Here is a 72,089-nt window from a genome sequence, read left to right on the forward strand (position 1 = left end):
TGAAACCTTTGGTGTAGATCTCTTGTGACGATCAAAACCTTTGATGCAGATCCACGGAGCGATCACGAACGTTGAACGATGACAACGTCTCTACTCAGTCCACACGAACGGATTCCTTCAATCTCAGTGCTAGCTGGTACGAATGAAGGCTTTGAGTGAGAGAGAGAGAGAGAGAGAGAAAACGAAAATAATGCAACCGCAATTAATGCTTTTGCACAAGGGTTCTATTTATAGAACCACTTGTGTGGGCTTCAAGCTAAAAAGCCCACTTCAGTGTATTTGGCCCATATCTTATAGTATGCCCAAAATCACTTAAGCGCATGGTACCTTACCATATTTCGTATTCTACTTAAGTACACCGTACCTTACGATGTTCTACAATTCACTTAAGGGCACCGTACCTTACGGTGTTCCTTAGTTACTCTATCTCTCATCAATCCGTCCTTTGTGTGTGACCCTATAGGTTTTCGCAGCATTGGCAATTATATTAAATCAGTATTTAACATAATAAACAGTGAGCGGTATCTAGCAATACATCACTGCTACCCAAGACATGAAAATGTCATGTGATCTGACAAATCCTTCTATGATAATACTTATGCGTATAATTACCCTTTTGCCCTTATGTCTATATTGAACACAAGGCATAGACCGTGTCATCCTTGTCCAGTTCAATATTGGGCCCATAGAAATTTATCATGTTATGCAGGATGGGCAAATTCCATCTAGGTCACTCATGTCCCTCAGCATGCTTCGTGGAGTACCCATCAACTGTCTTTATGGTTATCCAGTTACGAACAACGTTTGATCAGCAATAAAGCACTCAACTCTACATCTAGGGTCCATAGTGGTTTCAGGTCGAAGAGTGGTATACACCATTATCACCATGAGAATAACTTATGACACTTTGCATAACTTTCTGTATAGTATTCTCATAGCGGGTCAATCCGGTATAAATATTACTCTTAATATTCATACCTATGTTTGAGACTTGATAACTCCTTATCCATGATCCATGAGATGTGATCATCAGTCTATATACATAATAGTCTTAATGCTTTAATGTTATCCCACTTCACAATAAAGCTCGACTACGGATACTTTAAGAATAACGTCCTTATGTTTAATGTGATCTCATGATTAAGTCATACTTGATACATTAAACGGACTAGCAATTCTAGGGACTTTATTAAACAAACATAATAAAGAAAAAGCCTTTTATTATTAATAAATAATTCGACACAAGTACCAAAAGTATTGGCCTCTAGGGCTTACACCAACGATATGCTTGCTTTCATCTTCATTTTGCCATTTCATGGGGCTTAGGAGCCTCCTAGGAGCAAGGGCACATGTGATCACTTGAGTTTCAAAACAAAAAGAGTCAGTGACATATTTTTGTGCTTTTGGTTAGAAAACAAAATAAGAAAGGCAATAATATATAATACAAGCATGCTGGGTGGTCTCAAACCAACTCTCACAAGTCCCAACCAAAGGGTTAAGGAGCCACACATGCTATGATCCTTGAGGCAATGCAATGAGCAATGATATGATGCCATGAGGGATCTTAGGGTGAAAATTAGGGTCTTATGTAACAACCCAATTTTAGTAATTATTTCTTATATTATTATTATTATATTTTATTTAATTATTTGGAGTGTTAATTAATTAATTGGTTGTTAGGTAGTATGATGATTGATTATATTAATTGAATTGGTGTATTAATTAATTATTTAGTTGATATGAGATATAATTAAAATAATTGAATTAATTAACTTGGTGTGCATAGTGAGTGGTTTAATTTATTTGAATTAAAGAGAGATATTTAAATATTAGGTTTTATTGGGCCTAGTAATTAAATTAGAGATATATCATGATTTAAGCCCAAATAGAATACTAATATAAATAGTAAGAGGAGGAGGAGATTAGGATTCATTTGATCACTTGACAAAAATAGAGAAAGGGAATAGGAAGAGTAAGGAGAAGAGGAAAAGTAAAGAGAAGATAGGGTTTCCATCAAATTGAAGAGGTAAGGGGGGAATCCTTGTTATTATGGGTTAGTATGATCGGGTCGATGGGTAGGAACATGTTTAGGTTGAAATCCTTAAAATTGCATGGCTTTGGAATGTTAGGTTTTGATGAGTGTTCTTAAATTATGGTGATTTGATTTTGTTAAAACTGTTATATATTTATAGTATTTCATGAGTCATGATTTTCTGAACGCGTAGCTTTTTACGGAATCGAAATCGGAGGTCTGAAAGTCCTCCAACGATGAAAAACGCAGAAAATTATACATGTTGGTTTACAGTAACGGGTTACCCACCGAGCGTTAACCGGTTACTTGCTTGAATTTCTGCATTCTGTTTTCCAGTAACCGGTTACTCACCGAGCGTTAACCGGTTACTTACTTAAAAATCTGTTAATTCTGTTTTCCAGTAACGGGTTACTCACCGAGCGTTAACCGGTTACTTGCTGTAAAAAAATGAAAAATTAAGATTTTAAATGCTGCATTCGTTTTGGAATGAAATCTAACCGTGCGTATTTGATAATTAGTTTATATATGGTGATATGTGGAATGTTAAGATAGTAGAGATGATCTTAATTGCATATTATGTGAATCGTGTAATTGTTATGAATGTGTATACGTACTGTGATACGGTGAACTGACTTTGTGTTTTTGCTTTGAAAAGCTATGTTGCGGATAGCAAGAGTCGCCATCGACTTTTCTTTTATCCAATAAGGAAAGGCGGAAAAGAACAGGAAAAACCTTGATTAGATTTTGAGTTCGGGAGGTACATTATACAAAGGGAAGGTGTTAGCACCCTTTATATCCATGGTTATCCATGGGCTCTTAATTGCTTAACTCACTTATGTTTTCCTTGTTTGAGAAAGTGTTTGAGAAATGTGGTGTGTTTAGAAAATATTTTGAAAGGAGAGTTTAACTTTGTAATGATTCTTGTACTAATGTATACAAAGTGTTTATCTCATTTGATTTTGAAAGATGTTTAGAAAAATATAACTCGGCGATGATTCTGGTGCGAATGTATACCAAGTGGTGATTTTCTAAAAGATGTTTTGAAAAGTATTTTAAGCTGTGAGCAAGCATTTAAGAGTTATACCTAACCAAGGTCTTTATAGGTATTTCCTATCCTTAGGAGGGTAAAACTATCCTTACTATTGAGAAGTAAGTAGTCTTATCCTTTGGATGTAAAGGGACATCGTGGGGTCGTCGATTGGTCATTGAAGGCAACATTTGTAAGGATACCTTAGCATTCGAAGAGACGATCATCATTTAATCGTAGGCTACAACGAAGGGTCATCGAGGGACAAAGTCATATATTCGAAGGCAACGTTCGAGGGACAAGGTCATATATTCGAAGGCAACGTTCGAGGGACTATGATTTATCTTGTAGGGACATTGACCTTTTGATCGAAGGAACTATGACTTATCTGTTTAGGGATGATGATGATTTAATCGAAAGGGTCTTTGCTAAGGGTATCCCCACATTCGCGGGACATGACCGTAATATCGTAAGGCAGCAAAGAGAGGGTTACCCTAGAGGTGCAAGTGTGGAAATGATTGGATTCGGATATATTATCTTGAATTAATTTATCTAAGTTTGATTATTTATCTTTCCATGCAATCCTATTAGCATACATGTAGACAATTATATTCACAGTATGGAAAAATTAAAGTGCGAAAAATAAGACTACGCTATTACATGGCTTCGGGATGGGGGTACATAATTTAAAAGGGGATATAAAATATCTAAATCTTAATTAACGAATACAAAATTAAAAGGGCATAGAAAGTTCATGACAAATGAAATAAATAAACTAAATTTAAGAATGAATTAAGAATATTTTTAGTCTATAATAATAGAAACTTTTTGTTATGAATAATTAGAGTGGAAAGTGAGTAAACATAGTAAAAAAAACCTGAAAAGCTAAAAAATAGGTCCTGAGGGCTCGAACTGAGAACCTCTACATTATAGTGAGGGGGAGCTACCAATGAGCCATGTTGGTCCATTTATTATTTATTTTCCTTCATTAAAATATATATTAATTCTACATGGATTTTTCCATTTTGACACAACACCACCATGCATGTTACAGCTTTCTCTCTTACGGCAAGCTACTTTATTTTTTCTCATGCTGTTTCTTTCATGTGAATATAACAAACTTGTAACTTCATCTTATATCAAACCACACACATAAAATAAGATCATATGTAATCATCGTGCAATAATAAAAATAGCCATGCACAAATCAAGAAGCTTATATTATTTTACTCATGTATTAGTTCTCTTTACTGCAAGTGATAATGATAAAACAAACCTTACGCATACATGTTAAAGACAACCAATGATTTATATTATCACCATTATATCATCATCATCATTATTATGTAATAACAACATGTGAAATAAACATAATCATGCTAGAAACAACACTCATATAATAATAATTAAATGGCAGATATAATTCTTTAATCATGCAAACAGAATTTCTCCAACATGATATGACATATCAAGGACAGATGCATACTTGAATAAAGCAATATCAACATCCACCAAACCATGAATACATCATCTAAATATATATTAAACCAATATTATTCATGCATGAATTAAGGAGTATTGCAAGGTAATCATGCTGGATGCAAATTCCCTAATGAACACTTACTGGGGATTTGATTCTTCTAGCTTGCTCACTGTATGTGTGTTGTTCTTATTCAGGCTATGAGTGCTTTATGGTTGCTTGTCTTTTCCCTGCCCGTGAACCTTCTTGCTTCTGCCTTGCCTTGTGTATCTTCTTCTGCCGTGCCTTGTGTATCTTCTTCTCTTTTTCCTCTTCCCCTCTCGTTGCAGCCATATGAAGCATTTATAATAGTGTGGATTAGGGTTTAACCTTGCTAAATATTTGGATCCCTTCCTATACTTTAGGGTTTAACCTTGCTAAATATTTGGATCCCTTCCTATACTTTAGGAGAGTTAGGGTTTAACCTTGCTAAATATTTGGATCCCTTCCTATACTTTAGGAGAGTTAGGGTTTAACCTTGCTAAATATTTATTAAATACAAATAATGAATAATTCAAATGACTTTTAACAAATTAAAATTAATTTAAATTTTAGTTACATAATTGAATTAAAATTTAAACCTATTTCTATTTTTACTTTCATCATTTAAAAAAAATCAAAATTATTCTTACTTATATCAACCAACATTATTTTATAATTTATGGGCTTTTAAAAAAAATGTTACTCTTATAAATAAATTTTATTAAGTAAAAAACGTGAATTACTAAATAAATACTATTTATAAATAATGAATAAATGGAACATGAGTCACTAAATTATAAAAAATAGTTATTATAACTTAATGAGCTTTAACAAATAAAATTAATTTAAAATTTTAATTATACAATTAAAATTCAAATCTATTTTTATTTATCATTAAATTAAAACTATTTTATTATATATATATATATATATATATATATATATATATATATATATATATATATATATATATATATATATATATATATATATATATATATATATATATATATATATATATATATATATATATATATAATTTATTTATATCATACAGATAACCAAAATCATTATTATTTTTTATATCTGTATCACATAATAAATAAATTAAAATTTATAATTTATATGAGAATGTATGCTAATGAATGAATGCAAATGTGAAATGAATGCCATGCATGAATCAATTTATCATAAAAATTAACAGGCAAATTTTGGGGTATGACACATACCATTGGTGGATTATGAATGATATATTGTTTTGAATGTGTATATGTACCATTGATGGATTGTGGATGATATATTGTTATGAATGTGTATATGTACCATTGGTGGATAATTCATAGAGTTGAATTATGGTGATATGTGGAATGTTAAGATGGTAGAGATGATCTTAATTGCATATGTGTTGATAAGTATGCATTCATTCATAGCATGGTCGACTTCATTGTGGAAGTGGTGAAACTGTGGGTTCACATGTAGCACTCGTTGATCCTTAATTGGAAATAGGCGAGGTAGATGTAGCACTCGTTGATCCTTAATTGGAAATAGGCGAGGTAGATGTAGCACTCATTGATCCGTAATTGGAAATAGGCGAGGTAGATGTAGCACTCGTTGATCCTTAATTTCATTGGAAACAGACGTAGCAGACGTTGATCCTTAATTGGAAATAGGCGTAGTTGCTTTGATCTTGTCCGGATCGGAAGCGTGACTTGGATTCTAGATATTGAATCGGCAAGCGGTGAAACGTTGGGTTCACATTATGGTACCACATGCATAGAGTCACATGTCATGCATTGAGTCACACTAGAGTTATGTGATAATTGAATGTTTGCATTGATGTGATTGTGATGTGTGTATGAGATATGGTAATTGAATTTGATGATGTTTGGAGTTATGTGATAATTGAATGTTTGCATTGATGTGATTGTGATGTGTGTATGAGATATGGTAATTGAACTTGGTGATGTTTGGATACATAACTTGACTGAATATGTGATTATGTGATAATTGTAGTTATGTGTATATTTGAGAATATAATATTGGATTTGAATATTATACTCCTTGAGTTTTATGTGTGCTTGAAACATGTGAAATAAATGTTGTTTAATATTATTTACATGGTTATATGAAGTGTGATAAATTCCTTTAATTGTTGATTTAATCATTGTGCTTGATTAATACTTCTTCATAATGATTTGAATTCTCACCGTTTCTGTTTAAATGTTACCTTTACACGGGTATCGCGCAGATACTCAAGAGTAGTATCGCTGAAATAAGTGGACGGTAGCTCACTCGAGATTAGCTGGAGAGCCGCGGTACTTCGTTTAGAGACTAAGTAGTGAGTCAATGCTCTGGTCATGTAACACTGGGTAGATTGGTAGTATGGAACTCATATCTGATTTGGATACGTTTTATGTTATTAATTGTGAACATGTTTAATTGAAGAGATTACTGAGAGATGATCATCGTATGGGACATGGATCATTTGATGAAATGCATGAATATTCGTTATTTCCGCTGCGAACGCATATGCTTGAATATTCATGAGAATTGAAATGTGTTATTTTAAATGACCAGGTGTATTGTATATTGATGATGAATGATGTTTGGTTTTTGAAAGCTTTTAGTTTTTGAAAACGTCGATGTGACGCCCTTTTGTTTATATGCGTGCTTATTTACTCTGATTATATGTTAAGTATTTTGGGGTAGAAAAAGGGGTGTTACATTAGTGGTATCAAAGCATGGTCGACCAGTTGGTCAATAGTCGTTAGGGTTTTCCATCCTGTTGTATTTGATTCGTGTATCTGACACGATCGATACTGTTTGTCTGATACATTAGTGGTATCAGAACAGGTTGGTCCGTCCGGCCAGGTTGTTTAATTAGGTTTGTTCCCTAGTATGCGACATGGGTGTGAGAACACTGTCGATGCTTGTTTTATTCTCCATTGCAGGTTGAGAATGAAATAAGTGGGGGAGAAGTGTCTGCTTCTCTTGGATGTTCCAATTGTATCGAGCTTGGACATTATGTGGTCGCATGCAAGAGTGCAGTGGGCCAGTTAACCTGTTTTGAGGATGTTGTGCTTTCCTGAACCCGAAGTGAGGTCGGAATCGAGGATGGTGTTAGTTAGAATTTAATCGGGTGTATATCAATTGTTTCGAGAAGACGGTTATTTTCCTGAGGTTGGTGCTAAGGAAGATTGGTTTGTGAAGCGACGTCTTCGTGTGTTAAGCTTGGTATGTTGAAGCTTACGTGACGAGATTAGAGAAGATCGAGAAGTGAAGAAGCTTCGTGGTAAGGAAATTGCTTTGGTGAAAGTGATATGGGGCGGAGTCACCAATGGCAATATTACTTGGGAACTCGAGGATAAGATGAGGGAATCGTATCCAGAGTTGTTCGTTTGAGGTGAATTTTCGAGGACGAAAATCTTTTAAGTGGGGGAGAGTTGTAACAACCCAATTTTAGTAATTATTTCTTATATTATTATTATTATATTTTATTTAATTATTTGGAGTGTTAATTAATTAATTGGTTGTTAGGTAGTATGATGATTGATTATATTAATTGATTTGGTGTATTAATTAATTATTTAGTTGATATGAGATATAATTAAAATAATTGAATTAATTAACTTGGTGTGCATAGTGAGTGGTTTAATTTATTTGAATTAAAGAGAGATATTTAAATATTAGGTTTTATTGGTCCTAGTAATTAAATTAGAGATATATCATGATTTAATCCCAAATAGAATACTAATATAAATAGTAAGAGGAGGAGGAGATTAGGATTCATTTGATCAGTTAACAAAAATAGAGAAAGGGAAGAGGAAGAGTAAGGAGAAGAGGAAAAGTAAAGAGAAGCTAGGGTTTCCATCAAATTGAAGAGGTAAGGAGGGAATCCTTATTATTATGGGTTAGTATGATCGGGTCGATGGGTAGGAACATGTTTAGGTTGAAATCCTTAAAATTGCATGGTTTTGGAATGTTAGGGTTTGATGAGTGTTCTTAAATTATGGTGATTTGATTTTCTTAAAACTGTTATATATTTATAGTATTGCATGAGTCATGATTTTCTGAACGTGTAGCTCATTACTGAATCGAAATTGGAGGTCCAAAAGTCCTCCAACGATGAAAAATGCAGAAAATTATACATGCTGTTTTACAGTAACGGGTTACCCACCGAGCGTTAACCGGTTACTTGCTTGAATTTCTGCATTCTGTTTTCCAGTAACCGGTTACTCACTGAGCATTAACCGGTTACTTGCTTAAAAATTTGCTAATTCTGTTTTCCAGTAACGGGTTACTCACCGAGCGTTAACCGGTTACTTGCTGTAAAAAAATGAAAAATTAAGATTTTAAATGCTGCATTCGTTTTGGAATGAAATCTAACTGTGCGTATTTGATAATTAGTTTATATATGGTGATATGTGGAATGTTAAGATAGTAGAGATGATCTTAATTGCATATTATGTGAATCGTGTAATTGTTATGAATGTGTATACTGTGAGAAAATTCTTTACTTTGAATTAATTTTGAATGATAGCAAATTGTGTGATCATCATCCAAATGCTGGCTGTGCATTACATTACATGATACATTTGTGTTTTTATTGTGTTTTTATCACATTCTATTGTTGCATAACTGTACATAAAGACCTACATTGACACATCTCTTAAAATAACACATAAAATCCATTTTGTGTCAGTATGCATCAACACATAAGCCTATGCATCGATACATACAGCATGTGGTATATCACAAAACTCTTTTTGTTCAGTATGCATCGATGCATACGAGTCATGCATCAACACATGAAAGGCAAAAGGCTCTATGGATCGATCCATACGATCCTTGCATCGATACATGATCAGTTGAAACAGCCTGTGTATCAATGCATACACATTAGGCATCGATACATGTTAGTGGAAAGGTCATATGCATCAATACATACGAATTATGCATCGATACATGATTAATTCATTTCACCAAAAACTCACTTATCTTACAGTATGCATCGATGCATACTCTCATGTATCAATGCATAAAGTTGTTTTGTGCTCTAACAGTTTCTGTTTTTCAGCATATATAAGACATGTTATAACAGCAGTGCAGAACACGAATTCTTAGAGGGAAAAACAATTGAACACAAGATCAAAAGCAGTGTAGCAGCAATTGTTTTGAGAGCACATAAAAACCTGAAAGAGACTTCATCTTCTTCATCTTCTCAATCACTTTTCTTCAAGAACATCAACACATAACCATTCTTGTTCTCTGGATTAAAGGATTATCGAGATAACGTTCAGTGGTACGATCAAGGATCTAGCTATGGTTTTCAGTGGAACGATCAAGGATCTAGCTGAGTTGAAGATTGAAGGGGGTTTCGAAGAAAAACCTACTGGTTTATCCTTCAAGAACTGGAGTGTTCTTGAGGGTTTGTGAGTCACGTTTGCAGAACAGATTCAGCCGCAGCGTTGCGTTTGGAGATCGGGGGATTTCGCAAGCAGGTCGTGGAACCGGTGAATTGTTTGCATTTTTGTGCAGGAAATTCTTGATCGTGCTCAGATCAAGTAAAGGTTCATACAAGAAGAAGTTCTTGGAAGTTAGAATTCTGTCTTTGTACCACAACCTTGTATCGACGAATTCGGCAATAATTGATAATCAAAGTTCTCAATTTCATTTGAAATTGAGAGGGAGACGTACCCACACGCGAGGACGACGTGGGGAACTTCCTTACCAAATCTCTGCGTATCGTATTCTTACCTTACTCCTCTTTACGTTTAAAACAGTTTTCGCAATTTCAGTTAGTGTGTTGTGATTGTTCCTTTTGCAAGACAACAGGGGCAAGAAAACTTTTTTAATTAAACTCTACTGCTGTTCATCATTGATCACATACACACCAACTGTTTGACAAAATTGTTAGCTAGGTTTTATTCATTGGAAATAGACTTTAATGATAAGTGCATTCAATTAGCTAAAATTCTGGTGTTAATTGCTTCTGTCATTCTTATTCAAATCCAGCATCAAACTCGTGTGTCCGGTTTTCTAGTAGCGGTTCAGAATAGACGGAAGTCGATTCGGGACTGATATTTTCCGCCAACTTTAAAAACTCTGATAAAACTTTAAATCCGTTAAATTTCAAAGAGGTGATCTATTCACCCCCCTCTCGATCACTAGCCACACCGTCTAACAAGTGGTATCAGAGCGCCGGTTCGCTGGTGCTCTGTGGCTGCCTGTAACAGTATGGATTCTGAACCAAAGGGGGCGTATAATAGAGCGCCTATTTTCAACGGTGAAAATTACGGCTACTGGAAAGACTGCATGCGAGTTCATATAAATTCCGTGGATAGGCTAGTATGGGCTGCCATTGAAAATGGTCCGTTTCAAATTACTATGACAAATGCGGCTGGCGCCATAGTACCTAAACCAGAAGATGATTGGAATGAGAAAGATGAGAAAAAGTGGTCGTGTGATTGGAAAGCTCGATGCTAATTTCAGCACTTGGTGTTGATGAGTATTATCGAGTATCCCATTGCACGACAGCTAAAGAAATGTGGGATGCTTTAGAAGTTGCCCATGAGGGTACTACTGAAGTAAAACAGTCCCGCATTAACACACTCAATCAAGAGTTTGAGCTCTTTCGCATGAAACAAGGAGAATCTATCTCCGACATGCAAAAGAGATTCACTCATCTAACTAACCGATTGAATGCGCTTGGAAAACCTATTTCCAATGAAATTGCTACTAATAAAATTCTCAGGTGTCTTAGCAGGGAGTGGCAACCTAAAGTAACAGCAATTAAGGAAGCCAACGATCTAACAAGACTTACAATTACAACTCTGTTTGGAAAGCTGGAAGAACATCAGCAAGCATTGGAAAGTCTTGAAAAATATGAGAACAAAAGTAAGAGGGAAAAGGAGAAGAAAAGAGACAAAGAGGGAGAGAAGAAGCCAATAGCTCTTGTGGCCTCTAGCTCTAAGTCCTCACGAAAAGAGCAAAGCGACAATGATTCAAGTAGTGACAAAGACTCGGATGATGAGGAAATGGGACTGTTTGTAAGGAGATATAATAGATTCATTCGAAAGAATGGAGTCAAGCATTCCGACAAAAATCTCATGAAGTTTCGAAGACAATCTACAAATTCGAAACAAGAAGAGAACAAGAAGAGTAGAGGAAGAGGATCCTGTTTTAATTGTGGTAAATCTGGACATTATAAAACGGACTGCCCTATGAAGTATAAGGATCAAAGAAAAGATTCACCAAAAGGGTACAACAAACAAAGAAGAGCGTATATTGCATGGGAAAGTGATAGTGATTCATCAAGCACACAAAGCTCAAGTGATGGTGATGAAGCCGCAAATCTGTGCCTTATGGCTCACACAAAAAATTTGTCCTACCACAAGAAGAAAAACAATGACAAAAAGGTAAAACAAGCCTATTACAATAATTTCTCTTCCATGTCGTTTTCGGAACTAAAAATAGCTTTTGAAAAACTGCATAACGAAGCTGTAGATGCTTTTAAAAGACTACCTTCCGACAAACATATTTTTTCATTTTTGGAAGGTAAAGTAAACAAAGCTGAAATTGATTTAGAAGCGTTGAAAGCTAGTATTGCAGAAAATTCAAAAAATATTGACATTGATGGATGTAGTAGAGTTAGGTATTGTGACGCGTGTTATATTTGGAAAAAAGAGGTAAACACTCTTAAGGTCAAATTAAAGAAGGCGCTACAACCTAAAGTTACTTATGCCGTTGACTCTAGGTTGTTTAAGAAGTCATTAAATCCTCCATATGCAAAATACTCTTTTATTCTAAAGGATTCAATGAACAAGAAACAACAAACACATCATCATGGTTTATGTCATTATTGTTGTCATGCTGGCCATACCATTGAGAAATGCAAGTTTAGGAGATTTCTTGTCCCTAAAGGTATTTATCAATGGAAGCCAAAAGGCAACCATGTTAGCACTTACCCACTTGGACCCAATGAAAATTGGGTACCAACTTCTCTCTTTTGATATTGTAGGATGAGTGCCTTGCCTCCGCAGATAGAAGGTGGTTTCTGGACAGCGGCTGCTCGAGGCACATGACCGGTGACATATCGCTTTTTATATACTTCAAGGCAAAGAAGAAGGGATATGTTACTTATGGAGACAATAACAAAGGAGCTATACTCGGCAAAGGTAGTGTAGGTAATCCCTCCACCACTACTATTTCAAATGTCCATCTAGTAGAGGGACTTAAACACAATTTGTTAAGCATAAGTCAACTATGCGACATGGGCTATAAAGTTTCGTTCACAAAAACTTGCTGCATAATTGAACATGCTGAACAGAACATTGTGTTTAAGGGTGTAAGAGTAAACAATATCTATATGCTTGACCTGTTTGATGTACCTTTGACAAGTACTAAATGTCTAGTCACCTTGAATGATGATTCTTGGCTTTGGCATAGACGTTTAGCGCATGTTAATTTCGATTTGCTTAATAAGGTTGTATCTAAGGATCTAGTAGTCGGTCTACCAAAAATAAAATTTTCAAAAGACCACCTATGTGACGCGTGCCAAATGGGAAAGCAAACGAGGGTCTCTTTTAAATCTAAAAACGTAATTTCAACTTCACGACTCCTTGAGCTTCTCCATATGGATCTCTTTGGACCTTCTAGGACAAAGAGCCTAGGTGGAAATTACTATGGCTTTGTAATAGTTGATGACTACTCTAGATTTACTTGGACTATATTCCTTCATAGCAAAGATGAAACTTTTTCTGCGTTTAAGAATTTTGCAAATCTGTCCCAAAACAAAATGAATTCCAAAATAGTTACAATTCGTAGCGATCATGGTGGTGAGTTTCAAAATTATCACTTTGAGAAGTTCTGTGACAAGTATGGTATTGAGCATAATTTTTCAGCTCCTCGAACTCCACAACAAAATGGCGTTGTGGAGCGTAAAAATCGTGTTTTAGAGGAGTTGGCAAGAACAATGCTTAAAGAGGGTGGATTACCAAAATACTTTTGGGCTGATGCTGTCAGCACAGCCTGTTATGTTTTAAACAGAATTTTAATTCGCCCTATTTTAAATAAAACTCCTTATGAACTTTTGAAAGGAAGAAAACCAAACTTGTCACATCTTCACGTATTCGGTTGTAAGTGTTTTGTTTTGAATAACGGTAAGGAAAATATTGGGAAGTTTGATGCAAAAGCGGATGAAGGTATCTTTCTTGGTTACTCACTGTCAAGTAAAGCATATAGAGTGTATAATAAGCGTTTACTTACTGTTGAAGAATCTGTTCATGTTTCTTTTGATGAGTCTTATCCGAAAAATGTCGGAAAAGGTATTTCTTTTGATGACGCAGGTGTATCTACAGAAGACATACTCAAGGAAGCTGTTGAGGAAACTGATCAGTCCAAAACAGCTGCCCATGAGAAGGAGGAAGATACTAGTCATGAAGAAAATGAGGAAGAAAAGACAGCTGAAGTGAAGGATCTTCCAACAGCTTGGAAATCCTCAAAAGACCATCCCATTGACAACATCTTGGGAGACATTTCAAAGGGAGTAATGACCCGTTCTAAGATAAGTAATTTTTGTTCTCACTTCGCGTTTGTTTCACAAGTAGAACCTAAAAATGCCAAAGAGGCCTTGATTGATGAATTTTGGCTAATGGCCATGCAAGAAGAGCTTAATCAATTTAAAAGAAATGACGTTTGGGAACTTGTCCCTCGTCCGCGAGATCATCATATCATAGGCACTACGTGGGTTTTTAGAAATAAGCTTGATGAAAACGGAGTGATTACTAGGAACAAGGCACGTTTAGTAGCACAAGGGTATAACCAAGAGGAGGGCATAGACTATGAGGAAACTTATGCTCCAGTTGCTCGCCTTGAAGCTATACGTCTTTTGCTTGCCTATGCGTGTTCTAAGGATTTTAAGCTTTACCAAATGGACGTAAAGAGTGCTTTTCTTAATGGTGTCATAAATGAAGAAGTATATGTTTCACAACCTCCTGGTTTTGAAAATGCTGAAAATCCAGATCATGTTTACAAATTAAAACGAGCTTTGTATGGTCTTAAACAAGCCCCTCGGGTTTGGTATGAAAGGCTTAGCAAATTCCTAATTGATCATGGATATTCAAGAGGTAAGGTGGACAATACTCTCTTTATTAAACACAAAGGGAAGCACATTCTTTTAGTTCAAGTTTATGTCGACGATATAATATTTGGTTCAACTAACATACACTTGGTCGAAGAATTTTCTAAGGTTATGCAGGGTGAATTTGAGATGAGTCTAATGGGGGAGCTGAACTACTTCCTAGGACTGCAAATAAAGCAACTTGATGAGGGTACAGCAGTATGTCAAACAAAATACTGCAGAGAACTACTCAAGCGCTTTGGAATGAATGACTCAAAATCAATTGACACCCCAATGCCTACTAACGGAAATCTAGATAAGGATGAGCATGGTAAGTGTGTAGATGTCAAAAAGTTCAGAGGTATGATTGGATCTCTCTTGTATCTTTCTGCTTCTAGACCTGACATCATGTTTAGTGTTTGTATGTGTGCACGCTATCAATCAAATCCTAAGGAATCGCACCTAAAAGCGGTGAAGCGCATATTTAGATATCTTCACGGAACACCTAAATATGGGCTTTGGTATTCCAAAGGAAGTGATTGTAGTTTAGTAGGGTACTCCGATTATGATTTTGCTGGCTGCAAATCAGATAGGAAAAGCACAAGTGGTACATGTCACCTGTTTTCAAATTCCTTGGTAAGTTGGCATAGCAAAAAGCAGGTTTCTGTGGCTTTGTCAACTGCAGAGGCAGAATACGTTGCAGCCGGTAGTTGTTGCGCTCAGATTTTATGGCTGAAGCAGCAACTACAAGACTTCAACATTCAACTCAAATGTATTCCTATAAAATGTGACAACACTAGTGCCATAAACCTTACTAAAAACCCTGTTTTACACTCACGCACTAAACACATAGAGATTAGACATCACTTTCTTCGCGACCATGTTGAAAAAGAAGACGTTGTATTTGAGCACGTTGACTCCAAAAATCAGCTTGCTGATATTTTCACTAAACCTTTGGCAACGGAACCTTTCTTCAACATTCGTCGTGAATTAGGGATCTTAGATCTTTCTCATTTGATGTCTTAAGCATGTTGCCTCTTAATTATATTATGCCTCACCTTGGTTAATAAGATTCGTTTTAGATGACACTTATCCATCACAAGATTACGCCAACAGAGGTAATATCAATCCTTTCTACAATTCTCTTACTGCTAAGTGGTTGTGTATGTTAGAACAGATGTTCTTACTCTTGTTGATATAAATTTGATTGCATATATTGTTTGCCTATATTGCTTGCACATTAAAAATCTGACTTATGAATCTTTCTTGGGCATAACCATCATGACATAGTGCATAATGCATATCCATACTGCATCAAAATTCATTAAAATCTGGTTTAGCATCAGTATGCATCGACACAAAACATGTATGCATCGATCCCTATATTCTGGATTTCAATTTCTTTTAACGAACTGGTTCAGGATGCATCGATGCATCCATCGCATGTATCGATACACAGGCCTGTTATAAACAAATGTGAATGATAGGCATCGATCCATGGCCATTTGCATCGACACATACTGATGTTATTTGCTTTAAATACACTTTTTTCTCTCTCATGCATCGACACATCAGCCAACCCTATCACTTCCTATCTCAAGACTTCATATCATCTGTCCTCAAAACCCCAAAACCAGTGGCTAACCCTAATCTTTCTCATCTTCACTCTCTCTAAAACCCTAAATCTCACATCACCATGCCTCCACGCACTATTCCAGCCAGAGCAAAAGCAAAAGGAAAAGGAAAGGAAACAGCCGGTACTTCTCAGCAACCACCAGATGTTCCTTCAAATGCCTTAGACTTACTTCATCCTGCTATTGCTGCTGAATTTGAGGAATCCTTCAAGACAAGGTTAGTCATGAAACCCCATGTCTTTGATAAAACAGATGTTATTCACCTGCACCTAAATGAGGTGGTTGAACTCCTACATGCACAAAGACTCGGGTCATTTCTGTCTACAAAGGATGACTACCATGAGGATTTCATCCGGGCCTTTTATGCTGGCTTACAAACTGGTAGAGGCTATATGTTCCGGTGTTCTATCAGTGTCAGAACATATACCTTTGAAGCCTCTGATTGGGAAACGGTGTTTCAAATTCCGCATCCGTCAATGAATGTCAAGTTCTGGCATGACCTGCATTTTGATACTGAATTTGACATGAAGGACTTTACTCCATCTATCCTAAAGATAGACAGACCGCTGAGTGAGGATGAACACGTCACGTCTGGTATGATCAAGCAAACTCCGCGTATTCTTCACTGGATTATCACACACATTCTGCGTCCAACAAACAGTGGACATTCTCGGTTGGATAGGCCAAGCATACATCTTCTCTACATTCTGCAAAATAAGGTTCTCTTAAATTGGGCAAACTACTTTGTAAAACGTCTATTTTTCGTGCGAGACAGCTCCAAGAATGTGGCTCTAGGTTATGCTTCTCAAATAATGAAAATTCTTAAGTTTTGGAAAGTTGCAATACCTATTATTCCTCTCCTATCTCCATCTGCTGCTCAAGAATTTGACTCTTCCACTCTATCGCATATGGGATATCGGTGGGACAAGGACCGCAAATGTTTCTACTTCTTTGAAAGAAAATCTAAAACCAGAATCTACAACTTTGACGTGCCTTCGGAACGAATCCATGTTGCTGAAGATCAGCCTGATGAAGAAATGCAGGATGCGCCTGAAACAGATGTGCCTCAAGCTGAGGCCAATGCTGGTTGAGGTGATTGGGTGCCACGAAGGTGGTCTCCTACCAACCACGTACCTGAACCTACAGCCCCTCCATTCTCAGGTGGTATTTCATCCTCCATACCTACTGCGGACATCACTCATATGCTTCAACAGATGGAAATTGCCAACAAAGAACGCCATGAAGAAGCACGGTATTGGAATGTACAACACTCTGAGTGGCACAAGGAGCATCGTGACTGGCATGATGAGCATACACGGATGTATCAGAATCAACACACTTGGCACCAAGACTTGGTTAAATGGCACCAAGTTTTCTACAACGAAATGTCTGGCTTTATGGACGACTGCCGCGGAAATCCTGGTATTATGGACAGCTTTAGAAGCATTGAAGTTCAGAACCGATTTAGGAAATACTCCTTCATGGGCCAAAATCCAGACACAATGCCTCCTCCTCCACCTCCACCAAGCTACAGAGATCCTGCCAGAGATGATGAAGAGTCCTGTGGTGGACACAATCCCAATTAACCCACCATCATTTCATCTCACTGCATTTCATCTCATATTGCTCAAGTTTTTATTTCTGTTGCACAATATATGGTTTAGCTTATGTAATTCTTAAACTCGTTCGAATCTTTAAATGCTTTTCAATTTCTGTTTATCTCTACGGTTATTGCCCTTATTCGTCATTCTTTGTGAATGATTCTTTACTTTGTGAATGATAGTCTTTTTATCAATATTTTTGCCATGCCCTGCTACAACATGCTACCTTGATAAACCTGTTTCTTCCTCTTTTTGATGTTGACAAAGGGGGAGAAAATGCAGATATGCACAAACTCAGGGGGAGTATCACACATCTTGCCAAGAATTTGCCATCATCAAAAAGGGGGAGTTTGTGAGAAAATTCTTTACTTTGAATTAATTTTGAATGATAGCAAATTGTGTGATCATCATCCAAATGCTGGCTGTGCATTACATTACATGATACATTTGTGTTTTTATTGTGTTTTTATCACATTCTATTGTTGCATAACTGTACATAAAGACCTACATTGACACATCTCTTAAAATAACACATAAAATCCATTTTGTGTCAGTATGCATCAACACATAAGCCTATGCATCGATACATACAGCATGTGGTATATCACAAAACTCTTTTTGTTCAGTATGCATCGATGGATACGAGTCATGCATCAACACATGAAAGGCAAAAGGCTCTATGGATCGATCCATACGATCCTTGCATCGATACATGATCAGTTGAAACAGCCTGTGTATCAATGCATACGCATTAGGCATCGATACATGTTAGTGGAAAGGTCATATGCATCAATACATACGAATTATGCATCGATACATGATTAATTCATTTCACCAAAAACTCACTTATCTTACAGTATGCATCGATGCATACTCTCATGTATCAATGCATAAAGCTATTTTGTGCTCTAACAGTTTCTGTTTTTCAGCATATATAAGACATGTTATAACAGCAGTGCAGAACACGAATTCTTAGAGGGAAAAACAATTGAACACAAGATCAAAAGCAGTGTAGCAGCAATTGTTTTGAGAGCACATAGAAACCTGAAAGAGACTTCATCTTCTTCATCTTCTCAATCACTTTTCTTCAGGAACATCAACACATAACCATTCTTGTTCTCTGGATTAAAGGATTATCGAGATAACGTTCAGTGGTACGATCAAGGATCTAGCTGTGATTTTCAATGGAACGATCAAGGATCTAGCTGAGTTGAAGATTGAAGAGGGTTTCGAAGAAAAACCTATTGGTTTATCCTTCAAGAACTGGAGTGTTCTTGAGGGTTTGTGAGTCACGTTTGTAGAACAGATTCAGCCGCAGCGTTGCGTTTGGAGATCGGGGGATTTCGCAAGCAGGTCGTGGAACCGGTGAATTGTTTGCATTTTCGTGCAGGAAATTCTTGATCGTGCTCAGATCAAGTGAAGGTTCATACAAGAAGAAGTTCTTGGAAGTTAGAATTCTGTCTTTGTATCACAACCTTGTATCAACGAATTCGGCAATAATTGATAATCAAAGTTCTCAATTTCATTTGAAATTGAGAGGGAGACGTACCCACACGCGAGGACGACGTGGGGAACTTCCTTACCAAATCTCTGTGTATCGTATTCTTACCTTACTCCTCTTTACGTTTAAAACAGTTTTCGCAATTTCAGTTAGTGTGTTGTGATTGTTCCTTTTGCAAGACAGCAGGGGCAAGAAAACTTTTTTAATTAAACTCTACTGCTGTTCATCATTGATCACATACGCACCAACTGTTTGACAAAATTGTTAGCTAGGTTTTATTCATTGGAAATAGACTTTAATGATAAGTGCATTCAATTAGCTAAAATTCTGGTGTTGATTGCTTCTGTCATTCTTATTCAAATCCAGCATCAAACTCGTGTGTCCGGTTTTCTAGTAGCGGTTCAGAATAGACGGAAGTCGATTCGGGACTGATATTTTCCGCCAACTTTAAAAACTCTGATAAAACTTTAAATCCGTTAAATTTCAAAGAGGTGATCTATTCACCCCCCCCCCTCTTGATCACTAGCCACACCGTCTAACATATACGTACCATTGGTGGATTATGAACGATATATTGTTTTGAAGGTGTATATGTACCATTGGTGGATTGTGAATGATATATTGTTTTGAATGTGTATATGTACCATTGATGGATTGTGGATGATATATTGTTATGAATGTGTATATGTATCATTGGTGGATAATTCATAGAGTTGAATTATGGTGATATGTGGAATGTTAAGATGGTAGAGATGATCTTAATTGCATATGTGTTGGTATGTGTGCATTCATTCATAGCATGGTCGACTTCATTGTGGAAGTGGTGAAACTGTGGGTTCACATGTAGCACTCGTTGATCATTAATTGGAAATAGGCGAGGTATATGTAGCACTTGTTGATCCTTGATTGGAAATAGGCGAGGTAGATGTAGCACTCGTTGATCCTTAATTGGAAATAGGCGAGGTAGATGTAGCACTCGTTGATCCTTAATTGGAAATAGGCGAGGTAGTAAACGATGATCCTTCATTGGAAACAGACGTAGCAGACGTTGATCCTTAATTGGAACTAGGCGTAGTTGCTTTGATCTTGTCCGGATCGGAAGCGTGGCTTGGATTCTAGATATTGAATCGGCAAGCGGTGAAAGGTTGGGTTCACATTATGGTACCACATGCATAGAGTCACATGTCATGCATTGAGTCACACTAGAGTTATGTGATAATTGAATGTTTGCATTGATGTGATTGTGATGTGTGTATGAGATATGGTAATTGAATTTGATGATGTTTGGAGTTATGTGATAATTGAATGTTTGCATTTATGTGATTGTGATGTGTGTATGAGATATGGTAATTGATTTTGGTGATGTTTGGATACATAACTTGACTGAATATGTGATTATGTGATAATTGTAGTTATGTGTATATTTGAGAATATAATATTGGATTTGAATATTATACTCCTTGAGTTTTATGTGTGCTTGAAACATGTGAAATAAATGTTGTTTAATATTATTTACATGGTTATATGAAGTGTGATAAATTCCTTTAATTGTTGATTTAATCATTGTGCTTGATTAATACTTCTTCATAATGATTTGAATTCTCACCGTTTCTGTTTAAATGTTACCTTTACACGGGTATCGCGCAGATACTCAAGAGTAGTATCGCTGAAATAAGTGGACGGTAGCTCACTCGAGATTAGCTGGAGAGCCGCGGTACTTCGTTTAGAGACTAAGTAGTGAGTCAATGCTCTGGTCATGTAACACTGGGTAGATTGGTAGTATGGAACTCATATCTGATTTGGATACGTTTTATGTTATTAATTGTGAACATGTTTAATTGAAGAGATTATTGAGAGATGATCATCGTATGAGACATGGATCATTTGATGAAATGCATGGATATTCGTTATTTCCGCTACGAACGCATATGCTTGAATATTCATGATAATTGAAATGTGTTATTTTAAATGACCAGGTGTATTGTATATTGATGATGAATCATGTTTGGTTTTTGAAAGCTTTTGTTTTTTGAAATTGTCGATGTGACGCCCTTTTGTTTATATGCGTGCTTATTTACTCTGATTATATGTTAAGTATTTTGGGGTAGAAAAAGGGGTGTTACATTAGTGGTATCAGAGCATGGTCGACCAGCTGGTCAATAGTCGTTAGGGTTTTCCATCCCGTTGTATTTGATTCGTGTATCTGACACGATCAATACTGTTTGTCTGATACATTAGTGGTATCAGAACAGGTTGGTCCGTCCGGCCAGGTTGTTTAATTAGGTTTGTTCCCTAGTATGCGACATGGGTGTGAGAACACTGTCGATGCTTGTTTTATTCTCCATTGCAGGTTGAGAATGAAATAAGTGGGGGAGAAGTGTCTGCTTCTCTTGGATGTTCCAATTGTATCGAGCTTGGACATTATGTGGTCGCATGCAAGAGTGCAGTGGGCCAGTTAACCTGTTTTGAGGATGTTGTGCTTTCCTGAACCCGAAGTGAGGTCGGATTCGAGGATGGTGTTAGTTAGAATTTAATCGGGTGTATATCAATTATTTCGAGAAGACGGTTATTTTCCCGAGGTTGGTGCTAAGGAAGATTGGTTTGTGAAGCGACGTCTTCGTGTGTTAAGCTTGGTATGTTGAAGCTTACGTGACGAGATTAGAGAAGATCGAGAAGTGAAGAAGCTTCGCGGTAAGGAAATTGCTTTGGTGAAAGTGATATGGGGCGGAGTCACCAATGGCAATATTACTTGGGAACTCGAGGATAAGATGAGGGAATCGTATCCGGAGTTGTTCGTTTGAGGTGAATTTTCAAGGACGAAAATCTTTTAAGTGGGGGAGAGTTATAACAACCCAATTTTAGTAATTATTTCTTATATTATTATTATTATATTTTATTTAATTATTTGGAGTGTTAATTAATTAATTGGTTGTTAGGTAGTATGATGATTGATTATATTAATTGATTTGGTGTATTAATTAATTATTTAGTTGATATGAGATATAATTAAAATAATTGAATTAATTAACTTGGTGTGCATAGTGAGTGGTTTAATTTATTTGAATTAAAGAGAGATATTTAAATATTAGGTTTTATTGGGCCTAGTAATTAAATTAGAGATATACCATGATTTAAGCCTAAATAGAATACTAATATAAATAGTAAGAGGAGGAGGAGATTAGGATTCATTTGATCAGTTGACAAAAATAGAGAAAGGGAAGAGGAAGAGTAAGGAGAAGAGGAAAAGTAAAGAGAAGCTAGGGTTTCCATCAAATTGAAGAGGTAAGGGGGGAATCCTTATTATTATGGGTTAGTATGATAGAGTCGATGGGTAGGAACATGTTTAGGTTGAAATCCTTAAAATTGCAGGGTTTTGGAATGTTAGGTTTTGATGAGTGTTCTTAAGTTATGGTGATTTGATTTTGTTAAAACTGTTATATAGTTATAGTATTGCATGAGTCATGATTTTCTGAACGCGTAGCTTTTTACAGAATCGAAATCGGAGATCCGAAAGTCCTCCAACGATGAAAAACGCAGAAAATTATACATGCTGTTTTACAGTAACGGGTTACCCACCGAACGTTAACCGGTTACTTGCTTGAATTTCTGCATTCTGCGATCCAGTAACCAGTTACTCACCGAGCGTTAACCGGTTACTTGCTTAAAAATCTGTTAATTCTGTTTTCCAGTAACGCGTTACTCACCGAGCGTTAACCAGTTACTTGCTATAAAAAAACGAGAAATTAAGATTTTAAATGCTGCATTCGTTTTGGAATGAAATCTAACTGTGCGTATTTGATAATTAGTTTATATACGGTGATATGTGGAATGTTAAGATAGTAAAGATGATCTTAATTGCATATGATGTGAATCGTGTAATTGGTATGAATGTGTATACGTACCATTGGTGGATTGTGAATGATATATTGTTTTGAATATGTATATGTACCATTGGTGGATTGTGAATGATATATTGTTCTGAATGTGTATATGTACCATTGGTGGATTGTGGTTGATATATTGTTATGAATGTGTATATGTACCATTGGTGGATAATTCACAGAGTTGAATTATGGTGATATGTGGAATGTTAAGATGGTAGAGATGATCTTAATTGCATATGTGTTGGTATGTGTGCATTCATTCATAGCATGGTCGACTTCATTGTGGAAGTGGTGAAACTGTAGGTTCACATGTAGCACTCGTTGATCCTTAATTGGAAATAGGCAAGGTAGATGTAGCACTCGTTGATCCTTAATTGAAAATAGGCGAGGTAGATGTAGCACTCGTTGATCCTTAATTGGAAATAGGCGAGGTAGATGTAGCACTCGTTGATCCTTAATTGGAAATAGGCGAGGTAGTAAACGGTGATCCTTCATTGGAAACAGACGTAGCAGACGTTGATCCTTAATTGGAAATAGGCGTAGTTGCTTTGATCTTGTCCGGATCGGAAGCGTGGCTTGGATTCTAGATAATGAATCGGCAAGCGGTGAAACGTTGGGTTCACATTATGGTACCACATGCATAGAGTCACATGTCATGCATTGAGTCACACTAGAGTTATATGTATATTAAATGTTTGCATTGATGTGATTGTGATGTGTGTATGAGATATGGTAATTGAATTTGATTATGTTTGGAGTTATGTGATAATTGAATGTTTGCATTGATGTGATTGTGATGTGTGTATGAGATATGGTAATTGATTTTGGTGATGTTTGGATACATAACTTGACTGAATATGTGATTATGTGATAATTGTAGTTATGTGTATATTTGAGAATATAATATTGGATTTGAATATTATACTCCTTGAGTTTTATGTGTGCTTGAAACATGTCAAATAAATGTTGTTTAATATTATTTACATGGTTATATGAAGTGTGACGAATTCCTTTAATTGTTGATTTAATCATTGTGCTTGATTAATACTTCTTCATAATGATTTGAATTCTCACCCTTTCTGTTTGAATGTTACCTTTACATGGGTATCGCGCAGATACTCAGGAGTAGTATCGCTGAAGTAAGTGGACGGTAGCTCACTCGAGATTAGCTGGAGAGCCGCGGTACTTCGTTTAGAGACTAAGTAGTGAGTCAATGCTCTGGTCATGTAACACTGGGTAGATTGGTAGTATGGAACTCATATCTGATTTGGATACGTTTTATGTTATTAATTGTGAACATGTTTAATTGAAGGATTATTGAGAGATGATCATCGTATGGGACATGGATCATTTGATGAAATGCATGAATATTCGTTATGTCCGCTGCGAACGCATATGCTTGAATATTCATGATAATTGAAATGTGTTATTTTAAATGACCATGTGTATTGTATATTGATGATGAATGATGTTTGGTTTTTGAAAGCTTTTAGTTTTTGAAAACATCAATGTGATGCCCTTTTGTTTATATGAGTGCTTATTTACTCTGATTATATGTTAAGTATTTTAGGGTAGAAAAAGGGGTGTTATATTAGTGGTATCAGAGCATGGTCGACCAGTTGGTCAATAGTCGTTAGGGTTTTCCATCCCGTTGTATTTGATTCGTGTATCTGACACGATCGATACTGTTTGTCTGATACATTAGTGGTATGAGAACAGGTTGGTCCGTCTGGCCAGGTTGTTTAATTAGGTTTGTTCCCTAGTATGCGACATGGGTGTGAGAACACTGTCGATGCTTGTTTTATTCTCCATTGCAGGTTGAGAATGAAATAAGTGGGGGAGAAGTGTCTGCTTCTCTTGGATGTTCCAATTGTATCGAGCTTGGACATTATGTGGTCGCATGCAAGAGTGCAGTGGGCCAGTTAACCTGTTTTGAGGATGTTGTGCTTTCCTGAACCCGAAGTGAGGTCGGATTCGAGGATGGTGTTAGTTAGAATTTAATCGGGTGTATATCAATTATTTCGAGAAGACGGTTATTTTCCCGAGGTTGGTGCTAAGGAAGATTGGTTTGTGAAGCGACATCTTTGTGTGTTAAGATTGGTATGTTGAAGCTTACGTGACGAGATTAGAGAAGATCGAGAAGTGAAGAAGCTTCGCGGTAAGGAAATTGCTTTGGTGAAAGTGATATGGGGCGGAGTCACCAATGGCAATATTACTTGGGAACTCGAGGATAAGATGAGGGAATCGTATCCGGAGTTGTTCGTCTGAGGTGAACTTTCGAGGACGAAAATCTTTTAAGTGGGGGAGAGTTGTAACAACCCAATTTTAGTAATTATTTCTTATATTATTATTATTATATTTTATTTAATTAATTGGAGTGTTAATTAATTAATTGGTTGTTAGGTAGTATGATGATTGATTATATTAATTGAATTGGTGTATTAATTAATTATTTAGTTGATATGAGATATAATTAAAATAATTGAATTAATTAACTTGGTGTGCATAATGAGTGGTTTAATTTATTTGAATTAAAGAGAAATATTTAAATATTAGGTTTTATTGGGCCTAGTAATTAAATTAGAGATATATCATGATTTAATCCCAAATAGAATACTAATATAAATAGTAAGAGGAGGAGGAGATTAGGATTCATTTGATCAGTTGACAAAAAAAGAGAAAGGGAAGAGGAAGAGTAAGGAGAAGAGGAAAAGTAAAGAGAAGCTAGGGTTTCCATCAAATTGAAGAGGTAAGGGGGGAATCCTTATTATTATGGGTTAGTATGATCGGGTCGATGGGTAGGAACATGTTTAGGTTGAAATCCTTAAAATTGCATGGTTTTGGAATGTTAGGTTTTGATGAGTGTTCTTAAATTATGGTGATTTGATTTTGTTAAAACTGTTATATATTTATAGTATTGCATGATTCATGATTTTCTGAACGCGTAGCTTTTTACTGAATCGAAATCGGAGGTCTGAAAGTCCTCCAACGATGAAAAACGCAGAAAATTACACATGTTGTTTTACAGTAACGGGTTACCCACCGAGCGTTAATCGGTTACTTGCGTGAATTTCTGCATTTTGTTTTCCAGTAACCGGTTACTCACCGAGCGTTAACCGGTTACTTGCTTAAAAATCTGTTAATTCTGTTTCCAGTAACAGGTTACTCACCGAGCGTTAACCGGTTACTTGCTGTAAAAAAATGAAAAATTAAGATTTTAAATGCTGCATTCGTTTTGGAATGAAATCTAACTGTGCGTATTTGATAATTAGTTTATATATGGTGATATGTGGAATGTTAAGATAGTTGAGATGATCTTAATTGCATATTATGTGAATCGTGTAATTGTTATGAATGTGTATACGTACCATTGGTGGATTGTGAATGATATATTGTTTTGAATGTGTATATGTACCATTGGTGGATTGTGAATGATATATTGTTTTGAATGTGTATATGTGTTGATTGTAATTTTAAGTGTCGGGTTTTTGTTATCGTCTCCACAGGGATTGTGAGATATCACCGCCTTTCGACAGTTGTTTTAATTCTTAGCTTAAGGTAACAATGGTTTTTGGTTTTAGTCACGGTATCTTGCATAAAAGTGTAAGAAATTGTGGTAAAAGATTTGGTTTTAATATTTGAGAAATATTGCCAAAGTTAGGGTTCGACGATCACTCTGCATGTACATGTTCGATCAACAAAACTTATAAACTCCTTTAGATGATAAACTATTTCACAAAGTCCTCCCAATGTGTTTATCTCTAACACACATTGTGTGTTTTCCCATTTTGATCCATTGTTTATCTCTAACACAATCTATCAAAATGACAACTTTTTGGTTCAACCTTATGGTGAACAAAATCATTCATTACTATCTCTAGCTAACAAACAAGATTGGATGAAAACCTAGGTAAAGAGTTGGTAAACATCTCTCGATCATAAACCAACACAAAGAGTTTTCAATAAAACAAAGTTTTCACCATATATTCATCATTAAAGAGTTTGCAAATGAAGATCATCTCATATACACACAAAGCTTATGACCATCTACATCTAACCTTGACAAAATGAAGAACTTAGCTACTCATTTTCATGGTAGCTTGGTCAACAAGTTTCGAAAGAAGGTTGATCAACATCCGAGTCGAATAATCGAGATTGGATGGGAATCCACCTTCTTTTTGTGAAAGATTGTTCAGAGATGAAGAGAAATGATTTCTAGGTCACAAAGTATCTCTAGAGCAATGCTGGAAAAATATCTCAAAAGTACAAAAGTATGGAAGTGTAAGGTATGGCTCCAAAAAGTAGCCCCTGCTACTTATAGTGCTGCTATTGAGATGTCATGCTCGTTAGGCGAGCAGAATGGCTCGCCTAGCGAGCCCCAAAATGAGGCACCTGAGGCACCTGCGCCCAAAGAAATATCCTTTGCCAGATTTGCATGTTCGCTAGGCGAACAGAACCTTCGCTAGGCAAAACCCACGCTTCAACATTCGCTCCAGCGAGCTTAAGAGGTTTTGCTACTGGAATTGCTCGCTGGGAGCTCGCTAATGGCTCGCCTAGCGAGTGAGTGCTGGCTGCGCTTTTGACCAAGTCTGGACGTGTTCCCTACCACCTTCGGTGGCTGCTCGCCTAGCGAGTTTGTTGATGTTTGCTACTGTAAAATACTGGAGCTGCTCGCTGGGTGCTCGCCTAGCGAGCTCTTCGCCACAGCCCTCGCCTAGCGAGCAAGCTGATGAATGCATCCTTTTTTTGGTCCCTTTGCCAACTTTCTTGTGCCTTCATTTTCTATTATTTCCTGCCTAATTCCTGCACAATAACACACAAATCAAAGGTACCAAGATCGTTTATCATTGTATTGCAATTCATCTAAAACAAAGGTGGTTTCGAACATTTTAGCAAGGAAATGGAGTGAAAGATGCCCATATTTGATAGCTCAAATAAGCACTTTTGGGTATCTAACAACTCTCCCCAACTAGATTCTTGCTTGTCCTCAAGCAAAGTATGCCTCTTGAAGGACAAGAGGATTTGCTTTAAGAAAAAGGTTTCTCCGAAGTCGGATAAAACGGCTCAAACACAAGCGAATCAGCAGATACAAATTTCCAACGGTTAGAATAGCATAATACACAAGAACTAAAACTTAATAGCAATGCGAAATATGTATCTATCCACAACAATATTATCTTGAATGAATCACCCTATCTCTCCTCTTCGAATAAGGATTGAAGAAATTACACGTTTGCAACTGCGGGAATAATCTCACTCTCCAACAAACAATGAAGAAATCAATTCAATTCATACAATGTCTAACAATTATAAATGGTAATGTGGAAGCACGAAGATCACTAAGGACTTTTCGGTTGAAGCTTGGTTAGGTTAACAAACAAGGGTCATTTCTAAGGCCATTGAAAACGAAATTGCCGATGCAACAGAGACATTCACTGTACATTATTCACACATCTCAACTTCGTTCCATTTGTTTCTCATTTGAAACCTTCACAACTCTTATTTCACAACTCAATTTTTGTTTTTCACTATTTTTCTTCCAAGCAAGCATTCATTTTCATTTTCTCTATTTTTTCTTTTCTTTCACATCATATTTACAAAACAGATGTTTCTCTTTTCTATATTTTATATTTTTTTTTTATGCTTGCTCGGTTTTTCAAGAGTTGTGGCACTTACCGATTCTCATTTTCGTTCTCTCCAACTTATTTCTTACTCACCCTAAGTGAATGCTCTTGACTTTTTACGGCAAAAGAACAATTATCAAAATTTTCCGGGTTTCAAGAAAAAAAAGATTTTTGAAATCTCGCTTTATTTCAAGCTAAGATTCAACTGTTTAAGCTCAAAGGGGTTAACGAATACTCTCTCTGCTCACAGGTAAGTTGTATTTGGAACTGGTTGTGCTCGATAGAAAACAAGTGCCTTGATCATTTCTAATTGCTTCCACATATTCACAATAATAAAAGACAAAACATGAATCAAATGAATCAACAAAGCTTATTAGAATCCAGCATTTAAGTGTACAATGGAGGTTTCCTCACAATTTGTGGTTTTAAGTCCTAGATGAAACATTCATTCAATTATGTTGCAAAAAGACAATATTCAATTACAAAAAAGAGTAAAGTTCTTAATGCATTCTAAAATTCTAGCCGGAGGTAACCATGTACCTTAGCATTATTCACTTGTTTATTTTTATCATTGTCATCCAAGCTCGGATGCACCTTCATTGGATACTTCTTTGAGGAGCAACCAATCTAGAAGGTTTGACACTCAACCAACCAAAAATTTATTAAAACAAAAGAAATTTAAAACATAAATAATAACATTACTTCAAAATTTAAAATTGTGCATGGGGGACAAAACACCCCAAAAGTACATAACCAAAATCAAAATACACAAATCTGAAAATACAATAGAAATAAAACATAATATGAAAAATAAAATAAACTTAGCCCTCCAAGGACTCATAACCCTCATCACTACCGGCTTCAGAACCGGTAGCATCATCATCATCATCATCATCTTCAGCAGCACCAGAAGAAGCACCAGCACCAGCACCCACTCCCTCTCCAAACACAGGCCTGTCCACAGGCCAGCTAGCGTGCTGCAGAAACTACTCACGTGTCATCATAGAATGCTCACCGGAGGGGTCGCGCATCTGCAACTGTAACAGCTGCATAGAATCGTGCATATCGAGCATGGCGCGCTGAGTTGCCGCCATCCAATCCCAGTTGTAGTTGCAGACAGCCTGCTGGAAAGGATCGGATCCTAGACTAAAAGTACCAGGACCATCAGAAGCCCCGGTAACCTCAGCAGCTGAACTACTTCTTAAATTCTTCGGTTTGCAGTACTTGGCCACGTATCGGTCATCAATGGCCGGCGGGATCCTTACTTGACCCTTGGAGGGTAGCCTCACCCTCGCTTGTTGGCACAAAGCCATGATTAGACACGGGAAAGCAAGGGGACAATTCACTCGTGCCCCCGACTTTAGCCCGCTTTCAATCACGGACTTCAACTCCAAAGCAATAATCCTCGCCACATCAATCTGGATATTCGTGAGGATGCAGTGAACCAAGTGTGCCACTGGGATCGGCACGGTAGAAGTATGAGACTTGGGTTTAATGTTTGTAAGAACCAACACAAGGATCAGTTGAGCCAAGGGAATCATGTCCTCCCTATGGTATCTCATCGGAACCCCAGATGGGTTCAGCTCAACTGATTTCCCTTCCAAAAGCAGGGCAACAAAAATTGAATCGGTATCCCGGTGAAGCCTTAAATCTCTATGGTAAGTGTCTCTCTCATTGGCTCCCAGATGGAGCGGTTCACCCAGGACACGGTTAATTGCATCCCGATCGAACGCAACAGGACGGCCGGACACTCTAGACGTCCATGTGAATGGCTCGTCGTCGTTCGGCAGTGCGTTAGCGTAGAACTCACGCACTGTTGCGATGTCATAATGCTCCAAGGGGGATATCAACCGGTCCCACTTTTTGCTGTTAATCAAACCGGCGAATGTTCGGTACGTGCCTTCAGGGTTGATTATAAATCTCTTTTCCGGCAAAATCTTTCGCTTTTCCAAAGCAACATATCTTGCTGCTTGCTTTGGCCCGACAAATTTGTCAGCGTCGAATTGTATTGGTACGGGACGGGAAGTGTTCCCGCCCTTTCTCTTTTTCGAAGCGCCGGACCTGGATTCCATCTGCAAATACATAGAAAGGAAACAACGCAAACACAAAACAGATTAGAAAGCAAAACAGAATTCCAACTACTGTCATGGTCGCTGCTGCTTCGCCTAGCGAGAACCTAGCGAAGCTTCGCTACAGGTTCGCCTAGCGAAGTGGCAGCGAATGCTCGCCACTGATTCGCCTAGCGAGTTGCTAGCGAATCTTACGGGTTTTTGGGTTCTGCAATGTTTACACTGAAATTTCAGAAAAACCCAAGGTCTCATGGTATCTATTTCAGAACAAAATGATTTATCATGAAAAGCATCGTTCTAAGGTACATGCAAATCTACACCCACATGCAAAACCTAATGCACTCATTCCCCCAAATTCACCCTAAACGACATATACTACAGAAATTTACAATGTGAAAGCATAAAGTAATGAGAAGGGGCAAACCTGGTTTGAGATCTGTAGAAGTTAGAATGCACAATGATGGTTGCAATGTAACAGGTGGGGTTGTGAGTGAGATGCAAAGTGAGAGAGTGTGTGTGAGTTCTGGAGTTCAGAGTTATATGTGAAATGTTAAGATAGTAGAGATGATCTTAATTGCATATTATGTGAATCGTGTAATTGTTATGAATGTGTATACGTACCATTGGTGGATTGTGAATGATATATTGTTTTGAATGTGTATATGTACCATTGGTGGATTGTGAATGATATACTGTTTTGAATGTGTATATGTGTTGATTGTAATTTTAAGTGTCGGGTTTTTGTTATCGTCTCCACAGGGATTGTGAGATATCACCGCCTTTCGACAGTTGTTTTAATTATTAGCTTAAGGTAACAATGGTTTTTGGTTTTAGTCACGGTATCTTGCATAAAAGTGTAAGAAATTATGGTAAAAGATTTGATTTTAATATTTGAGAAATATTGCCAAAGTTAGGGTTCGACGATCACTTTGCATGTATATGTTCAATCAACAAAACTTATAAACTCCTTTAGATGATAAACTATTTCACAAAGTCCTCCCAATCTGTTTATCTCTAACACACATTGTGAGTTTTCCCATTTTGATCCATTGTTTATCTCTAACACAATCTATCAAAATAACAACTTTTTGGTTCAACCTTATGGTGAACAAAATCATTCATTACTATCTCTAGCTAACAAACAAGATTGGATGAAAACCTAGGTAAAGAGTTGGTAAACATCTCTCGATCATAAACCAACACAAAGAGTTTTCAATAAAACAAAGTTTTCACCATATATTCATCATTAAAGAGTTTACAAATGAAGATCATCTCATATACACACAAAGCTTATGACCATCTACATCTAACCTTGACAAAATGAAGAACTTAGCTACTCATTTTCATGGTAGCTTGGTCAACAAGTTTCGAAAGAAGGTTGATCAACATCCGAGTCGAATAATCGAGATTGGATGGGAATCCACCTTCTTTTTGTGAAAGATTGTTAAGAGATGAAGAGAAATGATTTCTAGGTCACAAAGTATCTCTAGAGCAATGCTGGAAAAATATCTCAAAAGTACAAAAGTATGGAAGTGTAAAGTATGGCTTCAAAAAGTAGCCCCTGCTACTTATAATGCTGCTACAGAGCTGTCATGCTCGCTAGGCGAGTAGAATGGCTCGCCTAGCGAGCCCCAAAATGAGGCACCTGCGCCTAAAGAAATATCATTTGCCAGATTTGCATGTTCGCTAGGCGAACAAAACCTTCGCTAGGCGAAGCCCACGCTTCAACCTTCGCTCCAACGAGCTTAAGAGGTTTTGCTACTATAATTGCTCGCTGGGAGCTCGCTAATGGCTCGCCTAGCGAGTGAGTGCTGGCTGCGCTTTTGACCAAGTCTGGACGTGTTCGCTACCACCTTCGCTGGCTGCTCGCCTAGCGAGTTTGTTGATGTTTGCTACTGTAAAATACTGGAGCTGCTCGCTGGGTCTTCGCTGGGTGCTGGCCTAGCGAGCTCTTCGCCACAGCCCTCGCCTAGAGAGCAAGCTGATGAATGCATCCTTTTTTTGGTCCCTTTGCCAACTTTCTTGTGCCTTCATTTTCTATTATTTCATGCCTAATTCCTGCACAATAACACACAAATCAAAGGTACCAAGATCGTTTATCATTGTATTGCAATTCATCTAAAATAAAGGTGGTTTTGAACACTTTAGCAAGGAAATGGAGTGAAAGATGCCCATATTTGATAGCTTAAATAAGCACTTTTGGGTATCTAACAATATGTACCATTGGTGGATTGTGGATGATATATTGTTATGAATGTGTATATGTACCATTGGTGGATAATTCATAGAGTTGAATTATGGTGATATGTGGAATGTTAAGATGGTAGAGATGATCTTAATTGCATATGTGTTGGTATGTGTGCATTCATTAATAGCATGGTCGACTTCATTGTGGAAGTGGTGAAACTGTGGGCTCACATGTAGCACTCGTTGATCCTTAATTGGAAATAGGCGAGGTAGATGTAGCACTCGTTGATCCTTCATTGGAAATAGGCGAGGTAGTAAACGGTGATCCTTCATTTGAAACAGACGTAGCAGACGTTGATCCTTAATTAGAAATAGGCGTAGTTGCTTTGATCTTGTCCGGATCGGAAGCGTGGCTTGGATTCTAGATATTGAATCGGCAAGCGGTGAAACGTTGGGTTCACATTATGGTACCACATGCATAGAGTCACATGTCATGCATTGAGTCACAATAGAGTTATGTGATAATTGAATGTTTGCATTGATGTGATTGTGACGTGTGTATGAGATATGGTAATTGAATTTGATGATGTTTGGAGTTATGTGATAATTGAATGTTTGCATTGATGTGATTGTGATGTGTGTATGAGATATGGTAATTGAATTTGGTGATGTTTGGATACATAACTTGACTGAATATGTGATTATGTGATAATTGTAGTTATGTGTATATTTGAGAATATAATATTGGATTTGAATATTATACTCCTTGAGTTTTATGTGTGCTTGAAACATGTCAAATAAATGTTGTTTAATATTATTTACATGGTTATATGAAGTGTGACGAATTCCTTTAATTGTTGATTTAATCATTGTGCTTGATTAATACTTCTTCATAATGATTTGAATTCTCACCCTTTCTGTTTGAATGTTACCTTTACATGGGTATCGCGCAGATACTCAGGAGTAGTATCGCTGAAGTAAGTGGACGGTAGCTCACTCGAGATTAGCTGGAGAGCTGCGGTACTTCATTTAGAGACTAAGTAGTGAGTCAATGCTCTGGTCATGTAACACTGGGTAGATTGGTAGTATGGAACTCATATCTGATTTGGATATGTTTTATGTTATTAATTGTGAACATGTTTAATTGAAGAAATTATTGAGAGATGATCATGGTATGGGACATGGATCATTTGATGAAATGCATGGATATTCGTTATTTCCGCTGCGAACGCATATGCTTGAATATTCATGATAATTGAAATGTGTTATTTTAAATGACCAGGTGTATTGTATATTGATGATGAATGATGTTTGGTTTTTGAAAGCTTTTAGTTTTTGAAAACGTCGATGTGACGCCCTTTTGTTTATATGCGTGCTTATTTACTCTGATTATATGTTAAGTATTTTGGGGTAGAAAAAGGGGTGTTAGATTAGTGGTATCAGAGCATGGTCGACCAGTTGGTCAATAGTCGTTAGGGTTTTCCATCCCGTTGTATTTGATTCGTGTATCTGACACGATCGATACTGTTTGTCTGATACATTAGTGGTATCAGAACAGGTTGGTCCGTCCGGCCAGGTTGTTTAATTAGGTTTGTTCCATAGTATGCGACATGGGTGTGAGAACACTGTCGATGCTTGTTTTATTCTCCATTTCAGGTTGAGAATGAAATAAGTGGGGGAGAAGTGTCTACTTCTCTTGGATGTTCCAATTGTATCGAGCTTGGACATTATGTGGTCACATGCAAGAGTGCAGTGGGCCAGTTAACCTGTTGTGAGGATGTTGTGCTTTCCTGAACCCGAAGTGAGGTCGGATTCGAGGATGGTGTTAGTTAGAATTTAATCGGGTGTATATCAATTGTTTCGAGAAGACGGTTATTTTCCCGAGGTTGGTGCTAAGGAAGATTGGTTTGTGAAGCGACGTCTTCGTGTGTTAAGCTTGGTATGTTGAAGCTTACGTGACGAGATTAGAGAAGATCGAGAAGTGAAGAAGCTTCGTGGTAAGGAAATTGCTTTGGTGAAAGTGATATGGGGCGGAGTCACCAATGACAATATTACTTGGGAACTCGAGGATAAGATGAGGGAATCGTATCCGGAGTTGTTCGTTTGAGGTGAATTTTCGAGGACGAAAATCTTTTAAGTGGGGGAGAGTTTTAACAACCCAATTTTAGTAATTATTTCTTATATTATTATTATTATATTTTATTTGATTATTTGGAGTGTTAATTAATTAATTGGTTGTTAGGTAGTATGATGATTGATTATATTAATTGAATTGGTGTATTAATTAATTATTTAGTTGATATGAGATATAATTAAAATAATTGAATTAATTAACTTGGTGTGCATAGTGAGTGGTTTAATTTATTTGAATTAAAGAGAGATATTTAAATATTAGGTTTTATTGGGCCTAGTAATTAAATTAGAGATATATCATGATTTAAGCCCAAATAGAATACTAATATAAATAGTAAGAGGAGGAGGAGATTGGGATTCATTTGATCAGTTGACAAAAACAGAGAAAGGGAAGAGGAAGAGTAAGGAGAAGAGGAAAAGTAAAGAGAAGCTAGGGTTTCCATCAAATTGAAGAGGTAAGGGGGGAATCCTTATTATTATGGGTTAGTATGATCGGGTCGATGGGTAGGAACATATTTAGATTGAAATCCTTAAAATTGCATGGTTTTGGAATGTTAGGTTTTGATGAGTGTTCTTAAATTATGGTGATTTGATTTTGTTAAAACTGTTATATATTTATAGTATTGCATGAGTCATGATTTTCTGAACGTGTAGCTTTTTACGGAATCGAAATCAGAGGTCCGAAAGTCCTCCAACGATGAAAAATGCAGAAAATTATACATGCTGTTTTACAGTAACGGGTTACCCACCAAGCATTAATCGGTTACTTGCTTGAATTTCTGCATTCTGTTTTCCAGTAACTGGTTACTCACCGAGCGTTAACCGGTTACTTGCTTAAAAATCTGTTAATTCTGTTTTCCAGTAACGGGTTACTCACCGAGTGTTAACCGGTTACTTGCTGTAAAAAAATGAAAAATTAAGATTTTAAATGTTGCATTCGTTTTGGATGAAATCTAACTGTGCGTATTTGATAATTAGTTTATATATGGTGATATGTGGAATGTTAAGATAGTAGAGATGATCTTAATTGCATATTATGTGAATCGTGTAATTGTTATGAATGTGTATACGTACCATTGGTGGATTGTGAATGATATATTGTTTTGAATGTGTATATGTATCATTGGTGGATTGTGAATGATATATTGTTTTGAATGTGTATATGTACCATTGGTGGATTGTGGATGATATATTGTTATGAATGTGTATATGTACCATTGATGGATACTTCATAGAGTTAAATTATGGTGATATGTGGAATGTTAAGATGGTAGAGATGATCTTAATTGCATATGTGTTGGTATGTGTGCATTCATTCATAGCATGGTCGACTTCATTGTGGAAGTGGTGAAACTGTGGGTTCACATGTAGCACTCGTTGATCCTTAATTGGAAATAGGCGAGGTAGATGTAGCACTCGTTGATCCTTAATTGGAAATAGGCGAGGTAGATGTAGCACTCGTTGATCCTTAATTGGAAATAGGCGAGGTAGATGTAGCACTCGTTGATCCTTAATTGGAAATAGGCGAGGTAGTAAGCGGTGATCCTTCATTGGAAACAGACGTAGCAGACGTTGATCCTTAATTGGAAATAGGCGTAGTTGCTTTGATCTTGTCCGGATCGTAAGCGTGGCTTGGATTCTAGATATTGAATCGGCAAGCGGTGAAACGTTGGGTTCACATTATGGTACCACATGCATAGAGTCACATGTCATGCATTGAGTCACACTAGAGTTATGTGATAATTGAATGTTTGCATTGATGTGATTGTGATGTGTGTATGAGATATGGTAATTGAATTTGATGATGTTTGGAGTTATGTGATAATTGAATGTTTGCATTGATGTGATTGTGATGTGTGTATGAGATATGGTAATTGAATTTGGTGATGTTTGGATACATAACTTGACTGAATATGTGATTATGTGATAATTGTAGTTATGTGTATATTTGAGAATATAATATTGGATTTGAATATTATACTCCTTGAGTTTTATGTGTGCTTGAAACATGTCAAATAAATGTTGTTTAATATTATTTACATGGTTATATGAAGTGTGACGAATTCCTTTAATTGTTGATTTAATCATTGTGCTTGATTAATACTTCTTCATAATGATTTGAATTCTCACCCTTTCTGTTTGAATGTTACCTTTACATGGGTATCGCGCAGATACTCAAGAGTAGTATCGCTGAAGTAAGTGGACGGTAGCTCACTCGAGATTAGCTGGAGAGCTGCGGTACTTCGTTTAGAGACTAAGTAGTGAGTCAATGCTCTGGTCATGTAACACTGGGTAGATTGGTAGCATGGAACTCATATCTGATTTGGATATGTTTTATGTTATTAATTGTGAACATGTTTAATTGAAGAGATTATTGAGAGATGATCATGGTATGGGACATGGATCATTTGATGAAATGCATGGATATTCGTTATTTCCGCTGCGAACGCATATGCTTGAATATTCATGATAATTGAAATGTGTTATTTCAAATGACCAGGTGTATTGTATATTGATGATGAATTATGTTTGGTTTTTGAAAGCTTTTAGTTTTTGAAAACGTCGATGTGACGCCCTTTTGTTTATATGCGTGCTTATTTACTCTGATTATATGTTAAGTATTTTGGGGTAGAAAAAGGGGTGTTAGATTAGTGGTATCAGAGCATGGTCGACCAGTTGGTCAATAGTCGTTAGGGTTTTCCATCCCGTTGTATTTGATTCGTGTATCTGACACGATCGATACTGTTTGTCTGATACATTAGTGGTATCAGAACAGGTTGGTCTGTCCGGCCAGGTTGTTTAATTAGGTTTGTTCCCTAGTATGCGACATGGGTGTGAGAACACTGTCGATGCTTGTTTTATTCTCCATTGCAGGTTGAGAATGAAATAAGTGGGGGAGAAGTGTCTGCTTCTCTTGGATGTTCCAATTGTATCGAGCTTGGACATTATGTGGTCGCATGCAAGAGTGCAGTGGGCCAGTTAACCTGTTTTGAGGATGTTGTGCTTTCCTGAACCCGAAGTGAGGTCGGATTCGAGGATGGTGTTAGTTAGAATTTAATCGGGTGTATATCAATTGTTTCGAGAAGACGGTTATTTTCCCGAGGTTGGTGCTAAGGAAGATTGGTTTGTGAAGCGACGTCTTCGTGTGTTAAGCTTGGTATGTTGAAGCTTACGTGACGAGATTAGAGAAGATCGAGAAGTGAAGAAGCTTCATGGTAAGGAAATTGCTTTGGTGAAAGTGATATGGGGCGGAGTCACCAATGACAATATTACTTGGGAACTCGAGGATAAGATGAGGGAATCGTATCCGGAGTTGTTCGTTTGAGGTGAATTTTCGAGGACGAAAATCTTTTAAGTGGGGGAGAGTTTTAACAACCCAATTTTAGTAATTATTTCTTATATTATTATTATTATATTTTATTTGATTATTTGGAGTGTTAATTAATTAATTGGTTGTTAGGTAGTATGATGATTGATTATATTAATTGAATTGGTGTATTAATTAATTATTTAGTTGATATGAGATATAATTAAAATAATTGAATTAATTAACTTGGTGTGCATAGTGAGTGGTTTAATTTATTTGAATTAAAGAGAGATATTTAAATATTAGGTTTTATTGGGCCTAGTAATTAAATTAGAGATATATCATGATTTAAGCCCAAATAGAATACTAATATAAATAGTAAGAGGAGGAGGAGATTGAGATTCATTTGATCAGTTGACAAAAATAGAGAAAGGGAAGAGGAAGAGTAAGGAGAAGAGGAAAAGTAAAGGGAAGTTAGGGTTTCCATCAAATTGAAGAGGTAAGGGGGGAATCCTTATTATTATGGGTTAGTATGATCGGGTCGATGGGTAGGAACATATTTAGGTTGAAATCCTTAAAATTGCATGGTTTTGGAATGTTAGGTTTTGATGAATGTTCTTAAATTATGGTGATTTGATTTTGTTAAAACTGTTATATATTTATAGTATTGCATGAGTCATGATTTTCTGAACGCGTAGCTTTTTACGGAATCGAAATCAGAGGTCCGAAAGTCCTCCAACGATAAAAAACGCAGAAAATTATACATGCTGTTTTACAGTAACGGGTTACCCACCAAGCGTTAATCGGTTTCTTGCTTGAATTTCTGCATTCTGTTTTCCAGTAACCGGTTACTCACCGAGCGTTAACCGGTTACTTGCTTAAAAATCTGTTAATTCTGTTTTCCAGTAACGGGTTACTCACCGAGTGTTAACCGGTTACTTGCTGTAAAAAATTGAAAAATTAAGATTTTAAATGCTGCATTCGTTTCGGATGAAATCTAACTGTGCGTATTTGATAATTAGTTTATATATGGTGATATGTGGAATGTTAAGATAGTAGAGATGATTTTAATTGCATATTATGTGAATCGTGTAATTGTTATGAATGTGTATATGTACCATTGGTGGATTGTGAATGATATATTGTTTTGAATGTGTATATGTATCATTGGTGGATTGTGAATGATATATTGTTTTGAATGTGTATATGTACCATTGGTGGATTGTGGATGATATATTGTTATGAATGTGTATATGTACCATTGGTGGATAATTCATAGAGTTGAATTATGGTGATATGTGGAATGTTAAGATGGTAGAGATGATCTTAATTGCATATGTGTTGGTATGTGTGCATTCATTCATAGCATGGTCGACTTCATTGTGGAAGTGGTGAAACTGTGGGTTCACATGTAGCACTCGTTGATCCTTAATTGGAAATAGGCGAGGTAGATGTAGCACTCGTTGATCCTTAATTGGAAATAGGCGAGGTAGATGTAGCATTCGTTGATCCTTAATTGGAAATAGGCGAGGTAGATGTAGCACTCGTTGATCCTTAATTGGAAATAGGCGAGGTAGTAAGCGGTGATCCTTCATTGGAAACAGACGTAGCAGACGTTGATCCTTAATTGGAAATAGGGGTAGTTGCTTTGATCTTGTCCGGATCGGAAGCGTGGCTTGGATTCTAGATATTGAATCGGCAAGCGGTGAAACGTTGGGTTCACATTATGGTACCACATGCATAGAGTCACATGTCATGCATTGAGTCACACTAGAGTTATGTGATAATTGAATGTTTGCATTGATGTGATTGTGATGTGTGTATGAGATATGGTAATTGAATTTGATGATGTTTGGAGTTATGTGATAATTGAATATTTGGATTGATGTGATTGTGATGTGTGTATGAGATATGGTAATTGAATTTGGTGATGTTTGGATACATAACTTGACTGAATATGTGATTATGTGATAATTGTAGTTATGTGTATATTTGAGAATATAATATTGGATTTGAATATTATACTCCTTGAGTTTTATGTGTGCTTGAAACATGTGAAATAAATGTTGTTTAATATTATTTACATGGTTATGTGAAGTGTGACGAATTCCTTTAATTGTTGATTTAATCATTGTGCTTGATTAATACTTCTTCATAATGATTTGAATTCTCACCCTTTTTGTTTGAATGTTACCTTTACACGGGTAACACTGTGTAGATTGGTAGTATGGAACTCATATCTAATTTGGATACGTTTTATGTTATTAATTGTGAACATGTTTAATTGAAGAGATTATTGAGAGATGATCATGGTATGGGACATGGATCATTTGATGAAATGCATGGATATTCGTTATTTCCGCTGCGAACGCAAATGCTTGAATATTCATGATAATTGAAATGTGTTATTTTAAATGACCAGGTGTATTGTATATTGATGATGAATGATGTTTGGTTTTTGAAAGCTTTTATTTTTTGAAAACGTCGATGTGACGCCCTTTTGTTTATATGCGTGCTTATTTACTCTGATTATATGTTAAGTATTTTGGGGTAGAAAAAGGGGTGTTACATTAGTGGTATCAGAGCATGGTCGACCTGTTGGTCAATAGTCGTTAGGGTCAATAATTTCTCACTCATTTTTAATCCATTTGACTTATTTTTGCACAAAGTTTCTAAAAATATTTTGCATCTCACATATTTTTTCATAGTTTTAAAAATCATTTTTGTATTTCTTAATATTTTGTTTCAGTTTTCTTGTTAATTTTTATTTTTAATTAATTTTTTGATCATTTTCAAACATTTTGAGATCCAACTTTTGAGATCTAATTACTTGTATTCTTCTTAACTTTCTCTAATTGTGTCAACCATTCCTTTTATGTTTTGATGCTTGATTTGAATTTCCTCTTTACTTTCCCTTTTTATTCAATTTTAAACCTTTTTTTGATTATTTTTTGTACAACTTGATTTTTGAGCTTGAGTTGTTGTTTTGGTTGATTAATGCCTATACATTTCAAGTCATCCATAGATGGACTTTTAGGTTGATTCAATCTTCTCTAATTCAATATGTTGATAGATGAACATTTGATCATATTTTTGCCACTTTGAGTTAGTGATAGATCATCCCTAAGTTGTGTCATATGTTTGGGTCCTTTGACTTGTTTGATATTGGATCCTAAGTTAAACACTTGAGCTTTATTTCATATTGCCTCTTGCTCTCTTCTTTCCTTTTTGAGTTTTGAAACAATTATGCTTCATGCCTTGAGAGTTTGACTTTATATCAATACTCTAACATTATTGCCACATACATTGCTTGCCTCAAGATCTAACATATAATATCTAACATCTAACACCTAACTTTACCTTTATGCTCTTTACATTTATGCTTTTTACATTTATGTCATTTATATTCTTGTCCTTTCACTTTATGTTTCTTATTATCTTCTTATTTCAAAAAGAACAAAATTATGATAAAAAAATGGTTAAGACCCAAAAACTTTAATCTGATCTTATGGACTTTGTGTTACTATCCCTTGCTTAAGGATTATTTTGGACTTTGGACCTTAGGACTTAGTACTTTTCCTTTGCTTGGAGTTTATCAAACACCTTGATTCATGTGATACCTTGTGATCCCTCAGAATCCTTTGATCTTCAATGCATGACTTGGATGTTCTTTGAGACCTTGTGGTTTTATTGCTCATCTAAACCTTTTGGTATTCATCTGATCATGTGCTTATTCATCTTGTGTCTTAATCCAAAGGGAAATGAATGTTTGTTTGACCAATGTCAAATGCTTGCTCCATCTTATGGTTAGTACACTTGCACACACACAGGATTTCTCTTGGGCTACCTTATAATGAAACCTTTTATTTCATGTCATTTACTTTATTCTTTAGGATAGTCTCTTCTTCTCCCTCCCACTTCTCCAATTTTCAAAACTTCTCCCTATTTCAAAAACTTCTTATTTTTAAAGTTCACACATTTTCTTAATAAACCTTGACTTTGTCAAGTGATCCAGAAAATCTTTTTCTTAATAAATGCTAAAATACTCAAGCATACTTAAACCTTCTTTCATAAACTTCTAAAAAAGACAAACCTCATCAAACTTCTTTTTGTGTGTCTGCGCATTTTTCTTTAAGAGCCTTTTTTTCTTTAAAAGATTGGATATTAGTCTATTTTTGTAGTGATGCAAACCATTATAATTCTACAATATATTGAGAAATGATTGACATTTTTCACTTGAATTATGAGACGTGCTTGTGATAAGGTCCAAGTAAAAGTTATCCATATCAAGATGATGCAAATGCTCATTTCCTCATACTTGTGGGTAGTAAGCTGAGATTTCCCACTCGAATACGACAAAATGTCTTTTCAAATAAAAATCAATCAACAAACAACTCAACTTTTTAATAAACACATATTTGCAAGTGGTTCCTATGGAGTACCGTAGATGTGAGGGGTGCTAATACCTTCCCATTGCATAACCAACCTCCGTATCCAGATTTCTCTTTTGTGTTACCTTTTTGTGGGTTTTGTTCGACCTTTTTCCTATTTCCCTTTGGAAATAATAAAGTTTGGTGGCGACTCTTGCCTTTATGAGTTAAGTTAATCAATAGCTTAATCTCAATTTTTTTCCGACACGTCACTTCTCTAACCGCTTTTCTGAGAGCACGTATGGTTCTTTCTATTTCTCGATCAAATGGAATTAATATTGATCTTGAACTGTGCATACCCAAATAGAAAATACCTCAATAGCACTATGATAAATACAAAAATGAAATAAAAATTAAAAATACTAAAAATAAAAATTGCACAAACGTCGCCATGTTGAAATATCAACAGTCCCCGACAACGGTGCCAAAAACTTGATGACTTCTCGGCAAGTTTATCGATAGCATCGCAGTAATAAAAGATCGAATCCACAAGGATTGTGTTCGAACAAGCCAACAATTGTGCAATGTAAAGGAAAATAGTAAATGGAGGGGGGTCAGGTCTCAGAACAAAAACAAACTACGAGTTTAAAATAGAAATATTAAGACAGTTAGGTTGTGTATCGAATCCTATTGTCCTCTCTTGTTGATGTATGATGCCTTGTATGAATGATCTTATCCTTATAATCTTACGGTGAATTAATAAAACTATTATAACTGATCCCTCACGAAATAACTCATTAATCACTACTCGGAACTTCTTATTCCTAGTCCACCAACGTAAGCGGGATTAGACTATGTACAAAATGTTAATTCTTTATACCACTACTCGGGGTCTCCTATCCCTATTCAATCATCGTAAGTAGAACAGTTGCCCTAGGCCCAACACGTAGGTTAAGGTTTAGTAATCCATATGTGTCAAATATCAGATTAACAGATTATCTCAAATAAAAAGCATTAAGATTAAGAAACAACTGAATAAGATTATAATTCAAAGGATTCGTACAACTTCAAACAAATATATAATTCCAACAAGATTGAATAAGGTTCGTCATAATACAACCTAACCTAGAGGAGCTTAGAAACTTATTGTTCAAAAAATAATACCACAATTGATAGATGAAAATAACATAAGAAGTCCCTTGAAGAGATGGCCTCTAATGGATTCAAATGCTCTAAAAATCACCACTTGTTCTCTCCAAATCGTGCTTCAGTCTCCAAAATTTGTAACCCTTATCAAATTGTTGAGAATCCCCTTAAAAAGAGTCATAATAGGTCATAACGCGTCAGAAAAAAGCCTAGGAAAGTGCCAACGTGCGCATTATAGATGCATCGCGTGCGATGTAACTCATACATCTCTATCATGCACGTGATGCTGCATGTTGGTGCGCGTGATTATTCCAGTATTTGCGTTAAAAAACACTTTTTTCACCATAATTTTCACTAAGTCCCATTCTTCTATACTTGGTTATTTTTCACTCATTCTTAGGTCTTTCTTCTTCCTTTTGGCTCACCTTTCGCTTGTTTTTCACCGATTCTTCGCCTAATTATATGCAATGACGGACTTCCATCATGGGACAAGGTTTTTCATGGAGTAAGTGGCTAATGCTAAGGCTTCATAAAGAAAGGCTAGTATTAATTGGCTTAAACCAACGTTTCGACCATTATGCGGATGATTGGTGAAAGTCATGAACTTTTTGGCCACCTTCAAGGATTTTCATCAAAAAATAAAACGGGATAACCACATGGTGAAAAAAGTTATGTATTCCTTATCTGATACTTCACCAGTTGTGGTATCATGGTAATAATTGATGAATTTGGCAAAGCTAATACGTTTTTTGTCGAAGTCAATAGTGTCTTCATCCATCACAGTGGGGTCGAAAACTTTGCTAGTTAGGCGAAGGCCATTAATGGCTTCCACATCGAATAAGGTGGGTTTTATCATCCCACAAGGCATTTGAAAGGTATTTGTCGTACTCTTCCAAAAGTACAATGAAGCAACTAACATATTTTAGCAATAGGGAGAGCCAGACTTCGATACTTGAATCAGGTCACAAAGACCTTGTTCTTTCCAAATATTGGCTTTCTTAGTTTCCATTTTATCTGGCCAAGTGATATAATCTTCTTTATTTTTAATGGAAGGTGCAGATCAGAAGTCTGATCAAGTAGTTGGAGTGAAACATTGCAACCTGATCAAGTAGCTGTCTGAGAGTCTTATCCATATAACGATGACATGTGGAGATAGGCAAGTGAAGTCGAAATCAAGAAAATCGATATGTGTCAATTAGTAGGATTATAGCTGTTATAAACAGCTATTTATGTATTACTATAAACAAGGGTTCTAGTATTAGGATTCGGGGTGGCAATTTCAATATAAAAATACTCAAATACTCAAAGTACCCAAGCGATAGAGAGAAACAAGTTACTAAGAGAATGTATTACATATTTGATACAATTTCTTATATTTTGTGTTCTTTACCTTTATTGCCCAAAAATTCATTTATTTTTCGTCTTCACTTTTTGCAAGGATTTTGATCTCGTCGAAATCCCTTTATTTCTTTACTTTTACAAGTTCAGTTTTTACCTTTCTGCAAAATGAGAAGTTCTTTTACCATTGAAACACAATCAAATATCTTTTATGGAGAATTTAAGCACTGTGTCCTAGGATTCACTTGTTGATCCTTCAAGTAAACATTTTTCAAAGAGACTAGTGTTTGTTTACCAAATTTAGGGGTAAATAGGTGGATACTCTTAAGATTAATTCTAGGGGAGAGTCACGTCATTAAACTAAACCTCTATAAATCTCCGATGTCATCTCTATTTCCTTATATCTTTTATTTTTGACTTAATTTCTTATTTGAATTTCCTCTGCATATTTATTCAAAGATTTTATAAAATATTTTCAAATTTTGATTTAAAAAATAATTTTGATTTAAAAAATAATTTTTCTTTAAATCAACGATTTTCAAACTTCCACAATTCACCCATTTCTCTTGTATGAAGTCACGTGTTTAACAGTTGTCACATACATTTGGTGGGTTGTAGCCAAGGGAAATGAAATTCATTAGTTATAAGTAGTAAATAGTATATGGCGGTCTCATATGAACTCTCTAAATTTAGTATCTTTTTGCTAATACTACATGTCAATTTTAACTCAACCTCCTCCGACATTTGAGTTAAACTCAAACACTCCCAATTGTTTTTTTAAAAACAATATTTAGGACGTGACAAAAATCACAAGTATAATCCAAAAACTTTATCGTTCTTGAGTAGAAAAGAATAACAAAGAATAAAGTTTTACACAAGTAAGACATGCTAGAAAATGCAAACAGCTAACTTTCAGGCTGTGTGGATACTCTTTCTAAATATGTTTGTCTGTCACAAAAGGCCATTAGCATACTCTTTTTAGATATATTGAAAAAAATTTAATGCACCCTATATATTACTTAGACACCATGTGAAAATCCAAAAATGTCCATAAAATTCTGAAGATGCATCTCTGGACGCACCTGATGCAACGCAACTCATTCTTTTTTGAGCCACACCTTATTTTAATTCTTTAAAATATTTCGGAAATGTATTTCCAAAATTAAAAAAAAACTTGTATTTGTGAGAGTGTGTCATAGATTTGTGAACTATTTTTTATTTGTAAACCATGCGATCTGCAAACAACATCATGTTGATTCAATTGGAAAAACCATGCGAACTGCAAACAACACATCATGCTGATTCAGCTGGAAAAACCATGCGAACTGCAAACAACATCATGCTGATTCAGCTAGAAAAACCATGCGAACTGCAAACAACATCATACTGATTCAGCAGGCAAAACCATGCGAACTACAAATAACACCATTTTGATTCAGCTGGCAAAATCATGCGAACTGCAAACATCATGTTGATTCAGCTGGAAAAACCATGCGAACTGAAAAAAAAACATCATGCTGATTCAGCTGGAAAAATCATGCGAACTGAAAAAAAACATCATGCTGATTCAGCTGGAAAAATCATGCGAACTGCAAACAACATCATGTTGATTCAGGAGGCAAAACCATGCGAACTATAAACAACACCATTTTGATTCAGCTGGCAAAACCATGCGAACTGCAAACATCATGTTGATTCAGCCGGAAAAACCATGCGAACTGGAAAAAAAAACATCATGCTGATTCAAACAAACCAATATCATGTATCATACACAACTATTTTTCCCATGGGTTTGTGACGTATCTTTCCAACATAACATTCCTTTTGTTTTATCATGGACTAATTCCACTTCTTTCTATTGATGCATAATCTTATATTGATGTTTAATTGCCTTTTACAGTCCTTAAATGCAATGAAATCCCAGACACTATACATCCTTTTAAACGATATTTAAGGAATCATGATTTAGAGATGTTTAAGAACTTGTCTAAAGTGTATTGTTTACTAGCGGATACATATGAAGAGCTAGAGGATGACATAATAGATTATATTTAAAAAAAACAATCCCAATCATAAAAACTATTCGTATTAGTATTTTTGTGAGTTCCAAAAATATATTTTTGGAGACATTCTAAAAATACATTTTCAAAATAATTTAAGTCATATTTACCTTAAAAACCAATGAGTTGTATTCCATGAAATAGTCTAGAGATGCATATCTAAAATTTAAAGACATTTCAGATCTTCACAAATTAAATTTTTTTAAATATATTTAAAAAGAGATGACAATCCAAACAAAAGACTCATTAGCATACAAACAAAATCCAACCAAATTCAATCTTTAACAAAATAAATCTTTTATTGCAAGTAAATTCAATTAAATCTTTTTAAAAATAATTCTGATAATTAATTAACTTTTTCAATCCAAATCTTTTCAAAATAAATAAACACAATTTTGAAAGAAATACATTTTTCTGAAACATAACAATATGTACTAGTAGGAACAGAGAATCTAGAATCAAACGTAGTCAATATAGTACCCAAAAAAAACACACAAATAATTATCAAAGTTGGATGATATTTTTGTTATATTTCTCGACCTCGTGCTCACTTCTAAGTCAAAAACATTGACGAAGCTTCCACAAATAGACATCAATCGCCACTATGAAATGATGACTTATCTTTCTGCACGGGTCAACCAAACACAACCTCAATGCACAGTCGACATAAATACTCCACACATTATTTTATTCATTCATTTCTCAACCATCATGCAATTATATTTGGTCAAACAAAACGATACACTTTCAAACACTCTTTTCTTTCCCTCACCCACTCCACTTCAACCATCTTCTCCAATTCCGTGCTTATCCAACAACAACAACAACAACTCCAATTTCCAACTTCAATGTCTTCTTCACCATATTTTTATTTTACTCTCCTCTTCTTTTGCTACTATTTTGCATCACCTACACTTTCTTCTGATCCAGGAGCAACAAAAGTTCTTTTACTATGCACAAACAAAACCGCAACCTCAATGTCATTCCGCAGAATCTTCATCTCAAACTTCCTCTCGGCAATGGACTCATTAACTCCTCTAATCTCAAAACAAGGATACGCCGCCGTTTCAAATGGAGCACAAAACGCCACCGTCTTCGCCTACGGGGAGTGCATAAAGGATCTCTCTCAATCAGATTGTAACATATGTATCGCACAGTGTAAAACACAGATCCTAAGCTGTTTGCCGTTTCAGAAAGGTACACGTGGAGGAAGATTGTTGTTTGACGGTTGTTATATACGGTACGATGAATACAGTTTCTTCAACGAGAGTTTTAGTATTCAAGATGCGACCGTGTGTGGAAGTAATGAAACTAGGAATAATGTTTATGAAGATAATGTTTTGGAGTTGGTGAGGAATTTGAGCGTGTTGGCGCCAAAAAATGATGGGTTTTCTGTTGGGTTTGTTGAGAGAAAGAATGTAACGGTTTATGGTTTGGCTCAGTGTTGGAAGTTTGTTACTGGTAGTAACTGTCGTAGATGTTTGGAAGATGCTGTTACTAGGATTGGTTCTTCGTGTCGGAAGAAAGAAGATGGAAGGGCTTTGAATTCTGGTTGTTATTTGAGGTATTCACCACATAAGTTCTATAACAATTCAAGTACTAATGATCTTGTTGATGGAAATCATGGTGAGTTATGATTTGTTTTCTTCTTTTGGATTAGCCATGAAGTTTGCATAATCACACGATTGTAATCTAGTTTAGTCGAAATTTCCAAGTGTTGATTTTGAAATTTTAGTTTTGATGAAAATACTTATATAGGGGAAATTGTCTGTCGTGCGTGCATAACACTGTCAAACGACACTGCAATTGTGGTCTGTATGATGTAGTTGTAGAAGTTACCATATCAGCAATATTGTGACTGCAATTTATAACCATTACCAATATTATGATAAAAACATGATTGAAGTTTGAAACTGTGTTACTATGTTTTAGGACACCGAAAAATGGCTATAGTTTTGGCTGCATCTTCTGCTGTCTTGGCGCTTCTTTTGGTTGCTGCAACAATGGCTTTCTTTATAAGAAAGAATGTAATGAGGAGAAGAAAAGGTAGAAATGTTTGATATTTAGAAACTGAAATTAGTTTTTCCAAAATCAAGTACTGAAAGTTATTTATTGCTGTTTTGTTTTTAACTATAGAGAGAAAACAATTTGGTACACTTTTGGACACAGTGAACAAATCCAAGCTAAATGTTCCATATGAAATTCTTGAAAAAGCAACAAATTACTTCAATGATGAGAATAAACTAGGACAAGGAGGATCAGGTTCAGTTTATAAAGTATATTCTGATCTTATCTTATTGTAACTTCTTAAAACCTAATTGTTTCTGAGTGCTCATAGATTTCTTCGCTCATTTTAGGGAGTTATGCCAGACGGAAAAACTGTGGCCGTTAAAAGACTTAGTTTTAACTCGACGCAATGGGTGGATCATTTCTTCAACGAGGTTAATTTGATTAGCGGAATTGATCACAAAAATCTTGTCAAGCTTTTGGGATGCAGCATTACAGGACCTGAAAGCCTTCTTGTTTATGAATATGTGCCTAACCAGAGCCTCTACGATTACCTATCTGGTTGTAACTTTATATCTGATATTAGGTCTACGGGTGAGAATATGTCAGGCCAAACAAGATCGAACTTTATAAAGCTTGAGTCTGACCTATTTTAAAAATTTCAGGCCCGAGTCTGACCTATCTCACCACTAATTAGGTCTTCAAAAATTAACTTTAGTCACTTATAATGTTTATATTTGGAATGGTTCACAGTTAGAAGGATTTGTCAACCTCTTAGTTGGGAAGTGAGGCATAAGATCATATTGGGAATTGCAGAAGGCCTGGCTTACCTTCATGAGGAATCACATGTGAGAATCATTCATAGAGATATAAAATTAAGCAACATTCTTCTTGAGGATGACTTCACGCCCAAGATTGCCGATTTTGGACTAGCTAGATTGTTTCCAGAAGACAATTCTCACATAAGCACTGTTGTCGCCGGAACACTGTAAGCGCTTGCATTAGCCTATTCTGCATTTTATTATGTTTGTATGTGTAATCTTTTGTTATTGTGGTAAATGTATTGCATATACTATACGCTTCATGTACAATTCAACTAACTTTGTATTTATGTTGTTCGTGTTTAGGGGTTATATGGCTCCTGAGTATGTGATTCGCGGGAAATTGACTGAGAAAGCAGATGTTTACAGTTTCGGAGTTCTAGTTATTGAAATTGTGTCCGGCAAAAAAAACAGTTCCTATGTTCTGAATTCATCTTCAATCCTTCAAACGGTAACATCAAGCATTCTAAAGGCATTTACTTCATTTATTCAATTTCTATCCTTCAAACTATATCATCAAGCATTCTATAGCCATTTACTTTCATTGATTCAATGCTTTTAATAAGCACAAGTATCTTCATTGTTGTTGCATCTTCTATTGGCTGAATTTTGTTCTCCTTTTGCATAAGGTTTGGAGTCTTTATGGATCAAATAAGCTCTCTGATATAGTTGATCCAATCCTAGAGGGAAACTTTCCTGCCGACGAAGCATGCCAAATGCTTCGGATAGGATTGCTTTGCGCACAAGCAACTGCAGAGTTGAGACCATCCATGTCAGTAGTTGCTAAAATGATTAATAACAATCATGAAATTCTTCAGCCAACGCAACCGCCCTTTATTTATTCGAGTAGCTCTGAACTCAGCAAATCCGTTTCACAAAGACGACATAATTTTCTTCCACAATCCAACACTCAATCTTCAGGCGATTCAATGACTGAAAGCTTGGTTGACCCTAGGTGAGTTGCAATCCGTATTCTTTCTGTTAGAATTAGTTGAATATTGTTTAAGGTAGTTACAAGTTAGTTATCATATAAAGTATATTCTAACTTATTGTAATCAAGTTTTTTCATTCTGAACAAGCATGGTTTTTACAATTAACAGCATGGAATTGTCCTTGCTTAAACCTCCGAATTGAAGGGCCACTCCAGTATCAACTATCTATCAGCTGTTACAACTGATTGAATATGTATATATTACACACATTGGTTTCAAACTCTCAAACCACACATGTATACATTTTACAATCCCATGGATCATTGGGAAAAATTGTCATACTCTAATCAAACTATAGATACAAACTGGATGTGGAATGATTATAAGGAACTAGTCTCAGACTTTCCAAGTTCCCTTTCCATATTTTAAGAGAGAGACATATAACAATTCATTCCAAGTATCAGGTATGCCGGGCAAGCACCAATGGCTGCAATCTTCGTATAGCGAAGAAGGGTTCTTCGTCATCGTTGTCTTATAATCTTTCCGGTATACCGAAGGATGTCCGTCTTTTCTGTAATCTGTAAGTCTACTTATGTTCATATACACCACTTCGGTTTTCATTTTTTCAATGACATACTCTACCGCGCGCATTTTTGAAGGATACTTTTGTAAATATGTTTCGTTATATATCGGTTCAGTTTCTTTGTGGCATTGTCCTCCTGAGTTCCATTGTCCACCCCTGGAAGGAATTAGAGTTTGCATAATTTTCAGTTACAAGATGCTTCAACTAATTTTACAACTAATTTTACGGTTAATTATAAAACAGAAGCTATGCAAGAGATAACATTACCAGAAATGTGTAAATGAGTATCCTCTAAAGAAAACCTGTGTTTCGTTGGCGTTAATTTTTCGGTCTACCCACTTAGCCCAAGTGGTTAAAGCTCTCGTATAAGCGTCCAAAGCTTTGAGTCTTGGATGAACACGGTTTCCTTCTTGGTAATAATCTTCTCTGCGACAAATATCAAATGACAGCAAAACCAGACATCTTAGTACATAAACAAAGCTATGTACTATGTAACACAAATTCATTGCATAAAAGAAAGGTACAAAAACCGCTATGTTTTCAGAGACGTAGACACAATTAGCCAAACTTTTGTGATCAATCGTTGTGCTATTGTGGCATGTGAGTTTAACTTCTTACTTCAAAACCGGATTTTCTATTCGAAAATTTTCGTTGAAAGGTTACGGGCTGAAAATGAAAATGAACTTACCCTTTTGATGTTTTATCATGTGTCCACCAATGGCCTGTATTGAAGACTAAAATATTAGCATCCTGATACCTCGTAGTTGTGTGATCCATCAAATCCAATCTTAATGTCTCAAATGAACCATTTTTGCCTTTGAAACTCGATTCTCTAACGAGAAACGGTGAAGCAACAAAATCAACCGAACAATTGTAATCCTGAAAAAACAAACCAGATAAATTCTATTAGCAGCATATACCTTTACAAGATTCTCAGTTGACAAAAGATTATCCATAAACAAGAAACTTGCCTCAAATCTAAAAGCATAGACACCTTTCTTCTTAAATTCTCTTTTCCCCGAAATTTCAAAAACACGTTTCTTGTTCCGGACGTTTTGTCGAAGTATACAAACAAGGGACTCCCACATGTTTCTGTTCAATGAATCTCCAACAAAAACAAGTCTCTGACCGCGTAACCTCTCCAGAAAATCAGTTGCATTCAAACTGCTACGTATCATATAACATCAATAATTATCTTCAAACCAAAACAAATAAAATATAACAACATTTTCAACTTGCTAATGAGAAACATTAATCAAAATCATACCTTGGAATGTGACATTTATTTGGCTTCCACTTCCATTTTACATATTCAAGATCAATCCTCCCATTAAGGTGACAGTTAAAATCTCTATCAATGAAGGGACAAGAACCTAAAGGATAATATGGTTTTGAATAATCTCTTATCCATTTTCCATCAAAGACATCACACTTTTCATCTAAAAAACCAACCTCAATATTCTCCATTTGGTCATCATCACTATGAGTGATCAAACTCACATTCTTATCCCTAACAAAATCCCCTTCATTCCTTACCTCAACAACACTAGTATTTCCATTGTATGAATCACCATTGGTCACATTAGAACTCATAAAACTAGAGTTCTTCTTCATGTCACCAAGTGTTCCACCAAAAACAACACTACCTTCTTCAGAAGCATTATTCTGAGATAAACAAGAGTGATTAGTACTATCAAAAGAAAAAGGGTGTGAAACAAATGAAGAGTTTATGTTAGAACTATTGAAAACAGAAAGAAAGACTGAATTTTTAGGAACCTTAAGTGAATTACTAAAAAAGAAAAGAGAACACAAAAGCAAAGAAGCTCCAACACATAAACTAAACTCAGAAAAAAGCTTTCTTCTGTGTGATAAAAATGGTTCTGAGAATGAAAATCTATAAGAATCCATAGTGAAAAAGAACATGCATGTTGTGAAAAAGAATCATATGTCGTTGTTCAAAGTTGAGAGTAGTGTGTGTGTGTGTCCTTATTGAAGAAACTAGTATTGTGTGACAACTGTTACATTACCATGTCAAATAGTAACACATGTATATTGCCAAAGACAACCTCTTAAATTCCGTCAAAAATTATTAAACATATGATGGGTAGTTTTGTAAATATAAAGATGGTTGTAAAAGTGAAAACTTTATGTCAGTGATTTTGTTGCAAACGGTAAGCATGCGGCGGTGATGACCCTAGCACCGCCAGTATTTCCAAATAATGAATGACACGTAAGTTGTAAAGGCTTTTTGATGAGTTTCAGAAGGGTGGAGCAGCAGGCTATTCTTGAAATGCATTAAAACATAGGCTGCACAAAGACATGGGATGGGACCATCCTGTTGGGTTAGATAAGAGTTAATTCAAATTCAAAGGTAAAAAGGTAGTAAGATGTTGTTACAAAGAATAATGTATTGCATTGTGCGACTGTACCTAATTGTATTATAAAAGTGATTACAAAGTGACTAGTTAGTGAATTACATAGAGTCATCTTATGTTTATAATGAGAATCCATGTACTAGAATGAGAATCCATGTACTCTAAATAATCTTAAAATAACTACACAATTGTTGCAGGAAAAATATTAAGTTTAATTTTGTCAAATTCTACATGATTCGACTTTGTTGAATATGCACATTCTTAGACCCTGCCGAAGGAAACTTCTTCGACAATTTCATATAGATCTCGACACCGTCGAATTCAGTCTTTCTTAACACAAAGAATTGTATATTTAATACAACGCCTAATTCACTGTGTCTAATTTATCTACATTCATCATTGTTCACAATCTTTTGAACAATTCGACCTACATAACCTTCGTCATTATGTATGCAATTTGATTCTCTAATATGCAGTGTTCCAAGCTCAACCTTCCATTTACTACTTGTTCTCTTAGATAACGGGATCTCATTTCTATGTGCTTACTTATTCCACATGCTATCAGATTCTTTGAGGTTGATAGTAGACATGTCGTCGATCTTCATGGTCATTGCTCCATGATTTTTCTTTATAATTTCTTCGATCAAATTCACCATCCATGTTGCTTGGCGTGCACATAGAGAGACGTCTATATATTCAGTCTCACGTGATGATAATGCTACAACCGATTCATTTCTTGAACTACAAGCAACTTGTGCACCACCTAATATAAACATGTATCCAGTTGTAGATTTTCCATCCTCGGCATTACCCCACCAACTAGAGTCAGTGTATCCCAACAAGTTTGCATTATTTTCCTTCTTCAACTACATGAAACAAAATGCCATAATCTAGTGTTCCTATGAGGTACCTCAATATCCTCTTGGTGGCTGCAATGTGTGATACTTTTTCCCTTTGCATGAATATACTCACAATACTTACACTGTATGCTAGATCATGCATTGTGCGACAACGGTATGTTAATGATCTAATGAGTCATCTATACTGAGCTAGATCGACCTCATCTTCGTCTGGATCCTCTGTCAACTGTAATCTTATTTCAAACGGTGTTGAAGTTGCATTTCATTCTTCCATTTTAAATATTTTGAGTATCTCACTTGCCTATGTTCTTTGGTGCAACATCAATCCTCTATTACTCTTGTAAAATTCGATGTCGGAGAAATATGAAATGCTACCCAGGTCAAACATTTCGAATTCCTTGCTCAAGTCACTTTTGAAATCTTAGATCTCCTTCTTTCAACTGCCTGTTATCAATAGGTCATCTATAAAGAGACAAAGTATAAACAACTTACTCCCGCTTCTTCGGACATACACATCATGCTCAGTTATGCATTTTATAAACTATTTCTCCCTTATAAAGTTATCTATCTTCTTGTTTCAAGCTATTGGAGCTTTCTTGAGTCCATAGAGGGCTTTATGCAGCCTATACACTTTTCCCTCTTGACCTTGCTTCACAAAACCAACTGGTTATGCTACATAAACCTACTCATTTAGAGGGCCATTCAGGAATGCACATTTCACATCCATCTGACACATAGACCAATTATTCATGTTTGCTAGACCAACAATCAACCTGATTGTTTTGATCCTAGCAACTAGTGCAAAAATTTCATAATATTCAATTTCTTCTTTTTGAAGAAATCCTTTGGCTACAAGTCTTGCTTTGTGTCTTGTTACTTCTCCCTTTGGATTCAGCTTCACCTTGTACACCCACTTCACATAAATTACCTTCTTACATTGTGGTAGTTCAACTAGTGACTAGGTTTTGTTTACTTCTATGGACTTCATTTCCTCCGCCATTACTTGCATCAACTTCGAGTCTTTCAATGCCTCAATTATATTGACTAGCTCAGTATCTGCATAAAAAGCATATTGTAAGAGCTCACCTTTATCCTTTACCACATCATATGATGTGATCACACATTTCTGCAACCTTGCAGGCATGTTTATTGTTCTTAGAGGTTTGCTTATGCATGCTTGACCTATGAATTCTTCTTGTCAAACTTGTCTGTCAGCTTCACTAGCTAGTTCACCACATATGATTCTCACTGAATCCTTCTTGATGTTTTTAGTACAGTCTCATTCCTTAAGCTCATCTATGATCACATCTCTATTGATCATAACTTGCTTGTTCATTGGGTCGAACAGTTTGTATCCACTAGTTGAGTGATATCCTATCAGGATCCTTTGGCTTGACTTGTTATCAAGTTTTCTTCTTAACTGATAAGACGCATGTCTATGTGCTATGGATTCAAACACCTTCAAGTGGCTTAAGCTAGGTTTGACACCACACTAAATTTCTTCTAATGTGATGCTTTCTAGCCTCTTTGTTAGATATTTGTTCAGTATGTAAGTTATAGTGGACACAACCTCACCCCATAACTCATTCGGTAAGTATTTTCCCTTTAACATACTTCTTACCATATTCATAATGGTTACGTTCTTCCTTTCAGCAGTACCATTTTGTTGAGGAGTGTATGGTGGCGCCACCTCATGCATAATCCCTTCTCTTTCACATAATGCATCGAATTCCTTCAATACATATTCCCCACCATCATCTATCCTCAAAGTATTGATCTTGTGGTTATTTTGTCTCTTCACCATAGCTTTGAACTTGGTAAATACCACAATCAAATCACTTATCTTCTTGATTATTTATGTCCATAATTTTTTACTGGAATTATCTATGAACGTAATAAAGTACTTGTTACCTCCAATTTAATCTACCTCAAGAGGACCACACACATATGAGTATATGATATCAAGGGTTGCTTTCGACTTAATTCATGTATCTTCGCTGAAGCTTTTCTTGTGTTGCTTTGCCTGAACACATTCTTCACATACTTCATTTGGAATGTTGATTCCTTTTACACCTGAAACCATAATTCTTCTATTCATATTTTTTATGTCTTTGAATTCGAGATGTCCGATTTTATAGTTCCATAGCCATCCATCCCTGCTAGTTGCATTTTCCAGACACATGTGTTCCAACACATCAAGTTCAATCTTGAAGGTTTTATTATGAGACATATGAGCCTTTATGATTAACTTGTCACTTGAGTCTAGTACTCTCATCATCTTGTCTCCAATCACCATCTTATAATTCTTCTCGATCAACTGGCCTATACTTAACATATTAGTTTTCATGCCAGGTATGTACAACACATTGGAAATCAATGATTGTTTGTCATCCTTCCTCATGATTAAAACATCACCAATACCTTCGAAACTTAGGGTATTGTCATTAGCAAATTTTACCTTGTTTTCCATCGAGGGACTGATGTTAATGAATCAATCTCTTCTTTCAGTCATGTGTGATAAGCAACCTGAGTCGAGATACCACTGATCTTTGAATCTTTATTCTTCTTCTTTTGTTGTGACCATCAGAACCACTTCATCTTCTTCTTGTTTTGAAAATCTTGCATTAATTTCTTGATTTTCTTTGTTGCCTCTTAGACATTGACTTGCGAAATGTCCATACTCCTGACAATTATAACACTGAATATGGTTTTTATCATGTTTTCTTCCATCATCTCTTCCTCTATTTGCAGCACCACCTCTGAGATTGCTTTGATTTGAAGATTGTCCGGATTTGATGAACTACCTTCTTGTTGGTGTCCTCTATCAGTTGAATTATCATAGCATCCTCTACCTTTGTTTCTATTCCATTTTCCTTTGTCTTTCTTATTTTTAGCTGACTATGTCTGCAGAGCCAGATCACTCTTTGTCTTGCTTGCAAATCTTCTAACTATTCTTTGTTCATGAGATTTAAACGTCCTTTAAAGCTATTTTTTACCATGTTTGACAGGTCCTTCGATTCTTCTATGGCTACTACCACATGATCGAATTTTGGAAGCAATGACCTCAATATCTTTGCAATTGTTGATCTTGATGTCAACAGTTTTGTTGCTCTAGTGAAGAAATAAGTAAACCTTTCATTTTCTTCCATCTGAAGAAATTCATATATTCTTTTGTGAGTTTGTAACCTCACCTCTTTCACCTTCTCAACACCTCCAAAAGACTTTTCCAGGATGTTCCATAATTCCTTTGATGAATCTACATCCCCTACCTTCTCAAAGTCATCTGGATCAACACATTGATGGATTATAAAGAGGGATTTATAATCTCTCATCTTCAAATCTTTATATGAAGCCTTTTGTTCATCCATGACATTCTCACCAATTGGTGTTACTCCATTCTTCACAAGTTCCCAAACATTTTAATAGAAGAAAACTAATTTCATCTACTTGCACCAATTATCATAATTTTTGTCATTCAAGATGAGAAGATTTTCTAGAAATTTTCCTTTCATATGAGAATTCGTTGTTCTATGCTTCCCAAGAATCGCATCCAAAATTCTCTAGATATCATATGTTGAAATTAAACTCCAATCTCTGAGATAATTAGAATCATTCTTGATAAAAAAGAAGCAATCTTTTTTATTGATTGCGCCTCTTGCTCTTCACCTTTTGCTTGAGTGAATCAACCACACATTGGTTGCAATAGGATTCTACTTTGCACTTAGATTTAAAGAGATGAAGAAAAAAAAGTTAAATTCAGGTTTGAGAATACAAAATTTTGGAGGAGGCGGGAGAATAAGAATGTATTGCACTCCACAATTGCACTGAATTGTATTACAAAAGTGATTACAAAATGATGAGTTAGTTTGACTACATAGAGTCTCCTTATATTTATAATGAGATTATTTATATTCCAACTCATTTCAAAATAACTACCTCAACTGTTACACGAAAAATACTCAGTTCAACTCTGTCAAATTCTACTTGATTTGACTCTGTTGAATATACGCATTCTTAAACCTTGTCGAAGTAAACTTCTTTGACAACTTCATACAGACTTCGACATTGTCGAATTCAATCTTTCTTAACATAAAGAACCATATAACTAACATATGATTAATCAATAAATTTAAGTGTTAAATATATTTGTGATCCTCCTAAATATCTCATATTTCACTTTTAGTTAAATTCCTTCAAAGAATGATCCTCATAAAAAAATTTATCCACTCTTTTGGTCTCTCCTGTTAATATTATCGTTAATATCGTCGCTAATTCATTCATTAAAAGCTTCGTTTATTTTGTCACCAAGTTATAAAAAACACCGCTAAGTTGCAGGATGGATCAAAAATGTGAAAGAATTTTTTTTAAAAAAGTCATTCTCTAAAGAAATTTTTTAAAGGACTAAAAGTAAAATATACAATATTTATGACGACCACATATATTTAACCCTAAATTTAAAAAATGAATTTTTCATGACTAAAAACTGTATTTATTAATAAAAGGTTGTAGATAACGATGAAAATTTAACTAGATTTATGACTATCAACAAAAGTGTAGTTCTTTTTAACACCTATTAATAAATTTACATTTTTAATGATTTAATTCGGAGATTTTTTTTAAAATAACCACTAATTTTAATTTAAATCCCTAAATAACCTATTTTTCAAAGAAAATACCAAAATAACCACATTTCATAATTGATGCGTCAGTTGAACTGGCGCATCCAAATAAGGTAGAGAGGAGGCGCCATTAGCCTTGGCGCATGCATGCAAAACCAATGCATGTAGACTCCATATGCATTGACGCATGCATGTGTGCATGTGTGTATGCGCCACATGCATTTACGCATGCTTGTGTTTATGTGTGTGAAGCCCAGTGCTTTGGCGCATGCATGATTTGCTTCTTCTATAAATACCACCCTCATATCTCAATATTTCACACAACTTCTTACCCTCTTTTATTTTCCTTCAATTTCTTCAATCACCTTCAACTTTGTTTTCTTTAATCATGTCTGAATACATTCACAAGAGAAATGCCGATTTAATCTTTTCAGCAGTCGCACCTCCGATAAAGATTCGACTTTGGAATATAGATTTGTTTGAACGTCTTAATCGGACATTGAACCGTTGGTTAGATGGAGAAATTGCAGATGGTGAAAGGATTAGAAGAATTCAATGGCTAGAGTCCACGTTCAACCAAAATGGAGAAGTGCGTGAATGGATGGATATTAAGACTGATAGAGACGTTCACGGGATGATGCATAATATGTTCAAAATTGTTTTGATGGTTGTGATTTCTTAGTTATAGTAATGGTATTTTAATTGTTGTAGTTGTTTGTGTTGTTGCTTGTGTTGTTGTTTATGTGTTGCTTGTGTGTTGAATGTGTTGTTGTATTTGTTTGTGATGATATTTCCTCATAAAGTTATCATATGAAATAAATTTTGTTTTAAATATAAAGCAAAAGAGGTACATGTAAAATTATCTTGTTGTGCTCGTTCCAACACTAGGACAGTTAGTACGATTGTGACCTGGCTGGCGACATGAACTACATAATCAAACCATTTTTTTGTCGTATCCATTTCGGTTCAAATACGGGTGTTATTTGGGCGACATTTTTCTTTCTTCGCATAACTTCATTGTGCCATAGAATGTCCCCTTGATATTCAGGCCAGTAATCCTTTTTTTGCAACAACTGAAAAACTAATTTTGTAAACATTGGATATGCTTATGACTTTGTAAACGTCAGATAGTAAGTAGGATGGATCCCTTCGAACCTTTGAACATGCCGCAATAACTTGTGAGCAGGGCATACGAAAGGCTTGGAACTTTCCGCAGTCGCACCAACCTCTATCTAGTTCCACTCTGTATTGTCCCATCAACATGCCATCATTGTGATCCATGGACTCAACAACATTGTACCAACCTTTAGTACGGTCAAACACAGTGACCACGTGTGTGTTAGCTTTGGCAGCTTCGTGTCTAATGAATTTTATTGAAGCATCATTGAATAACTGCCCAGATTGCAACACTGAACTCCATTTGGAATGTCTGGTCTCAAACAGCGCCCCTAGCCTGAAATATGTTGCCTGCACTAAAGCAGTTATAGGTAGGTTTGAGATGCCTTTGAAGACAGATATCATTGATTCCACAAGATTTTTTGTCATGTGGCCCCAATGTTGACCGTTGTCGTATGCCATATTCCACTTCTCCAATGGAATATTGTCGATCCATCGTACTGCATCCGCGTTTGACAATCTGATGTCTTCGCGGTAGTGTTTGAAAGAAGGTTCTGTTAATGCGTAACCTGCGTTGACAACCTTCTTCCGCAACATTTTGTCTTTGATCTCCCGCATAAAATTATGAGCGATATGTCTAATGCAGAAGACATGTGTAGATGGAGGATCATGCCAGCCATTATCAATGATTTCCTGTATGATGAAGTATAGTTGTATTGTGTTACAATATGCGAGATTATTGTACTCACCTTTAACGATGGATTATCGCTAATGACAGACAAAAATTCATCGCATATTAACTAAGAGCTAAGTTTCTGAGGGTCTTGCATTGGGTTCGTGAGCATGCATGTGTGAACTGGACCCATGGATCCAATCTCCCAAGAATCATTCCTCTTCCGGTATGAAGCTGACAACCTAAAAAGGTAGTGCTCATTTCGACAATATATCTTGTACTTCAGTGCATTAGTTCGACCAACTCTGTAATCAGCTGATAGATCCATGTAATACTTTTTAATAGCTTTTACACAATCTTCTTTTGTGCGAAATGTGTCTCCTTCTTTCAATGATCCTTGAATTTGCACATAAGGATTGTAAAATATATCTGATGAAGGTTCATCGGCACCCAAATTCAAGTTTGTCATATATTGAGGTGGACAATATACATGACTAGCTGGTAATAGCTCCTCTTCTTCTTCATCGTTCACCATTGAATCAACCAATAACCCGGCTTCTTCTTCGTCATCTACAACATTGACCTCAGCTTGTTCGTCGTCACCAGTTTCACAAAATACTTGTGACTGATCAATGAACTGAGATACTTGTTGTTGTTGTGGTAATATATATAACTATATATCATTGTACCCAGATTGTTCATGACTGACAAACATATGATGAACATCGTCATCATCTCGAATCTTCAAGTGATAAAACTTTACCTGGTTGTCTGCAAACTACACCGGATTTGTATAGATGATTTGGCCCACCTGACTACATTGCAATTTCTTTTCTATTCTTTGTTTCAAATATGAAAAATTTGATCGTTGATTTATTGTAAATCGAGTTACTTCTATGTTGCGAAAACAAAATCGAATAATTGATGCTCAAATATTTCACCTTCGGTATGGGCACTGATCATGTAATATGGCGATGAAGACATTTTTTTAAATGTAAGTTTAATGTTTCTATTGATCTGTATGGATATTCATGGTGAATGCATTGATATATTATTCGTATGAAGTTAAATATGGGAGACAATGTATATATTGATCACGCAATTAATCTGTAAAGACAAGACAATGCAATGCAAAGAATCCATGCAGAGACAAGATAATACAATGCATGCGCCTGCAAGGAATCTCTGCCCTAAGAATATTTGTCCTAACACTACAAGCATGCACCTGCACACAAGGAATCTCTTTGCCCTAATAATCCAAGGCAGATGTCCATTCTAATGGCGCATAAAGCAAGGCATGCACTCAAGCCTTAGGCGCCTCTTCCTTGCATGCATAAAAAGGAACGCATGCGCCACTAGCCTGGAGCATGTAACCATGCATGTCATAAAGCAAGGCATGTGCACTAGTCTTAGGCGCCTACACCTATCTCACATGCATGCACCATATCCCATGCTTCACATGTTGCGTACCTATTCACATGCTGCTCTCACAACACTCAATATCTACAACACTTACAATCAACATCTGCAACACTTCACTTTTATAACACTCAACCTCTGCATTACTTAACCTCTGCAACATTATGTCTCTATTGACTATGGGTGATGAACACCAAGGAACAATCGACAATATCACGACATTTGTATGTTATTACTTCTTCTTACTTATTTCCTCTTACTTATTTCGTACATATTTTTTAATTATGATTTTATTGTTTATTACTTCTTCTTACTTTATTCTTGCTTATGTTTTATTAGGATCCAAAACAATCTTGATGTCGTGTCTATGAATATGTATCCCACGATCCTTTGATAGAACTATATATTCAAGGATGCGGTTTCGGTAATCTCCTCAACATAGTCTCATACTCGGTTGACTACAAATTTATTCTTGCTTTATTGGAGAGATGGAGACCCGAGGCCCACACATTTCACCTTCCTTTCTGTTAGTGTATCGTCACACTTAAGGACGTCTACATGTTATTGGGTCTATGTATCGATGGTAAGGCTGTAAATGATAGAGTTAACCAGGATAACTCTATTTGCAATGAATTGTTGGGTGCCCCTTTGTGTGACGACCAAGCTGCAAGAGAGACATCTGGTCAAGCTAGGGGCAAGGTATTAACTTAAGATATCTCAAACAATATTATACGAGTATAACATTGACCTAAGAATCTACCGAGTATGAAAAAATAATTAAATCTCAGTGTTATATTATGATTTTATTCGGTAATTTTTTATTTCCCGATAATACGATAAATATTATGTATTTACCGTTGTTACAAAACCTAAATAAGGTAAGCACATATAGTTGGGGTTCGGCTGTTTTGGCCCATCTATATAGTGCGATGTGTAAAAATGCCAAAAAAATACTTGTAAGTTTTATTCTTACACATATTTGCTACAAGCATGGGGTTGGTCAAGAGTGTCGTCACTCGCCCCGGTAAACGAGAAGCCATTCATATTCTCGTTTGTAATAAAGTAAATTTAAAACTTTACCATCTAATTATTAGACTTTATATTACAACTAACTATAAATAATATTTTTTAAATGTTTTTGATCTAGGTGGTCAGTTAGAGGGATAAACTACAACAGGTGTCAGAAACACGCTATAACAGTCTATCGCAATCTATTGGACCACATTGGCCTAGACGATGTAATACTCCTACACAACTCTATTTTGATTTAAAAATAATTATCAAATTATTTATCATCTAATCATGTCGTATTCTTGTACAGTTTATCTAGAGGCCATATCTCGGTCTTGATCATCAGGTTAACCAAGATGATGCTGCAGTTTGGAGAGCAAAAACATTAATTATCCGGTTCACTGCTGTGGAGATGCACCTAAGTGACAGGGTAAAACTGTAGTTTGTCATGCAGCAACAAATTCTAGAACCTCTGACGTTGTTTGGGAGATTGACATCAAAAAAGAGTCGATGCCCAATGTGATTATTCCGGCTGGAGAGACTTCGCAAAAGAGATGTGTCATCATTGGAGGAATCGACAACATATCTTAAACAAACCAGTCATACAAGGTGCTAGACCAATCCAACAGTATATGGCATGGTTTAGGTCGGTCACAACGCCATAATTTGTGTCTGAGCCAAGGTATTTGATTGATCCACGCCAATTAGCTTCATCATCATACGCCCGACAACAAGTCCCCGTCCAAGAGCAATGTCAACCCACCCAAACCTAACGACCAACCTCACACCATCACCCTACCATATACACCCAACCACCAAACACCCAACCTCGCAACCCATTCATGCCACACACTCAATCTCAAAACCAGGAATCAAACCCTACCCACCAACAACCATATGCAGCCACCACAACAGTATATAGCCCAGATGATTCATACAATTCATGTCATCGTACACCCCATGAACCGTTGATTCATTTCCAAACTGATTCAATATCCCAATTCGGGCAACCATACCGTCCACAATTCACTCAACCACAACGACCCAACTACGATAGCATGTGCACCAAACTCAATTACGGAAGCTTCGTTGGCGAGAACCCCCTCAGCTATTGGGAACAAATGATGACACATCTATCAAATACCGTTGGACCTTCCACTGGCCCTTCACACCAACCACCATTGGATCATGTCGGCACTCAATGACCCTAAACACATCAGGAAAATCGTGGGAGACCTCGAAGACAGACTAGCGCACCTGGATGTGGAACATGGGGGCGTTTCAATCGGGCGGGTTATTGAATTTCTTGTTAATTCCATGTAATTTTTCATTAAAACATAAATATAATTTTTATTTTCAGTATATTTTTTATTTATTTGTCAAATTAACATTTAAATTTAAAAAAATAAAAATAAAGGTGCATGCGCCACATGCATTGGCGCATACACTATATAGTGTATGCATGCGCCAAGAGGCATGACGCCTAGGTGCTATACCATTGCATGCATGCGCCATTATCCTTGGTGCCTCCTTTGATGCTTAATTGGATGCGTCAGTTCAACTGACGCATCAGTTAAGAATAATGTTTATTTTGGTATTTTTTTTCGAAAAAAATGATTATTTAAGGATTAAATTTGAAAATAATGGTTATTTTAAAATAAATTCTAATTCGGATAATTGAATAAAAAAATGGTAGGATGTGTCACTATTCTTCAATTATTATAGCTGAGAAGTAATTATATTAGGATCGATTAGTTTTTATATTAATATTTTGTCTTTAACATTATAATTTATTTGCAAGACTTGTTATTTCACATTTATTAAAAAAGTTAAATATTTATTAAAAAATTTAAATTTTTATGTTTTTTTAAAATATATTTTATGGATAGATGTCAATACAATTATAATTATTTATTGCTTATGAAAAAAAATGAGAGAGAAAATATTTTTTTTAAATAAAATATTTGAATGAAATAAAGTTGACGTTATTCTTTTTATAATTTATAATAAAAATTAAGTGTTTTTTAATTGTAAATTGTTATCGAGGAGGTAAACAAGAGCATATATTTATAATAAAATATGCGATGAATATACAAATATTTCTCACGTCTTCTTGAGTTTTTATATGGTATCCGAAAGTACAGGTTTTTAATATTTCCCAAGTCTAAAGAAACTAGATGGGGACTTGTTCGCCCCAAATCTGACAATGCCTTCTCAAATACAAATATAACTATAAATTTTTTTCATCATTGTCGTAAGTATGGACGTTCTTTCTTTGGTTATCCCACTATTGAATGCCATAAATTCTTTCTTAGGTTTCCCATTATTGAATGCATCAGTTTGGAGGGGGAAAAGCCTTATCTTCGCATGCATATGTCGTTTCTAGGCCGGTTGATGTAGAGGTGTCAACTTTTGGGGCTCATGCATCTTCGCCTTCATCTTCTCGTAGTAGACACGTGGCACTTATTGAGACACCCGAGGTATCCGAGGCACCGGAGACACCTGAGGCACTCATGGCTCCTAAAGAACCTGAGGGGTTTGAAGAAGGCACGTCAGACTCATCATTGTTGCCTCTATACCCGAGCCATGCTGCTAGACATGTCTAGGATAGAGATGTAAAATTCAGCTACATTCATTCTTTGAAATATCATTTTTGATAATATTCAAAGTTTTTGATGATGATTTATTTTTCAGCAGGACCATGATGCTTTAAAATTCATCAACCATGGCCAGGAGATTATGGGTTTGCAGCATCCTAATGAGTAGTGGTTTAAGGATGTGATGTAGATATCTGGGATGAGAGACTTGTGTAGTATCGATTATGTTGCATGTAGTTAAGCATGGTATAATGTCCGCATTTATAGAGAGATGAGACTCGGAGACGCCATCATTTTATCTTCCACGTGATGAGGTGCCAATCATATTGGACGTTGTCTCATGCCTGCTAAATCTTCCAATCAAGGGGAGACTGTTAGACCGTAGAAATATTAATAAAGATGACGCACTGGAGATGATGGTAGATTATCTTGGAGCAAACCTAGAGGATGCCATGAAGGAGTATGAAGCTACCTGAGGGGATCATGCTAGGCTTAGATTCCTAGGGAGGTTGTATACACAATAATTGCATGATGTAGAACATGGTGCTAGTGATAACATACAGGTTGTGCAACATAGAGCATACACTCTTAGAGTATACCTATTGTATTTGGTTGGCACATCCATTTTTATGGACAAGAGTATCACTTTTGTGCATATGGTCTACTGATCGGAAAAATAGCAAGTGTACTATTTTCACCGATGTAGTAATAGGGAGTTTATTTCCCAGTATCGATCTCGAGGATTGCGTAGGAATTACTTATTTCAATTCGATTCTATTCAAACAAAAATATAATGGTTGGTTTGTTTTGGAATTGCGAATAGTGACACGAAGATAGTAAGAATAACTGATTAAGATAAAAGATGCTAGGGTAAGTGGTTGAGTTAGCCCGTTATGAATTTATCCCGATTTCCTTAATGCCTATGATACATTCAATCACCTAACCTCAGAATGTTCTTACTTAAGTCCTTAAGTGAGAAACTATTAAACTACCAATTCTTACTCAAATGTCCATTCAATTAATCATTGGTTTTAATCATACAATATATCAAGGTTTACGGTAATTTATGAAAGTTACTAGTCCTAGATGATGCATTCATAAACCCAATTGTGTGAAAACCCTACCAATCACAGTCCTGTAATTGGAAGTCATAGATTAATTTGTATTTGTCCGATACAAAAGCATAATAACATCACACAATTAAATTGAAAGACATAACATAGTAATCAAGGAATCATTGGTTCACATTCATAACATACGATAACATCAGGACCACCTCCTAGCATCAGGGGGTTTAGCCTCTCATAGTACTTAAAGAATTCATAAAGTAAAGATTAGACATTACAAAGAATTAGGAGAATTTGATCTTCAATGGTGGCTACCGTTGAATCTCGCCGTCTTCGAATCCGTTGTATTCGCTATCTTCTCCACTGTAATGCTTTCGTTCGTCTGTCAAAAGGTCTCTTTTTCTTTCTCTTCCAAGCCTTCTTATAGTTTCAGATGCCTCCTCCCCAAGCAAAAGGTCCATACTGCCCTTAATGAGAAGAATCGGTTCACAATGCAAAATTAGGTTTTCCAGGCTGCGTGCAATCAACACGGCCGTGTGTGTACACACGGGCGCCCGTGTTTTTCTCCTGCATTAATTAATTTCAGCATTTGTTACAGTAGCAACAACACGGGCCGTGTCCCTACACACGGGTGCCCGTGTAGATGCACTGTTTTAATCAACACGGCCGTGTGTGTACACACGGGTGCCCGTGTTGATCCCTGTTTTCTGCTTCGTCTTTTTCTCTGCTTGACCAACAACACGGCCGTGTGGTGGCACACGGGTGGCCGTGTTGACCTGCTGTTCTGTCATATTTTCGTCCTTCAGAGTGTCCCGAACTTCACCATTCTTGCTTTTGAACCTGGAACAATGACACTACCCAAACGAAGCATAAACGAGGTCTTTTTGACTTAAACTCGTAATCGAATATAATGTAATACCAAACCAACAAAACTTGATACTTGACTCAAATGCAACTAAAAACAAACATAAATCTTACCAGAGTGATGAAAATACGTCGGATTAACGGCGGGAATTCAATGGAAATGGTGACCGATCACAACCCCAAACTTGTCTCATTGCTTGTCCTCAAGTGATGTATTGAGTCCAAACAAAGGTCACCTCCGAATTCGTTTTCCACAATGCAACCTAGTCTTTCACCATTTGTGTTCTTCCTTTCCAATCGAGTTTCAGGTCTCTCCAATTCAGGCAGTTTACCATATTTCCACATCAGAAACATCTTCACCTGCAAGCTTTTCACTCACTCACAATATCTCTCGGGGTTAGGTGTGTACACTCACAGCACAGTATACAGTATCAGACTCTTAACTTTGAACACATTCTAATGTCATTACCACAGCAGATTTCACACACTTTTTGAGGTCTTTTTAGGTTGTAACGGGGCTTGGGTACGGTGGGATAAACAAAAAAATGGGTACAAAGGGTTTTGAACTCGGTAATCATATTGTGTACTTTTTCTTCTTTTCCTGTGCATCACATATATTTTTGGGGTAAAAACTCTTTTGACTATCTCTAAGGTCTTGGCAAGTGCATTTTTTTTCTTTTCTTATTTTTTTTTTCTTATAAAGGACATACATACTGTTTTTCTTTTTGTATGATCTCATCTTATGCACTTGCCTTCCCTTTCAAAATTTTCACCCCAAACTTATTTTCATTGCACATCTTGCAATTCACACAATCATACCGAGTTATGACACAAAAGGGAATGGATAATTAAAAGTTAACATGGATTTATGAGGAATAATGCTTGACGTTAGCATGGGGTTTACAATGAACAAATGGCTAAGGCTCAACGGGGTTTTACGAAGGGAAACATACATATAGGGATGGCTAGAAAGGCCCTGGCTAAACAAACAACTTGCCTCAGTGTGTGTTGTCATGCTGTGACGTGTCAACAGAACATACGCAAAATCAGAGTGATAAAGTTATACCTGGCTGAACTCTCATGTTGATATTTCGTGTTTGGCCTTTTGTGATCTCACCATGTTGGTTAGCTTGCAAGCTCTGAAGTCTCTTCGTATTATGTGGTTCTTTCCTGACTTGGTCTTTCCATACCGCTCTCTTGGTCTAGTGTCACCAAATTGTGTCCGACTTTACCTTCTCATGGTTGCATCAACTTCCGGGGTGCCATATCAGAATAAGTATGAGGGGTGTCATTCATCCACTACCATTGATCCCGGATTCGTCCAACCATTTCTCATCACTCTGTACACACAAGTAAACAACGAAAACAAACAAAAACAAAAGCGATGGAAATAAAACATGAAAGGAAAACCCCCCCACACCTGAACTAAACATTGACCTCAATGTTTAAATCCAGATACTAAGGGGACTCACAGCGACTACTGTTGGTTTAATGCACTTGTGTAATTTCCTTCCACTTGGAGGTGTTTGTGACTTTGCCCTTTTAATTCTCCTCCTCCCCTACACAAAATTTTAGCACACACCAAAAATATAAAAACGAAATAAATTAGAAATCAAACGCGTGGGTTGCCTCCCACGAAGCGCTTCGTTTAACGTCGCATGGCTCGACGGTTCATTTCCCTTATCATGGGGGATATTTCCGGTTCAAAACCTTTTTGCACCTCTTGTCTACAACACGGAAATTGTCTCTTTTATCAGTGTGGACTCCTTTGTACCACGATTCCTTTTTAACTATCCTTCCAGTGTTAGGAATCTTTCCATTTCGGGTGGCTACTGGCAGTGGTGAGCCTTTGATAGTATTCAATGTCTTGATTAAGCCTACTTGATACTGAGATTTTGTATTTTCTTCCATCTCCTGATTTTCAATAGCATTCAATGTTATTTCCTTGTTGTGAACTTTCAAGGTTAGCGTGCACTCATCCATGTCGAGCTTGCATCGACTCGTCTTCATGAAAGGTCGACCCAGAATAATGGTTGCCTCATTGTCTTCAGGTATGTCTAGGATTACAAAATCAACTGGGAAAGTCAAGTCCGCTATTGTTACCAGCACATCTGCAGCTATACCATATGCATCTTTCCTTGAGTGATCCGCAAACTTCAGATTGGTCTTTATATCACTAATATTTTTAATACCCAGCCTGTGATAGACCGATAATGGCATCAGATTCACACTAGCTCCCGAATCTATTAGTACCTTTTTGAAGGTTCTTTCTTTGATTGTGCATGGTACTGTGACGGTTCCTGGATCCTTTTGTTTGTTAGGAATGTTCTGCACTAGGGATTTTGCATTGTCTTGTTCCTTACCGGATACCTGTTCTTCAGTGGTTGGTTTCTTTTCAGCCATTACCTCTTCCACGAATTTCTTGTACATGGGCATCCTTTCAAGTGCTTCAAACAAAGTCATATGACCCTCAATCCTTTTAAACATAGTCATGATTTCTCCAAGTCGGACTCACTAGGTTCCTTCTTTGTCACTCTCTGAGGGTAGGGCAACTTAGTCACCGGTTTAGTTCCTTTTGTAGTTTCTTCTTTAGTCGGCTCGCTCGGTGACATAATTTTTTTCTTTTTTGCAACCTCTTTCTCTATCGTCGTGACAGTATTAACATTCTCCTGACCTCTTGGATTTTGAACTGTTTCACTAGGTAGGGAACCTGGTGTTCTAGAACTTGACAGTTGTTGTGCTATCTGTCCCAGCTGAACTTCGAGATTCCTTAGGGAGGCGGTGGTGTTTTTCTGATTGTTTCTAGTCTCTTCTTCAAATTGCATATTTTGAGCTGCCATCTTTTCAATTGCAATCTCCCAATCTGCCTTCTGAGGTACCTGTTGCTGCTGCTGATATTGATTTTGATATTGACCCTGTGCCTGCTGTTGCACGTTCCCTCTTTGATCTTTCCATGCAAAGTTGGGATGATTTTTCCACCCCGGATTGTATGTGTTGGAGTAGGGATTGTTCTGCTTTAAAAATTTTATTTCTTCAATCTGTTGCGGTGTTGCAAAACAATGAACAGTATTGTGTGGTCCACTACAAATTTCACAAATCATGATCGGAACCGGCTGAGCTTGAGCAACAGTCTGGGTACCGAAATTCATAGCTTTCAATCTCCTTTCAACCTCAGCAGCAATCTGGTCTTCCATTTTCACTACCTGATTTGCTAATTTCAAGTCAATTTTTCCCTCCGGCTGATTTACAGTACGGTCATACAATTCCAAATGCTCATTTGCTGCAATAGCTTCGATGATTTTTTTGATACCGGTTGCTGTAGAAAAATTAGACGAGCCACCAGCAGCTGTATCAATGAGTTGCTTAGTTCTCATCTTCAGCCCATTCACAAAATTCTGCATTTGTTCAGTTTCATCCAGATTATGTGTAGGACATGCAACTAAACATCTTTTGAATCTTTTGTAGGCATCTCCAAGTGTCTCTCCTTCTTTCTGTTTAAAATTCACAATGTCATACCTCTTACGGATATACACAGAAGCAGGAAAATACTCATTCAAGAATGTTGTTTCCATTTGTTGCCATGTAGTAATGCTTCCTGCAGGTAGGGAATA

General features: G+C 36.2%; 3 protein-coding genes across 6 annotated transcripts; 1 reads left to right on the forward strand and 2 right to left on the reverse strand.

The window, feature by feature from the left end:
• Window positions 1-48,221: 48,221 nt before the first annotated feature.
• Window positions 48,222-51,576, forward strand: LOC127074919 (cysteine-rich receptor-like protein kinase 3). Its single transcript, XM_051016337.1, has 8 exons — window positions 48,222-49,160; window positions 49,467-49,580; window positions 49,671-49,810; window positions 49,892-50,102; window positions 50,295-50,529; window positions 50,669-50,813; window positions 50,992-51,317; window positions 51,463-51,576. Exons 1-8 carry the CDS (start codon window positions 48,383-48,385, stop codon window positions 51,494-51,496), a joined length of 1,983 nt encoding a protein of 660 aa, XP_050872294.1. The 5' UTR covers window positions 48,222-48,382; the 3' UTR covers window positions 51,497-51,576.
• On the reverse strand, window positions 51,409-53,886 carry LOC127074920 (protein trichome birefringence-like 2). 4 transcript variants are annotated; one of them, XM_051016340.1, is made up of 6 exons: window positions 53,654-53,885; window positions 53,145-53,542; window positions 52,849-53,044; window positions 52,566-52,756; window positions 52,145-52,303; window positions 51,409-52,033 (listed from the first exon to the last, which is right to left on the reverse strand). In XM_051016340.1, exons 1-6 carry the CDS (start codon window positions 53,798-53,800, stop codon window positions 51,691-51,693), a joined length of 1,434 nt encoding a protein of 477 aa, XP_050872297.1. In that variant the 5' UTR covers window positions 53,801-53,885; the 3' UTR covers window positions 51,409-51,690. The 4 variants fall into 4 exon arrangements, with proteins under 4 accessions (XP_050872297.1, XP_050872298.1, XP_050872295.1 ...); XM_051016341.1 differs by having other exon boundaries at window positions 52,849-53,041; window positions 53,654-53,881; XM_051016338.1 differs by having other exon boundaries at window positions 53,145-53,886.
• Window positions 53,887-54,794: 908 nt separating this feature from the next.
• Window positions 54,795-56,256, reverse strand: LOC127136929 (secreted RxLR effector protein 161-like). The gene is made up of 2 exons (XM_051063438.1): window positions 56,086-56,256; window positions 54,795-55,118 (listed from the first exon to the last, which is right to left on the reverse strand). The coding sequence occupies exons 1-2, from the start codon at window positions 56,254-56,256 to the stop codon at window positions 54,795-54,797; spliced, it is 495 nt and encodes a 164-aa protein (XP_050919395.1).
• Window positions 56,257-72,089: the final 15,833 nt, after the last annotated feature.

Source organism: Lathyrus oleraceus, chromosome 4, assembly GCF_024323335.1.
Source record: "Lathyrus oleraceus cultivar Zhongwan6 chromosome 4, CAAS_Psat_ZW6_1.0, whole genome shotgun sequence".
Classification (NCBI taxonomy): domain Eukaryota; kingdom Viridiplantae; phylum Streptophyta; class Magnoliopsida; order Fabales; family Fabaceae; genus Lathyrus; species Lathyrus oleraceus.

Excerpts from the sequence above, each read along its gene's own strand:
- LOC127074919 (XM_051016337.1), top strand. The coding sequence starts at position 48,383 with ATGTCTTCTTCACCATATTTTTATTTTACTCTCCTCTTCTTTTGCTAC. Across the intron at positions 49,811-49,891 it reads GATCAGGTTCAGTTTATAAA|GGAGTTATGCCAGACGGAAA; the intron begins GTATATTCTGAT and ends CGCTCATTTTAG. Across the intron at positions 50,103-50,294 it reads CCTCTACGATTACCTATCTG|TTAGAAGGATTTGTCAACCT; the intron begins GTTGTAACTTTA and ends AATGGTTCACAG.
- LOC127074920 (XM_051016338.1), bottom strand. The coding sequence starts at position 53,800 with ATGTTCTTTTTCACTATGGATTCTTATAGATTTTCATTCTCAGAACCA. Across the intron at positions 52,757-52,848 it reads TCTATGCTTTTAGATTTGAG|GATTACAATTGTTCGGTTGA; the intron begins GCAAGTTTCTTG and ends TTGTTTTTTCAG. Across the intron at positions 52,034-52,144 it reads TACTCATTTACACATTTCTG|GGGTGGACAATGGAACTCAG; the intron begins GTAATGTTATCT and ends AATTCCTTCCAG.
- LOC127136929 (XM_051063438.1), bottom strand. The coding sequence starts at position 56,256 with ATGCCTGCAAGGTTGCAGAAATGTGTGATCACATCATATGATGTGGTA. Across the intron at positions 55,119-56,085 it reads AGGAAATGAAGTCCATAGAA|TTGAAGAAGGAAAATAATGC; the intron begins GTAAACAAAACC and ends TGTTTCATGTAG.